General features: G+C 39.9%; 1 protein-coding gene across 2 annotated transcripts; it reads left to right on the forward strand.

Annotated features, from left to right (window-relative positions):
* Nucleotides 1–760: 760 nt before the first annotated feature.
* Nucleotides 761–59,542, forward strand: LOC126278118 (vacuolar protein sorting-associated protein 28 homolog). 2 transcript variants are annotated; one of them, XM_049978002.1, is made up of 5 exons: nt 761–1,489; nt 30,591–30,654; nt 34,135–34,330; nt 41,652–41,753; nt 59,097–59,542. In XM_049978002.1, the coding sequence occupies exons 1-5, from the start codon at nt 1,456–1,458 to the stop codon at nt 59,361–59,363; spliced, it is 663 nt and encodes a 220-aa protein (XP_049833959.1). In that variant the 5' UTR covers nt 761–1,455; the 3' UTR covers nt 59,364–59,542. The 2 variants fall into 2 exon arrangements, with proteins under 2 accessions (XP_049833959.1, XP_049833960.1); XM_049978003.1 differs by lacking the exon at nt 761–1,489 and adding an exon at nt 1,748–1,790.
* Nucleotides 59,543–72,089: the final 12,547 nt, after the last annotated feature.

Here is a 72,089-nt window from a genome sequence, read left to right on the forward strand (position 1 = left end):
CTTATATCATTTGAATCCATCTTGAAGGCTGTGCCAGTGGTAATTCGTTCTGTGGGTATTGGAAAATTTTTTGGTCTTGAAGGCGTTGTTAGGGGGATGCAAATGTAAGTTTTCATTGCTGTAGGACACTCAGTTTAGTGCTGACATTGTATTCTTTATAATTTCATTTCCACTGATCACTACTGGACTGATATTCCTTACTTTATGTTGAAGTCTAAAAACTATTCCCTTGTTGGTGTGACTGGTATTGGAGGTGTTGATCTGGCAACTCTTCCATCTTATCCTGAAAACAGTAGGCATGTAGTATCAGTCCATGGAGCAATCTCTTAAGAACAAAAATTGGAGCACAGTGTATCCTGGGGTTCATCACAGGACCTCTCTTGGTTTTTATTTGTTTCAACAATAGACTTATTAACCACATGTTACATTTTTCTGACAACACTATCCTTTTTACCAAGGGAAAAACTGCCCCATTGGCTCTACAAGCAATGGATATGCTCTTAGAAAACATCAAATAGTAGTTCATCAAAAATAAAATAAAAATGATCGAAGAAAAAAACACATCATCTGAAATGGATCCTGAGCAATGATGGACGCCACGAATATATGGAGGCACTCAAACTGCTAAGCTTCATGACTGGCAGCAAACTACCAACGAATGAGCACTAAATGTATGTGTGCTCCAAGCTGTCCCGAGTAATATATCTTCTGAGGAGACTAAAGGGTATATAACTGGTCAGTACCTTACAACAGGGTATTATACTCTATTTGAGAGCCACATTAATTGTGGTTTGCTGTTGTGTGATACTCTCCAGCTAGCAAGGACATGCTAATACAAAAAAAAAAAAAAAGCGTCAGTATCATCACTTCAAGCAAAAGACTGTATCACTACAAGCCTGTATTCAGACGTTAGGAATGATGAACATTTTCAACGAGTATCTTCCAGATGAGGCAAGAAACAAATAATTATGACACCTGAAACAAGAGGAACACTGAAGTCAATCAATCAAGCGGTGGACTGTCCTAAACACGAGATAGTTTTTCAATGGTGCCTCTAAAATGTTCAGCACCCATTGAACTCCAATCAAGAATTTATCAACAGTGAGCAAAGTGATTGGACTTAATAAAATTATATTCGTCTGTTACATAGGTGAACAATTTCCTTGGTATTTTTTATGAAAAACTGTAAAAAAATCGTAGGTCTGCATATATGTCTGTAATTTTGACGCAGTCCGACCCCGATGAACAGTATCTCCCGCTACGCAGCCACTCTATCCAGATCTATACACCTAACATTGCTGGCAATAACATTCCATGTGTATGAAGTTTAATATCTTCCGGTTGTACTTCGTCTACGGATGTAAACGTCAAGTGTAACTATGACAGTGTTATGATTCGAATCCTTGGAAGTGTGGATAATTATTTGAAATTGTGTAATCTTTTAAATGCGTTAGAATGTCTGTGATGTCGGGAATGCCAGCATCTCCAGGTAAGTTTCCGCAACTTACTTTGTTATTGTTACAATTTCTTTTATGGAAGATAATTCGTGTTTACAGGGAAACTGGACAGCAGACATGAGACATCTTTTGAGTAACGGGAACATAATAATCTTATTCGTGCGTTAAAGAAATTCTTTTACGTTTTTCGGAATACTTCGTTATCTTATTTACGCCTCTGGCCATACGTCCTATACACAAACGTTAAAATTATATTGTTAGATACAAGAACGGGTGACGTCAGATTTTACTTCTAGTCACGTTGGATGGCAGTTTATTCTTGTATGAGGTTTGGTAAGAAAAACAAATTTAGAAGTGTACAAATAAGTTCCCTTTTTATACTAGAATGTTGGTAAACCAGTCTTACCTCATGTAAATTCTACTTGATTGTCTTAGTTTCAGTTGGATTGTGTAAACCATTGTAGAGAGATGGCTGTGCGTATCGAAATATATGTTTATAAACTGTGTTTTTGAGATATTCTCGTGTTTACAGATTTATTTATTAATCCAGAGTCATATCACTGTCATATTGTATTTATCACAATACAATTAAAGGTAAAGCTTTTATATGTCTGTACACAAGACACGCCCTTTTTTTTTCCTCGGTTTGATGTGCTACAGTACCACTGATACTGTGCCATGAACTGTGATACATAAAAACTGTATCAATCGAAAATAAATAGTTCAGAATATATGTACACACAGAATATACAAGTATGCTTTCATACGCATATGACAAGTGATCTACCAATGCCTTAATGAAGGAACATCCCAGTATTTATTAGAAAATATTTAGCAAAATCTAAACCAGGATGTCAGGTCAGAGCAAACTCTAGAGTCCCGAATATCAGGTCAGTGTCTTAATAGCTGCTCTGCCCCATTCGGTTGTCTGTATTGTACAGTATTCTTTGGTTTCCCACAATTTGTTCCAGGTACTTAATAACACTGCATATACTCATTATACTGATGCCCACCAGTCACACCTGGACGAGAAACATGCTGTTAAGTATTATGACACTTGACTAAGTGTGTATTTGACATTAGAGAGAGTCTTTGAGGATATCAGATTTTAAGTTCATGGCATATTGACATGTTTTTATCAATTCGCAAGAACATCACTCTGCAGCATGGTAAAGTAGTTGGGTAAAAATACATCCTGACAATATATTCTATTTTGTATCAACATTGCTATCCTGAATTTAGTATTTTGAGGAGCTGATTACAGTTCTCATGCTGTAGTTATAATGAAATGGCTAAGAAAATTATGTATGACTATTTAATACCGAACAAGGTGGCAGGTTAGTTAAAACACTGTAGTCCCTGTTGAGATCTCCAGGTTTGAATAACATATCTCTCCATTCAGTTTAGATTTTCTTTGTTTTTCTAAAAGTTATAGAAGGAAAACACTGGGCTGGTTCCTTTGAAAATGACCCATCTGATTCCCCCCACCCCAAAATTAAAAAAAAAAAAAAAAATGGGTACTTTGCCTCTGATGATCTTGTTGTCAATAATATTCTAAACCATAAGTTCATTGTAGTGTTTAATTTTTTCCCAGCCAGTTCCAGTTCTGTTACCTGTGGAGTGTAAAAATAATGTCTAGAATTGCGCAGTGTCAGTTTTTTTTTTAGGGTTTTGATTATTTAATCAGATGTGGAACTAATGAGTCTGATTTAAAGTTTAATTGTATGTGTAAGTTTGTGCAGGTAGACCTTTGCTCGAGGCCCTTGAATGACTATCAACCATTAACATATGTGTCTAATTACGTAAATCATTGTGAGGTAAACAATCAGATTTGGTACTTAACCAGAATTTCAGGCTATGAGTATTGAAAGAGGAAAATATAAGTGAAAATTTTGATCCTATGGTATGTGAAGATTAAAAGGTTATAATAAGCTTACTACATCAAAATATTAATCATTAAAAATAAACTTAGTGAACTTCTGATTTCTTTAAACAAACTGCAGCCAACAAACAGCACAGATATGTTTCTGAACATCATTTGACCACATATCTTAGGAGTGCTGGTTATAGAGTTGCAGATATAACTTAACTTTCAGTTACTGCAAGACAAGTTTTGAGAAAAGAGGCATTACTACATATGTTACAAAGAAACATAGATATAAAAACACTGATGCACATAGATTTTGCTGTGATCAGCAGACCAGCATTTTGAAGCTTGTGCTGCTGAAGTAAATTTTCAGGGAAATTAATGCTAATAGTCACATTATGAAGGTATCCATGTAGTAATTTTGATGTGGTAATATTAAGTGAGGATTTTAAATTAAATTTTCTGGAATTGTGCTAGAGTCCCTTGCCATTTCATATAATCTAGTTTCCCTCCTAGAATCTCGAACAAGAGTTATGGGGACCAGCAACATTGCTGTTGACAACATTTTTATAGGTACATTGAGACTGCAAAGTCATACCTTAGTTCCCGTAATTAAGAAACTAACTAGCAGAAGCAGATTGAATACACCTAAGCTCTGGATTACAGGTGAGATCAGTATATGATGCAAAACTAAGAGAAATCTGGGCTTGATATCAAGGGACTTTTGATAACAACAGGTTAAATCACGATACAGAGCGTACTGCAAAATTTTAAGAAAAATTATCAGAGTGTCAAAATGTATGTACTTTCAAGGGAAAATAATCTCTTCAACAACAAGATAAAATATTGCTTGGGACATAGTAAAATGAGACAAGAAAATACTCACTTCCTTCAAGAATTTAGCAGTAATGGAGACCACTCACCGAATAGCAGAAATGTTGAGTCATTGAGGGGCATAAACGACAAGAGAATGCAAACTTTTCTTGTCCTCTCTCTCTCTCTCTCTCTCTCTCTCTCTCTCTCTCTCTCTCTCTCTCTCTCTCTCTCTCACACACACACACACACACACACACACACACACACACACACACACACAGAGAGAGAGAGAGAGAGAGAGAGAGAGAGAGAGAGAGAGAGAGAGAGAGAGAGAGAGAGAGAGAGTGTGTTCCTAAGACAGGCCTTCCAAAACAGGTTTGATGAAACTCATCTTCTTCCCACATATGCAGGAGAAGGGGCTCATGGATGCTCTTAAAATTAAATGTTAAAGTTATTACTTGTGATGAAATCAGTAGTAAAATAATGACATTTTATCAGCAGAACTTAAGTCTTGGGGACCCATTTAAAATACTTTAGTTAATTTTCTTCGAGAGCTTCAGTGACGATTCTGTCTTCATAGACTGTATTTCATCAAGGAGTTTGATATGTATTTACCAAAAAAAAAGGCAGTTTGGCTAATAAAGTGGACTTTCGTTCCTGGGGAGTTTAGTTCAAATCCCAATCAGACTGTCTAGGTTAAAATTTCCTGCTCAGGTTTAGTGTTAGGGTGGCTGATTTCCTCCATGTGTGGTGTGTATGTGTATGTGTGTGTGTGTGGGGGGGGGGGGGGGGGGTTATGATGACTTAGCTTATTGAGAATGGTTTCAGCAGAATAGTGTATGCTTTACTGCACAAGAGTCAAGAAGGTGCAATTCAAATGTAGATTGAAATTCTTCCTAGTATTGTTGTTTTTTTTTCCAGTCTGAGGACTTGTTTGCTGCAGCTCTTCACACTGCTCTGTCCTGTACAATTCTCTTATCTCCAAGTAACTACACGAACAACCCACATCCATTTGAACCTGCTTTCTGTATTCGTAAATTACTGTATAGTCACAGTCCAGTTATGCCACAAATTTATTGTCTCCTCAGTTCTGTTCAGTACCTCCTCATTAGTTATTCAATCTACCCGTGTAATCTTCAGCATCCTTCAGTAACACCACATTTCAAAAGCATATATTCTTTCTGTTGGAACTGCTTGTCATCCACATTTCATTTCTTTACAAGGCTATGCCCCAGACAAATGCCTTTGGAGAAGACTTCATGACATTAAATACAGTGTTAAAAATTTGGCTTCTTTAGAAAGATTTTTATGTCACTGGCATTATACATTTCATATCCTCTCTACTTCAACCATAATAGGTGATTTTACTGCCTAAACAGCAAAACTCGTATGCTACACTGTGTCTCATTTCCTAATCTGATTCCCTCAGAATCACTTCACTAAATGTGACTACATTCCATTGTACTTGTTTTTGTTTTGTTAATGTTCGTCTTGTATTGCCTTTCCAAGATACTGTCCATTCTGTTCAACCACACTTCCAAGTGTTTTACTGTCTCTCGGAATTATAAGAAGGATCAAAAGATTTCCATTTGAAGGTGTTGCTGCAGCGTGTATGCAACATAGCATGACTCCAAGGTGGTTATATAAGCACTGACGTGTAGGCAAGGGATTAGTGTGACATTTATGTCTTTCTGGTGTGCATTCGGTAAACGCATAAATGTGAACTATGATGATGTTATTCCAAAATCTGTCCAAACAGGACCAATGTGCTTTTATTCTTTTCATAGCTGTCAAAGAACAAAGATGAGCATACATCCAATGAGAATGAAGAATGCATATTGGGCAGGATGTGCGGTGAAAACCACCATTGTGAGCTGTTGCACCAAGTTCTGTGGTGGTCGTGATTCAACACAACGCACATTCCTGTATCGCAAATGTTGTAATCCGGAGTTTACTCAAAGTCAGGTGGGAGACATTCCAGCACACATCCTATAGTCCTGATCTCTCCTTGTGCATTTATCATGCCTCTGGTCCCTTCAAAAAGACCTTGAAACCTCGATGATTCACATCAGACAAGGATGTGCAGCAGGCAGTTACAGATGTCTTTGCACAGTAGGACATTGTGCTTCATCACGTGGGTAACTTCAACCTGTTGAGTTAGTTGGATGCTGCCTAAATGCTCAAGGCAATTTTGCCTGATTGGCATGCCAATTCTAGACTGTACAGCTTATGAATGGAAACTTTTTGATTGCCACCTATGCAATGTCATTGCCAGAAACTCAAATTTTTTATTTCTTTTCCCTGAGCTTCAAACCCATCTCCATATTTCTCTTTACTTTCCTTCACAGCCTGCTAATTGTACAGATCGAATGACACGAATGACATTGGGAATAGGCTACAACCCTGTCTCACTCCCTTATCAACAACTGCTTCCCTTTCATGCCCCTTGACACTCGTAACTGCCGTCTGGTTTTTATACAGATTGTAAATAACCTTTGCTCCCAGTATTTTACCCCTTTACCCGTGCTACCTCCAGAAATTTAGAGAGTGGATTCCAGTCAACATTGTCGAAAGCGTTCTCCAAATCAACAAATGCTGTTAATGTAGTTTTTCCTTGTTTCCTGAGATAAGTCATAGGGTCCGTATTACCTCGTGTTTTCAAACATTTCTCCAGAAACCAAACTGATTTTCCTTGAGGTTGGCCTCTAGCAGTTTCTCCATCCTTCTGCAAATAATTTGTCAGTATTTGGCAACCATGACTTTTTAAAATGATAATTTGGTAATATTCACATGTTCAGCACCTGCTTTCTTTGGAATTGGAAGTCTTGCATCCTTATTTAAGTCTGAGGGTATTCCCCTGTCTCATATCTTCGACATATGGTATAATAGTTTAGTCATGGCTGGCTCTTCAAAGAATATCAGCGGTTCTTAGGGAATGTCATCGTCTACTCTAGGGGCCTTGTTTTCACTTAGGTGTTTCAGAGCTCTGTCAAATTCATCTTCCATTATCATATCTCGCTTCTCATCTTCGTATACCTCCTCTTCCCTTTCTGTAATATTGCCTTCAGATTCATTTCCCTTGTATAGCCCTCTGTATATTCCTTCCATCTTTCAGCTGTCTTTTTGTTTAGTACTGATTTTCCACTGAGCTCTTGATAATCATATAACTGCATCTTTCTTCTCCAAAGACCTCTTTAATTTTCCTGTAAACAGTACCTATCATTCTCTTAGTTATTCATGCTTCTATAACTAAAATTTGCCCTTTAGCCACTTGTGATCAGTTGTTTTGCACTTCCTTTCACTCATTTTTTTAGACATTTGTATTCACTTTCACCTGCTTCATTTGCTGGATTTTTAATTTTTCTCTTTCATCAATTAAATCCAATAACTCCCCTGGTGTCCTAGGATTCCTGATAGACTCTGTCTTCTTACCTATTAGATCCTTTGTTACCTTCACTGTTTAATCTCTCGAAGCTACACATTTGCCTTCTACTGTACATCCTTCCCTTGTTTCATTCAAATTTTGCAAATGCTTTTGTTTTAATCTGCACCTCATAACCAGCCACTTATGGTCAAAGTCCACATCTATCCCTGGAAATGTTTGTCTGTTTAAAATCTAGTTGAAAATCTCTGTCGTACCATTAGATAATCAGGATAAAATATTCTCAGTTTAAAATCTGGTTCAAAATGTCTCTTACCATTAGATAACCAGGATAAAATCTTCTCGGTTTTCAAATCGCATCAATTCCAATAAAATTCTTGAGCTTTCAGTGGCTAGCTCAGCCATTGTTGTCAGGAGTAAAACTACTGACTGCCAGGGCTGTCACTATTTCCTGCTTATACACCTACAATTATGGCCGCTGGCACCATTCAGAGAGGATCAAAACGATGTGTACACAGAAGGTGGGTTGGGCATCTCACAGCAGATCCGGCCCACTGCAGGACCGAGTGATGTCAGCAGGTGGCGTGAGGGGCTGGCACCACATTTGAAACTGCTGCTCCTGTCTCCCTACAAGCATTAAGCATCCACTGTTGCTACCTTTTGGTGTCCAAATACACAGAGATAAAATTATTTCTGATGATAACCACCACCTACAGTTTGAATTGCAGCACTTGAGGCACATGTTCAGGGAGAATGGCTACAACAAAAGAGAAGTTGCAAATGCTTTCAGGTGTCACTGAAGAAGGATGCCTTGTGAATCAGCAGAAGCAGTCAAGCCAGCAGCTTCCCTACCATACTGTGGGGCAACGAGCAGCAGCTTAGGATGTGTACTGCAGAGACATGGATTGACACACGTGTTCTGACCCACCCCCAAGATAAGAGATAAGCTGCTCCCTGTTAAAGACTACATAGCTCTTCATGTGCCCTGTGTGTATGGTATCCCTTGCGAGTGTGGCAGCATCTATGTAGGCAAGACAGCTTGCACAGTTGTGATAACAAGAGACATATTAGCAATGGGTGTGTGACAAGTCACAGATAGCTGAGCATTACCTCAAAAACGGACACAAAATACAGCTTGAGAACACAAGAGTCTTTGGTTCATGTATCAACATACTGGGTCTCTGTTATAAAAGAGGTGGCTGAGATTAGAATGAACAGCAACTGATTAGGATGTGGGATTGGGCTTTGGATGTCGAAAGGAAGCAATGGCGGATGTGTAACGCTTGTAGAGAAGTGGGAGTGGCAGTTTCACATGTGACGTTGGTCCCTCACGCCACCTGGTATCACTCGGTCCCACTGCGGGCCAGAGCTGCCATGAGCTGCCCAACTCGCCTTCCGTGTGCATGTAGTTTTGGCCCTCTGTGATTGGTACCAGCAACCATTATCGTAGGTATATAAGTGGAAAATAGTCCCAGTCCCAGCAGTCAGTAATTTTACTCCTGATGACGATGGCGGAGATATCCATTGAAAGCGTGAGAATTTTATTGGAATTGATGTGGCGCTTCAGGTATCTTCCACACATACAACCTTCTTTTATTATTTCTAAACCAAGTATTAGCAAATGATTAATGAATAGCCTGTGCAAAATTCTAACAGGCAGCTTCCTCTTTCATTCCTTTCCCCCAGCCCATATTCTCCTACTATTTTCCTTCTCTTCCTCTTCCTACTGTTGAATTCCAGTCACCCGTCACAATTATATGTTCCTCTCTCTTAATTACCTGAATAATTTCCTTTGTCTCATCATGCATTCTTCCAATCTCTTCACCTTCGGAGCTAGTTGGTATGTAGACTTGTATTACTGTGCTGAATGTTGGTTTTGTCTCTGTTGGCTGTGATAATGCATCCGCTTTGGGCACAAAGTAATACAAATTTATATACCAACTAGCTTCGCAGATGAAAAGATTAGAAGGGTGTATGATGAGATATCCTAATAACTTGCCGACATTCCCATTTTTTATTCCTTATTAGACTTAGCCCTTAGTTAGCTCTTTAGCTCTGTTTGATTTTGCACTCACATGACCAGAAGCCACTGAACTTCACTTACCCACACTATGTTTAACTTCAACCTATCCGTTAATCTTTTCAGATTTTATGACCTTATGTATCCATTTAAGGGATCTAACATTCCGTGCTCTGATCCGTAGAATGCCAGATTTATTTTTCATCATAACGACATCCTCCTGAGTAGCTCCTGCCCAGAGATTCAAAGTGGGGACTATTTTACCTCTGGAATATTTATCCAAGTGGATACCATCATCATTTAATCATACAGTAAAGCTACCTGTCCTTGGGAAAAGTAATGGTTGTTGTTTACCATAGCGTTCAGCTGTTCGCAGTACTAGCAAAGCGAGGCCAGGTTGGCTGGTGTTAAAAGGCCACATCAGTCAATCATCCAGATTGTTGCCCCTGCAACTACTGAAAAGACTGCTGCCCCTCGTCAAGAACCACATGTTTGTCTGGCGTCTCCACAGATAATCTCTTGTTGTGGTTGCACCTACAGTACAGCTAGCTGTCTATATAGGTGAGGCACACATGCCACCCCATCTCTGTAATGTATCTGGTTCATGAGGCAGCTTGGTATTAACTGAGTGAAAGCTGGTAATTCTTGCAAATAAGCTCATATTGATATCAACAAATAACATTAAAGAAAGTCAATCTGGACTTTCCATTGTTTAACATTAAAGAAAATATATTTGGAGAGGCTAATGTCAGAACAGGGGTTGACAAGAGATTCCTAAGCTTAACACCACGTATTGCTTGAACTGCACGTTTGAGTCAAAAATACCTTTCGTGAATGGGAAGGGTTACCCCAGACTATAATGCTGTATGTTGTAAGAGAATGAAAATAAGCAAATTAGGCTAATTTTCATGTTAGACTGTCACTTATTGCAGATACTGTTCTAATGGTAAATATTTAGCAGTATTCAGTTTTTTTTAATAAGATTCTGAATGTAGGCTTTCCATGACACCTTGCCAGAACCTAAGAGTTTGGATTGTTGAGGCTCACAAACTAAATGCCCATTCTGTGTAATCAAAATGTTAGGTATATGCTGCTGCGTATTTAATAAACTTGTCATTGATTTGATTCACCAGTGTCATATCTTACTTCATTATGCCAACAGTTTATAGTTTTATGTTTGTTTTAGGACATGTTCTTGGAAATTAAGAAAGATTCTGACATTGTCGGGGTGGAGTGATGTGTTTAGGTCTACATGTATCTGCACAAACATTTTGTTTACACACACACACACACACACACACACACACACACACACACACACACACTTTAGTTCTTCTGTTTTGTTTTATTCTGTTTTATTTCCATTCTTCAGCATCCATTTTATTGAAGTATTTCAATTCTTCTACTTGTTTAATAAATGTATTGCCAATGTTGTGTATTTTGAACCAAGTGTCACAGGTCACTACTAGATTGTTTTTTTCTTAAACTGATTTGCAGTTCCCTTTCCTGTTTTCTGGATATAAGTGCCCAGTCAAACACTCAAGGTCATATACATACTGTGCTACTATAACATGATCATCTGCAAAAATTCATGAGATTAATGAAAACAGCTGTTGATCAGTAACAGATTTAATTTTCATCATAGTGATCTTCAAAGAGCCACTTCCACATACCATACAAATTAAACAACCTGACAGATGGACATTCGTACCTAGATAACGTGTAGCCTCCCACAGTTTTCTTGTGGACACCTAACCATACACTTCTGTCAGATCTACAAACGCAGTGTGTATTTCCTTCCATCCTGCTCAATAAAAGATATATTGCTTCTGATATTCCTCACTGTGATCCTCATCTGAAAAATGAGACATTTTCTGCTCTGTTGCTGTCTTTGTATGTGGTCTACAGTTATTCGTAATAATATATGCATTTTTATGGGGCCCTCTGATTTTGAATGATCCCATCAGTATTTCCACAACCAAGTGATTAGTCATTCTTTAAATAAACTATTAAGTTCCTTTGATGTAAGCATCGTGTTTCAGTCAGCTTCTTCAAATCTTGCCTTCTTACTTGTTTATGTACTGTAGCCTATTTTCATTTAAAATAATTGTGCAATGTTTTCTTCGTTCAATTAGATGAATTCAGTTATCAGCTACTTTGTGTATCATTTTTTCTTTTATACATATAATTGTCCTCCAAGCATTTTGCAGCTAATGCTCCCCCCATTGTTCTCTTAATTTGAATGCATTTTTGGTGCCACATTATGTTCTTTTTAGATGTGTTTCTTGTCCTTAATCCTCGAATGGGCTCGCCTGTGTATAAAGTGCACCAACCACAAATAAAATGATTTTGTGCAGTTCTGTTGTTGTTTTACAATTGTGAACCCATATGTAGTCCTTCTTTATTGCTTCAGCTAACACAGTGATAAATTGTGTTGCCATATGCCCAAGTGAGCAGCAGTAATATAAAATACAACATGAGCTAGGCAAGAAAAACCTTATGATCCATCCAAGAAAATGACGCAGATTATATGCTAACTGTACAATCACACAATGAGGCTGTTGTCTTCAAGATAATTAGTAATTGAATAAGCGATTGGCTGGGATCTGATGCAGCTGTGTGTTTAGTGCTTAAAGTGGGTCATTACTGTCTCAGTAACATCTATCTGTGGCAACAAACTGATATAATGAAAGTTTATTTCATTATTGTTTAATAAAACAGTGCTTTAGCTTATGTTTATTTTATTGTTGTTTAATTAAACTATCTGTGATTTTGCTTCTACATATTTACCTTGGTATCATAAAGGCAGCTATTCTTCACACGTGTACAAAGTGTGCCGCTCGTGTTACGGAAAATAGCGCACCTACTCGAGGTTTAACTGTTAATTTCTTGTCTATTTTGAGGAGATTTTGATGATAACCACTTACATATCTCTCTCTTTCCCAAGATATCTACCCAGTAGAACAGTCATGATATGCAGTCACTGTAAAGAAATTTCTAAAGAAACAGAGATTGCTGCATAATAGGTGCAATTCAAAGCATAAGGCTAGAGATAGAGATGCTGAATGCAATGCTTTTCGCTGTCAAGAGAGCAATGTGTGATGCCTTCAGTAACTACTATAGCAGAATGTGAAGTGACCTTTCACAGAACCCAAAGAAATTTAGGTCATATGTAAGTGCTGCTGGTGGCATCAAAGTTATTGTCCAGTCCATAGTGAAGGAGACAGGAACTGACATTGAGGGAAGCAAAGCAAAAGCTGAGATGCTTTACTCACTTTTCAAGTGTTCCTTTACAAAGGAAAACCAGGAGAATTGCCGCAGTTTAATTCTCGTACGACTAAAAAGATGAACGAAATAAGTATTAGTGTCAGCGGTGTTGAGAAACAGCCGAAATCCGTAAAAATTGAACAATGCTGCAGGGCCCAATGGAATCCCTGTTGGATTCTATACTGAATTTGTGACAGAGTTAGGCCCTCTTGTATCTATAATCTATTGACCGAACAAAAACCCATGCCCAGTTCTTGGAAAAAGATGCAGGCACACCCATCTAAAAGCCGTGTAGTAGAAGTGATCCACAAAACTACCATCCAATAACCTTGACATCAATTTTTTGTAGAATCTTAGAACATATTCTGAGCTGAAACAAATGAGGTATCTTGAACAGAATGGCCTCCTCAATGCCAACCAGCATGGATTGTGAAAACATCGATCATGTGAAACCCAACTTGCACTTTTCTCACAACATACTGAAAGCTTTGGCTGATGACAGTTTGGTAGATGCTGTATGTCTTGATTTCCAAAAAAATATTTGACCCAGTACCACAGCTACACTTATTGCCAAAATTTCGATCATGTGGCGTGTCAGATGAAATTTGTGACTGGGTTGAGGACATTTTGGTATGGAGGATACAGCACGTTATCTTGGATGCAGAGTCATCATCAGATGTAGAAGTAACTTTGGGTGTTCCCCAGGAAAGTGTGTTGGACCCTAGCTGTTCATGTTGTGCATTAATGATCTTGCAGACAATATTGATAGTAAAATTGGGCTTCTTGCAGATGATTAAGTTATCTGTAATCAAGTGCTATTTGAAAGCAGCTGCATAAATATTCAATCAGATCTTGATAAGGTTTCAAAGTGGTGCAGAGATTGCCAACTTGCTCTAAATGTTCAAAAATGTAAAATTTTGCACTTCACGGAACACACACACACACAGAAAAAAAAGAAATAAACGTTGTATCCTATGACTGTAATATCAGTGGAGTTGGCCAACTCATATAAATAGCAGGGTGTAAGACTTTGTAGGGATATGAAATGGAATGATCACATATGTTCAGTCATGGGAAAAGCAGGTGCTGGACTTTGGTTTATTAGTAGAATATTGGGGAAGTGCAGTCAATCTACAAAAGAGATATCTTGCATATCACTTGTGCAACTGGTTCTAGAATATTGCTCAAGTGTGTGGGACCCGTACCAGTTGGGCTAACAGGCCAACAGGGGATATTGAACGTATATGGAGGAGGACAGTACGAATGATCAGATTTCTTCAATTCATGGGAGTGTCACACAGATACTGTAGGAACTGAATGTGAAGACTCTTGAGGATAGGTATAAACTATCCCAAGAAAGTCTATTAATATCACTCACAGAAGGATCGGGAAGGTAATATTAGAATAATTAAAACCTGCACAGACACATTTGGTTTGCAGAGTATAGATGTAGGTGTAGTAATCTGCTTCTTAAAGGGGTGTGGGGCGGGGGGGGGGGGGGGGGGGGGGGAGCATGGCACATCTGTCACATTTGACAAGCCACACATGCTCAGTCCTCAGAGAGGAAAGTCTTTGTTGGCAGCATATGGGTTTGGTGAATGCGTCGCCCCTGGGTGCGTACTGGTGATGGGCTTCAGCCCTCTCTAGCTGTAATCTCTAGGCACGCTTCCGCATTCAATGTGCATTGTTGTGGTAGAATGTTGTGTGGCACAGACAGTGAGGATCTTGGCGTAACCTCCCGGTCGTACAATGAAGCTCTGGACTAAATGCTAGAAATGGAATAATCACTAATAATAGTAACAGAGAATCGCAGCAAGCCACCAATCTCCTAAAATCAAAACAGTTGGGCGAGCGCCCCAGTGTAGTTGAACTGCATCAAACTGTCAAGGAGTTGTGACATCTACGTCTGCATCTGTACTGTGAAAGCCACTATACAAAGTCTGGTAGTACTGCTGTTAGTCATTCCTTTTCCTGTTCCACTCACAAATTGAGTGACAGAAAAATTAACGTCTTTGTGCTGCCATATGAACCTTGAGTTGTCTTTTCCTGGCATACAGTCTTTACCTAAGATGTATGTTGTTAGCGGTAGGATTGTTGTGCAGTCTGTCTCCTCCCCTCCAGACTGCAGCCAAAGTTTACTTCATTTCACGATTCTTTTTTGAAACCCTCCCTTCATGTGCCCTCCTTTCCCGTCCTGACCCGGCAACTACTTTTTGTGCCTGTGCTGATTTTTGTTTTAAAATTCTATTTAGTGTGTGGCCTTCTACATAGGTCATTAGGTAAAAGATTTTAATGTTTCTTTTTCTCCAGGTTGGCTAGTTCATACTATTTTTATCCCAGTGATCAGCCAGTGACAATTCCATATTACATTGACCTTAGACCACATCTTATGTCTTTCTTTTGAACACGTGAGTGAGAGAGATTGTAAAAGAGTATATCAGAATTAAATATCGTATTTTACCTTTTTAAACAAAATTTTAAACATTTTAGCAACATTCGTCTCAATTTGGTAAGGGTGCTTATGACTTCGTTGTTGAGCACTCTATACATACAACCTCTCAACAGCATCATGAAGGTCCAGTATAATGGAGAATAGGACCAGCAGGTTGGGTGCGAAATAGTTTTATTTTTTTCCAATGCCTTTCACAGTCATGATGATAATCATCCCTTTCTGGCGACTTGTTTCATACCATCAAATGTTCATATTCGTTGTTAGAAATCATTACATGAGTACAAAATGTTAGACTTCATATGAGTAAACAATGCGCTTTTCTTTCAGTCAAATGCAGTTAACTGACATTCTGCTATGCCCTAGTCACATTGTAACTTCCCAGAGAATGTGACAACCTCATACATAATTGAAATGTTACTTGCATTATTAGTCAGTGGTATCAAACCACTATTAATAGCACAAACATTCATTACAATTGTTACAATTAATTCAATCATTTATATATTTTTATACAAATAATAGTACATTACACATTATAATAAAACCAAAGCAACCCACAGTATTGCATGCCAAAAGCCAACATCCTCATCTGACAGACTGATGGACTTATTGATGCTGCGTTATTTTAGCAGAGTAGGTTTCATCTTATGCTCATTTTATGTTTGTAACTGTAGTCCAGTTATTGTCGTCTTCCTTGTAAATGGAACTGGAGCTAGCTGTGTCTTTCTTGGAAGGGTAGCAACAAGGAAGTAATGAAGGATCACTGTTTGTGAGGGGAGGATGCTGTGTGAATGAAGGGGCCATGTGAACAACAGTGGGAACAAAGTGATATGCCGTTAATAATGTATTGTTATCAGTTCATCCTGAAAGTGGTAATAGCATTGGGAGAAATTTCGCATCTTCTGCCCATGTCTGATGAACTTCTTTCCACTAAAATAGTTTGCCATGTAAGTAGACTGAGAAGACTGCACAGTCCTGACCGCCCTATGCTTCAGTCTCTGACTCAGGAATGTTATAGCAGTGTTGATGGAGAATAGCGTCAGCACACCACCCTCGTTACTATTCATATCAACGTTTATTAAAACAAGATGCTGCCTCTCCTTCAAAAGGCATCTTAATTGTTTTCATGAGACTTAATGGGTGCTGTTGCAGTTTTCTCATTAGAAAAGAGACCACCTGGTGGTACTGAGTATAGCAACCTCACCGACTTCTTAGTTACAGAATTGGCCACAGCTGCCTCCCACTGCTCCTAGGCATATTTTGATAGTGTGTAATTTGTAGGTCATTTTTAATGCTTATTTATTTGTGTTGATCACACAGCTTTTTGAAAAGCTGAATTCTGAATAGAATTATCAGTTTTAGCTATGCAATAGCCATTTTCAGATTCTCTTATTCTGCTGTACTGCAACAAGTAAAAACACGTAAAAATAACACAAGTTTTGGAGAGGAGTTACTACTCATATCCCCCCCCAGGGGGCCCGCAGTCCCTTTTGTGGGTACATGTGTGGTGCGCACGGACCCCCAAGCTATTGAAGTCTCCTTCCTTTTTCCAAACTGCATTACCATCCCTGTTCCTCTCCTTCCCTGACCTTGCTCCTTGCTCCTTTCTCCCTGCCCCCTGCCCCCTCCTTTCGCTCTTGGTGGACTTTTTTAATCAACTTGACTATCCTCCCGGCTTTGTTTTGGTATTTGCTATTGTTTAGTTTGCTGTTTCCCCTCTCCTTTTCGGCGTTTTTGGTCTCCTTGGAATTTGACTTCTATTTCCAAAGTTTTCCATTCAGTGTGAGCCATTTGGGGATAAACTCACAACCTAGTTATCATTGTGCAGGCTCCTCTCCCCCTCCCCTCCCTTTTCCCCTTGCACCCTGCCCCCCCCCCTTCCTGCTAGGTCAGCAGCACAGTAGCCAGTCCATGTGGTGGGGCAGTTAAGTACCCACTTGTCTGAGCCCCCTGACAACACAGGGATCACACTGCTAGTACCTGAGTTGTTGATGCCTCGTGTATGCCAAGGAGTCAATGCTCATCGCTTTGGAGCATCAGAACTCCCGGCAATGGCTGTCGTGCCAGACGGCCCTTACTGTGGCTGGGTGGCGACCATGGGGTGAGCCCCTGGTCGGAGTGGATGGTACTAGGGCGGACGCCTTGCACATGAAGCGACAAAACTTTCAACACCCTGGCCATTCTGTAACCGTCTCTAAGAGTGATAGAAGACACGACACTCCTTCTTCCGATCCTTCGGCCTTCCCCTCCCTAGCCACCCCCTAGGAAGAGGGTCAAGCTCACTGGCTTGGGTTGAAACCTATCCCTCGGTATCTGGCTTGTACCAGGACAGATGGCGAAAGTTTTGTCACGTCCAAGCCTTTGTTTTTCATGGAAACGAGTGAAGATAAGTATGGTGAAGTGGAATCCATGAGTAAAATGCAGTCTGGTTCTTTGCTCATAAAGACATCTTCTGCTGCCCAATCTGAAGCCCAGCATGCTCATGACCATCTGGGTGACATCCCAGTCTCCGTCGCACCCCACCAATCTTTGAACTCGGTACAGGGCATCATTTTCCACCAGGATCTTCTTCTCTAAACGGACAAGGAGCTCCGTGCAAACCTCAAGCGGCGAGGAGTCAGATTTATCTGCTGTGTACAGCGAGGCCCTAAAAACAATCGCACCGATACAGGTGCAGTTATCCTGGCCTTTGAGGGGGATACCCTCCCAGAGAAGGTAAAGGTGATGGTGTATCGGTGTGATGTAAAACCTTACATTTCACCACCAATGAGATGCTTTAAATGCTTACAGTTTGGACACCTCTTCCTGCAGCACCAATGATTGCCTCTGCAGTGACCGGTCACCCCCTCCATGAGGCGAGTGCAAGTGCTCCCCCACCAGTGTGCGTAAATTGTAACGTGCAGCATCCTCCACGCTCGCCAGCATGCCCGGTGTATGTGAAAGAATGATGGATTCAAGAGTACAAGACCTTAGATCGACTTAACTACACCGAGGTTTTTCGAAAGTATGACCGGCTCCATCCTGTGCCAATAACTTCAACTTTCATTTCAGTTACATCAATTCCCCCTCCTTCCCCCTCCTCTTCCCAGTCCTACCCCATTCGCCCCACACCTTCTGCCTCACTCTCCCACTCCCCCTCCCCCTCCCCCTCCCCAACAGTACCCATACCCATCCCTTCGTGTGCTGCTCCCCCTCCTCTGCCAGAGAAGCACTCCCCTTCTTCGGCAGCCGCTGGTACTGGAGCTCCCTCCTGGGACTCCTCTTCCTGGCACCCCCCCTGAAAGGCTATATCCAGCTCCACATCGGCTGCGCGATCCGCGGACACTAGGTGCCAAGATTGCCAGGTGTAATTCTGTGCCCGACCTCAATGCAGTCTGCCCTTCTCTTCCTTCACAAAAGAAGCAGAAACACAAGAACAAGGGCAAAGCACCTCCGGTATCCCCTGAGGTGCTGCCTACCCCTCCTCCAGCCAATGAACCAACAGTCTGACCCCACCTATATGGACATTACCCCATCCTTATCGATGACGGATGGCGACTCAGCAGCGTGACTGGCTCCAGTCCGTTCACTTCCCCTTTGGACTCCAGCTTGAGAATCCTCCAGTGGAATTGTAATTGCTATTTGAGTCACCTCCCAGAGTTGCAGCCCCTTTTTTCCTCCTACTCTGCTGCTTGCATTGCTCTCCAGGAGACCCATTGTGTCAATTCTTAGTCACCCACCCTTCATGGGTTCCACGCTTTCTGTCATAACTGAATTGGCCCCTTGCGGTCTCCTTGTGGTGTTTGCACCTTGGTCCGCAAGGACATTGTTAGTAAACGGGTTCCCCGCGATCTGGCCACTCCAGTCACAATCTGTTCTCTCTCCCTACCGCCTGACAGACAGCCCACATCCCTTGCCCTAACCCCCCTCCTTCAACAACTCCCTTCTCCGTTCCTGCTTCTAGGGGACTTTAATGCCCACAACCCTCGTTGGGGTTGTCACACGACTACTGCCCTGGGCAAGACTGTTGAAGCTGTTCTGGCAGGGCTTGACCACTGTCTCCTAAACACTGACACTCCCACACACTTTAGTATGGCACATGGCAATTTCTCTGCCATTGACCTCTCCATCTATAGTCCCAGCCTTCTTTCCTCCATTCGTGGGGTGTCCACAGTGACTTATGTGACAGCGATTATTACCCAATTGTTTTGACCTTCCTTCAGTATATATCTCTCCGTCACCCTCCCAGGTTGGCCTTCTCTAAAGCTGATTGGGGTGCCTTCTCCTCTGCTCCCCCCCCCCCCCCCCCCCCCCCCCTGTACTACCACATAGTAGTATTGATGAGTCTACACAGACTTTGACTACCGCCATTCTCTCCACAACTGTTTCAGTCATCCCTTCTTCCTCAGGTTCCCCCTGTCGGATGATGGTCCCTTGGTGGACTCGGGAAATTGCTGAGGCCACAAAAGACCGCTGCCGTGCTCTTCAACACTTCGAGCAGCACCCTTCTACTGCTCTCCTTCTGGTCTTTAAACAATTCCGCACCTGGGCCCAGTACCTAAACAAATTTCAGAAACAGATTTACCGGGAAAGATTTGTGGCTGCCACAGGACTTCACACCCACTCTTCATAAGTCTGGGCGAAACTCAGATGAATTTTTGGCCATCGTCCTCCCACCAGCGTTGCAGGAATTTCTGTGCATGGTGTTGTCCTTACCCATCCGCACTTTGTCGCAGAGCATTTTGCTCAACACTTTGCCGAAGCTTATGCATCGACTGAGTATCCGCCCATGTTCTTTCTCCTGTAAGAGCGCTCGGAATGTCTGCCTTTGTCTTTCGTTTCTCTCTCCTTGGAGCCTTATAATATCACATTTAGTGAGTGGTAATTTGCCAGCGCCCTCACTCTTTGTCCCGACTCGGTGCCTGGACCAGATTGGATACATAACCAAATGCTCCAACACTTATTGGTGGCTGGCCACTGTTGTATATTGACCCTTTTCAACCGTCTGTGGAGTGAGGGAGGGTATTTCCTACCCAGTGGCAGGAAAGCATTGTTATTCCGGTGTTGAAGCCTGGGAAGTCACCTCTTCAGTTGGATAGCTACCATCCAACTAGCCTTACCAACACCATCTGCAAGCTCGTTGAATGCCTGGTGAGTCGGCGGCTGTTTTGATCCTTGAATCACGTGACCTTTTGTCATCGACTCAAGGTGGTTTTTGCTGTGGCCGCCCTACGGTGGATAACTTGGTCCACCTGGAGTCTGCTATCTAGTTGGCTTTTGCCCATCAGCAACACCTCATTGTAGTCTTCTTTGACCTGCATAAAACCTAAGACACCACCTGGCGCCACCACATCTTCGCCATCCTTCATGAATGGGGCCTTCGTCCCGCTCTGCCTGTTTTTATCCGTAAATTTTTTCTTGTCACTCTTTCCGGGTCCAAGTTGGTCCCGTAGCATTTCCCATGGGCAAGAAAATGGGGTTCCACAGGGTTCCGTGATGAGTGTCCTTCTCTTTCTCATCGCCATTAATGGACTGGTGGCAGCTGCTGGGCCGACAGCATCCCCTTCTTGGTATGCTGACAATTTTTGTATCTATGTCATTTCCTCCATCATGGGCACTGCAGAATGCCATCTACAGGGGGCAATCTACCCAACGCAATCTTGTGCTGTCTCCCATGGCTTTAGTTTTCGGTGGCCAAGTCGTGTGTCATGCATTTCTGCTGTCGCTGTACAGTCGATCCCCATCCAGACCTTCTTGGGTCTGGTCTTCGATGCCCAATTGACATGGCTCCCTCATCTTCGGCAGCTGAAGAGGACGTGCTGGTTACATCTGAATGTTCTTAGATGTCTGTGCAATATCACAGGGATTCCACTGCTGACAGTTCTGCACCAACAACAGCTGATATCTTATGCACTCTGCATTCGTTGCACCCCAAATCACCCGATTTATGGTCTCCTTTATCCAGACATGGAGATCAACCTCCCGTGGCGGCGGCCACGATGTGGGCTTACCATGGTTACCCTCATTCAGTCGCTCTTTTCTGAGTTCCAGCACTTCCCTTCACCGCCTCTTTTTTTTTTCCGCTCACGCACGTACCCCTCTGTGGTGCATCTCTCAGCCACAGCTCTGTCTTGATCTCTCCCTCAATTCAAAGGGTTCTGTCCCTCCGGAGGCCCTTCACCACCAATTCTACTGTCTCCTCAGTTCATTCCAGGGTTCAGAAGTGATTTATACTGATGGCTCAATGGTTGTTAGTCGCACTGGTTGTGCTTACATCTACATGAGACACATGGAACTTTTTTCCTTGCCACTATAGTGTTTTTAGTGCAAAATTGGCAGTCGTTTTGCTCACACTGGAGCATGTCTGTTTCTGCTCAGGACTGTCCTTGACTATCTGTAGTGACTCCTTGAGCAGTTTGAAAGCTATCGGCCAGTGCTTCCCTTGCCACCCATTGGTCATAGCTATCCAGTACTCCTTTTCTCTCCTTGATCAATGTGGATGCTCAGTGGTTTTCATTTGGACCTCAGGCCATGTTGGGATCCCTGGCAGTGAACTTGCCAATCGACTGGCTAAATTGGCTACTAACGGGCCATCTCTTGCTGTTGGCATTCCGGAAATAGACCTTCGCTTGGCATTACCTCATCAGGTTTTGGGACTTTGGAATGCAGAATGGCCACTCTTTCTTCACCAAACAAACTCGAGGGCAATGAAGGATTCTACAATTTTGTGGCGGTCTTCCTTACGGGCCTCTCGTAAAGCCTCTGTCATTGTTTGCCAGCTTAGCATCGGCCATACTTGCCTGAATCACGGTTATCTCGTCTGTTGTGAGGACCTCCCCCCCTCCCTGTCGTTGTGGATCAATGTTGACTGTGGTGCACCTCTTACTGACTTAGCCGCCCTGCGACGGACTAATAGCTCTCCTGACTCGCTACACCTGGCGTTAGCTGACAATGCATCAGCGGCTGATCTAGTTTTACGATTTCTTAGTGATGGAGGTTTTTATCACTTTATTTAAGTGTGGGACCTTCAGTCTTATTGATGGGTGGAGGGGATGGCAGGCCGTCTTGCCGCCCCTCGCCCTGATTGGACTGGCTTCAACTGGGCTTGGTGGTTCACCCCTGTCCTCTGCCTTCCCACTCCTTTCTTTATGGGGTCTGTTTTATCTTGAGTGTCTCTTATCTTGTCTTCCTGTGCTTCTTCCTTCATGCCCCTGTCATTAGTCACTTCCTTTCCCTCCTCTCTTCTTCCACCACCTTCTTCCTTCCTTCTCTGTCAATAATTTGTAATTTTATGGCCATTGTAGTTCCCTCTTATAGTGTGAGGTTTTATCTGTTTTAGTTATTCCAAGGTCGGAGGGACTGATGTTCAAATGGTTTGGTCCCTCCTCCAATCCAACCAACCAACTATTCATATCAGCTTTTATTAAAAGAAGATGCTGATCATAAAAAACCTTGTTACTTTTACATGTTATGAGTTGTCACAGTGTAGCAGGATGAGAGAATCTGAAGACTGTTATTGCATAGCCGAAACTGGTAACTCTATTCAGAAAGCTGTGTTATCAAGATGATTAAATAAAAATTATGTACATAATGACCGCTCTCCATATGCTCATTTTGTGCCAAATTTTGTTATATTTAATCTGTTGCCGATTTCATGGTGAGAATTATGCTGCACAGATATATGCCACTGTAACCTCTCACTATAAGGAGAGGTTATGCCAGACGCTGGTAACTGCTAAACTGTCCCTTTATATACATATTTTCGTAAATGTTTTAGATGATGATGTGGTGGTGGTGGTGGTGGTGGTGGTGGTGGTGGTGGTGATGTAATTAATATTCTTACAATAGTAATAATTTCCTGTGTCTCATTGTCGTGATACACGTCTTTCAGTTTGATGCCACTTAAATGACTTTCATGTCCTTAAACCTACCCCAGTTATCCAACTGAGGAAAGGGGACCTATGGCTTAATGTGGAATCTCCAGTAACTCCTGACCTCATAGGGAGGTGACGACAATGTTAAAATGCAGACTGAAAAATCCATGATCTGATTGGGATTCAGTCGGATGGCCTCGCAGTCTCCAAGCAAGCACTTTACTGCTAGACCACCAGGCCCAATAATAAGATGCTTTACAATTCACTGCATGAATTGTGGATGGGCCTATTTCATTTAGATGTATATTTAGCCCCTCAGCAGCGATGTCTAGGAAAATTCAGAATAAAAGTCTCCAGTTATCAGAGATTTTTGTTATCCAAGCACTTTGTGACGTTCGTCTGCTTTATTTCTTTGTTGATAGGCCTCTGTGTTGACGTACTGCATTGTTATACTGGCTGAAAAAGGGGGGGGGGGGGGGTGAAAGTTCAACACTGACCACTGTAAATTATGTAGCCGACAGTTGCACATTTGTATTTCACAGTTCTTTACTTTCATGATTCACAACCCCCCAATATTACAGAATTATATTGCCAGTTCACTATTGGTAAATGTTGATAAGCCTCATTAATAGGTTTGCAGGCAAACATCAGCACACTGCTAAAATAGTTTGCTGTTCAACACCTATGAGTAGTAAAAATCTAACCACACAGTTCACAGTTCTTGCAGAATAATACAGTACGCGTGACACTATTTTTCAAATAAATTAAACAGACATTGTCATTAATTGTTCTAAAACATGGCCCATTTGTGTTACAGTTATTCCACTGTTAAGTTGATGCATTGTTGTTGATCTAATTAAAATGTGTTTCACGTCTGACAATGAGCCGTGGACTGACTATCTCGGGACCAAAAATCGGTCCTTTACATATCCTCACAATAATAGGCACAGAAACTATGCGTTGTTTGATGTTCAAGCTACAGAAATTACAATTAAAACATAACTTATTCAATTAACTGAATATATCGAAAAATTCCTTCTTTTTAACAGTTCCTTCTATCACAAAGGTTAGGCCGAATTATTTGTTTAAATAATGAAATTTACAGATATAGTTATACTTTTGAGAAAACCTGGTAATTATTTTGGAATTAACGGCTGGCTTTGCTAATATATTTTCAAATAGACCCAAATAAATAATTCAAGAATCCTATTAGTTCTTCTTCCAAATTTTTATAATTAGCAAAGAATTTATATTTGTTTATAAGTCAACAATAGAATCTAAGTTATGAAACAATTACTGATTTCACTCAATAACAAAAGTATTAACTAGGAATGGTCAAAATAAATTAGGAAATTAATTATATTAAAAACAAAGATTCCAAGACTTACCAAGTGGGAAAGTGCCGACAGACAGGCACATGAACAAAACACACAAACACACACACAGAATTACTAGCTTTCGCAACCGATGGTTGCTTCTTCAGGAAGGAGAGGGAAAGACGAAAGGATGTGGGTTTTAAGGGAGAGGGTAAGGAGTCATTCCAATCCCGGGAGTGGAAAGACTTCCCTTAGGGGAAAAAAAGGACAGGTGTACACTCGCGCACACACACACACACACATATCCATCTGCACATACACAGACACAAGCAGACATATTTGCCTTTAAATATGTCTGCTTGTGTCTGTGTATGTGCGGATGGATGTGTGTGTGTGTGTGTGTGTGTGTGTGTGTGTGTGTGTGTGTGTGTGAGTGTACACCGGTCCCTTTTTTCCCCCTAAGGGAAGTCTTTCCGCTCCCGGGATTGGAATGACTCCTTACCCTCTCCCTTAAAACCCACATCCTTTCATCTTTCCCTCTCCTTCCTGAAGAAGCAACCATCGGTTGCGAAAGCTAGTAATTCTGTGTGTGTGTTTGTGTGTTTTGTTCATGTGCCTGTCTGCCGGCGCTTTCCCGCTTGGTAAGTCTTGGAATCTTTGTTTTTAATATATTTTTCCCATGTGGAAGTTTCTTTCTATTTTATTTATATAGGAAATTAATTACATACACAAAACTAAGCCAAAATTAGATCTGGTGCTATATTCCTTAACACTGAAGGCCAGCCTATCTCTTTTATGGAAATGCAGATTATACTCTTACCTGTTAATGGTAATTAGGCAAAAATGAAAATAAAATGAATTTGAGGAGGCAGATGGAAAACAAGAGGAAGTAAAGAGATGCCAGCTTGCTTCGTCACAACTTGCTAGAGCCAATGCGTTTTGATGAATAATTTTGACTGCTTGCAGCTGGTTTAAACTTTTATTCAAGAAATTAAAGTAAATAGTGCACCACCCAATACTACTTCATCATACCAAAGGCATTCCCGTAAGAGGCAAAACCAGATAAGATACTGATGTTGCGCACTGGGATATGGGACGAAGTTGACATAATTCATCCCACAGGTGTTCCATTGGTTTCAGTTTGGAAGTCTGGGCAGACCAGTCCATTTCAGTTATATTATTGTCCACAAACCATTTCCTCACATATGCAGGGGGTAGGCAAAATAATGTGTACACCTGTACTTACTTAGGAATGGTTTACTAATAAGGGGTTGGATCCCCATTTGCTTGTAATACAGCTGCGATTTGTCTTCAGATGTTGGGATGTAGTGATTGTATAGTCTCCATTGGAACATTACGCCATTCCTCGATCAGACCCTCTTCTAATACCTGTAGTGACGAGGGAGGCAGAAATCGCTCCGGAGACTGTGCTCCAATACCACCCACAAGGGTTCGATAATGTTAAAGTCCAGGGACTGTGCTGGCAGGAAAGACACTGCAGTTCAGTTGCATACTCCTCATACCATGATAGTACTGTCCTGGCTGTGTTTATGGGTGTGTTATCATCCTGAAATATAGCGTCATTGTTGGGAACAACATTTCAATCATGAGGTGCACCTGATCACCTAAAATGTTAACATAATCATTGGCTGTAACACGGCCTTTGAGGGTAATGAAGGGACAAGCAGAATACCATGATATGGCTGCCCACAGCATCACACTTCCACCTCCATTTTTAACAGTTGGAATCAAGCAGTCAGGATTGTTGACTTCTTTTGGCATTCTCCGGACGTAAACCTGGCCCAGTGTTGGAAATAATGAAAACATTGACTTGTTGGACTGTATGACGTGTTTCCACTGACCAGCCTCCAGGATTTATGCTCCTGACACCATATTTTACGCTTTTTTGCGTTGGTTGTCGTCACTAATGGTGTCGGTATAGCAGCTCGTCCGTGAATATTTGCTTTATGGAGTTCTCGGCGGATGGTGTCGATAGATACAGGGTCTCGATGATGACTGTTGAGCTCTGCAGTCACTTTAGCTGGCTTAGTTTTGTGTTGTTTTGACACAGTTTGTGCTAGCGTACGACCATCTGTCATTTAGTTTCAATTTGTGCCCACTATTACGTTTACACGATGATGTCTTTTCCATGTTTTGTGTAGGCTATCATGACTGTTAAAACGGTTGCTCTTGAGACATCCAGTAAGTTGGCGTCTTGGTTACTGATGCTCCAGCTAATTGGCCCCCCACAATCTGTCCCCTTTGGAACTCTGTTACGTCTTTCATTGCACGTCAACCTTGGCCTCTGAATGCAAATACAAAGTGTGCACTACTCGTAAAAAACCTGCACTGATGCCCAGTCTGTACTCAACATGGGCAGTCCACCGCGACACATGCCTTACCTGTGTTGTTGACCGTCAAACACAATCATCCCATTACTACCACTGTTCACATTATTTTGCCTATCCCCTGTACTGCTTTATGACTGAAAGGATTGCCATGCTGGTACAATCATTCATTGTCTCTTTTTCCCTACTGCGTGCAATACACAATGCTGTAAAATGTGTTCATATCCTACTGCATTTAGCATTTTATCAAGCACAGACCTGAGATCATACCCTAATCATTAAAAAAAAAAACCATATTCTAACATGACAACCTTTATATTCACTGTTGCCACTACACTTGATGATAGGGAACGTTCTCCAGGTATTCGCCAAACCCAAACCCTTCCATCAGATTACTGCAGAGTACAGTGTGACCTGACACTCCAGATCACTTGTTTCCAGTCGTTCACTGCCCAGTGGTGTTGCTGTTGACACCACTTAGTGTCTCTTAACACTGACAACAGAAATATGTGGCTTACTAGAAGTTGCTCATCATTGTACCACATTCTTTGAAACACCCTGTGCACAGTCATTGTGCTAGCTGTGCTTCTAGTAGCATTTTGGAAATCACGAATGATTCCTTCTGTTGATGCCATGTGATTGTTAGAACCACATGCTGCAGTGCTAAACGATACCAATCCATCATCACCTGAAGTCTTTCTGGTTTTGGTTTAGCTGTGGTTGTTTCTTTGCATTTTCGCTTCACCATCAGTTAAGCTAGACAGCTTTCGAAGGGTTGAAATGTAACTGATTAATTTGTTACTCAGGTAAAACCCAATGACTACTCCACGTTTGAAGTCAGTGTTGCTATTGCTTCTTTAACGATAACATATCACGCCCTCCCTACTTTTATACTGGCAGTTCCACCCCCTTGTGACATCTGGTCATCACTTTTGCATTCCGTGGATGTGTCCAGATACTTCTGATCATGTAGTGTATACTCAGCAAACCTCTCTACGGTTTATAGCAGTGCGTGCTTCTGATTTCATTATGACTTATCCTCCTCGCTGTTCCATTTGTGAATGATATGTGAGAAGAACGAGCATCAGTTAGCTTTTTTATGAGTTCTAATTTTTGAGATTTTCCCCACTGTGGTAATTTGACAAGATGTGTGTAGGAGAAAGTAATATGTTGCCAAACTCTTCTTGGAACATAGTCTCTTGGAATTTTAACAGTAAGTTCCACTTTTCACATCTCTCTTGTAGTGACTGCCAATGGCAGCATCTCCATAATTCTCTTGTATTTACTCAACTAACCCATTAACAAAAACAGTCAGTCATCTTTATTTTTTTCTGATAATGGTGGTAATGGTGCCAGACTGGCATGCGACACTGAAAAATACAAATTAAAAGTCAATTATGTAAGGTGCAGCTTCATGAGTGAATGAAATTTCCTTAGGATTCTTCCAATGAATTTTAGCCTGCCACCTGCTTTACCTATGAATATCTTTCTTGGTTATTCCACCTTGTCACTGTGTTCTGTTACTCTGGTTTTTTAGGGATGTTATTGTTTCCTGTGATTTATCACCAGTAGTTTAACTGAACAGTAATGGATCTCTTAGCTTATGTATGCCCAGCACATTTATTGAGATTTAGGATCAACTACCTATTCGGATCATCGATCCTCTGCAGTCTTGCTGTAATTCAGTACAACCTCTCGACTGTGGATCCTTCCTAGAGACATAAGTATCATCTGCACACAGCCTCACTGAGCATCCAACTTTACCCACTTGCTCATTTATATACTAAGGGTAGCAAAAATATGCCACTAAACATTGAGGGGTATTACATGATATTTTGACAAAAAAATTGAGGGTAGGAATCAATCTCTGGAAGTGTTGCCAGACAATGCTACCGTGTGTTGAAGTTACAAGGGGGAAAAAGTGTTGTCACTAGATCACACCTTTCGTTGGAAGTGTTAGTTGAAACATTCATGATCCTGCCATCACTTAGTGGTCTCTGCAGTATTTTCATGCACAGATGTGTTAGAAACCATCTGACATGCTGAATGCTGTCGGGTCCATCGCAAGGAGTTTTGACCATAGCCCATAGGCATTACGCCTAAAGTTTGCTGCTGAAGGGTTGACCTAGGAACTCAAATATGCTATTAACTCTAGGCAGCATCTCATTCCTATAGCAAAAGTGTAAGGGAACATCTTTGTGGTCAGTATCTACATTCCGTTTTATCCCAGAGATATACATTTCCACCATTGTTTGCTCACCTCCATTTGAGAACAAACAGGTCAGATCATTCACATGAGAATGCGCTGCGACATTTGATTTTCCAGGAGATTTCAACTGCACTAGTGTCATGGTTTACACCATGGGTCCCAACCTTATTGCAGCCTAGGGCTGTGGCCATTGCATCTTGTAGCTGTTTTCAGACGATGGTCAATTCTCCTTTTCCAAGAAATGAATGGTCCAAGGCGCAGCAGGCATGTCATTGAATACAATTTTATATTATTTTCCCAAAATGTGTTCTGTCATCGCTGATATCTCCGAGTGGTTTGTAGCACAGCTACTTGCGAGGTCTGGAAGAGGGACTTTGGAACCAGAATATCCTATGTGCATAAGATGTCTTGATGAGGTTATTCCAAAATGAAGCAGCGGCGTACTCAGCAAAATAATACCTGATTGAATGTCCCAGGTCTGTGCCTAAGCTATCAGGTGCAACAGGATATTTTTAAGGAAATGAGGGGAAAATTGTAATCAGTGACACCTTTATCATCACATTCACAGCATAATAAAAAATCAGAGAGATTATAATTTAAAGACATTCTCTCAGAAGAGAGCAGCTTAGATGTCAATGTGGCTTCTGATGGTGCCATTGTGAGAGGAAGTGAATGAGAGATGAAAATGTTGCATTGTTGATGATTGAATGAGCACTACTTATATCAGTTGGTAGAACTGTTGTAGGGATGAGGCAGTTGTCAGAAGTCAGTTACCATTCAGCAGTGCCCAAGGAATTCTCCCTTAACAGTTTATGGAAAATAAATATTTTTTGGGACTTGTACAAGGTAAAAACCTGTCCTCACAGAGAGGGAAACAATATCTGAATGAATCATTTTTTTTAATGAAAAACTTTCTGATTACACCAGAAACAATTTCTATGATGCTTCTGTTGAAGAGCATCATATTTGCTTTTGTGGGACAGAAACTAAGCTAATGTGCAGCATTTTGTAATATTGGTGATAATGAGCCACATGCCAAGCTAATTAGTTCAGCAATTATTTTGTTTTTATATATATATATATATTTAAAGGCAAATATGTCTGCTTGTGTCTGTGTATGTGCGGGTGGATGTGTGTGTGTGTGTGTGTGTGTGTGTGTGTGTGTGTGTGTGTGTGTGTGTGTGTGTGCGTGTGCGTGCGAGTGTACACCTGTCCTTTTTTTCCCCTAAGGGAAGTCTTTCCGCTCCCGGGATTGGAATGACTCCTTACCCTCTCCCATAAAACCCACATCCTTTCGTCTTTCCCTCTCCTTCCTGAAGAAGCAACCATCGGTTGCGAAAGCTAGTAATTCTGTGTGTGTGTGTTTGTGTGTTTTGTTCATGTGCCTGTCTGCCGGCGCTTTCCCGCTTGGTAAGTCTTGGAATCTTTGTTTTTAATATATATATATATATATATAGCTTGTATGGTAGTACAAATAGTCTGTGTGAATATTATAATCCTGTGCATCCAGATGATATTTAACCAGCTGTTTGTACAGTTGTGGTGAAGATTGCAATCATTATGAGAGTTATTTGAAAGTTATTCTTCTTGTACATCATTTCAGATTCTGGAAGACCAGAGCTGTATGAAGAAGTTAAGCTGTTCCGAAATGCAAGAGAGAGAGAGAAGTAAGTTCTTTGTACTTTCTTCAAACCAATTTATTTACTAAAAGCTACCATGAGGTAGCTCCTGTTCTTTTCCTCCTCCTCAGCCTCAGAGGTAGGTCTTTTACACTTCTGTTATAAGATTGTTTTAAAGTTTTGCTGTTACTTGGGCATCTTTGTCCTGTTTCAATATGGTTGGTAACATTTTATGGCTTCTCTGGTGAATATCTTTCAGGTATTTCCTGGAAGCAGACTAATACTCTAGAAATTCATATCTGTTCAGCTTTTAACTAAGAATTAATTTGAAAATTAGAGGAGCTGACTGTACTCTCACAGCAAGAATTAGATGATTGTTGTTTAAAATCCAGATGTTGAGTTTGAAATGCATTGAAGTTGTTCTTGGGCATTGATGGCATATTTTTAAGTTATTCCTCAAGTACAAGCAACAGGTAAACTAGTTTCCTCCTCCTCCCTCCTCCTCCTCCTCCTCCTCCTCCTCCTCCTACTACTACTACTACTCCTCTAAGTGCCAGGATCCTATGACAAGCAATCTTTTATAGATTGGAATGTACCCAACTTCTATACCTTTCACCAATAACGCAAATGCCACAATTTAGTAGCCATAATGGGTCTTTAAAGGATCGTGGAATATGATTTATTTTCCAAATTGGGTGGAATAGTCTTGTTACAGTTGTGTAGAGTCATGGCAATTTTGGTGGTGGATGACTGTGTATATTCCTTCTTCTTGTTTTTCTTTATGATTGAAGAGCACATATTAATTGAATCTCCAAGTAATCATTCTTTAAGAAAGTTTTATGATAGTGTTTTATCTTGGCAGGTAAACTCTTTAGTTGTAGGTGCCATGGCTTATACTCCAGGATGGTGTGCACAATAGTGGTTCATAGCAACTCCTGACATTAGATGGAGGTCTGTGTGCATTTTTTCTTCTTGTCGACAGATTGCCTCTAAATTATCTAGTCTTCATTAGAATTCCCAGAAGTGATACCAGTTTTCTTCCAATCCATGAAAAAATTGTTTCTGTGAAAGCAGTTGAGCTGTTGCAGAAATTTGAGCAAGTTTTCCCCAAATGCTCTACCTTGCAGTAACATCTCAATTTCCCAAATCATCTTCATTTGGCAGTTCTGTTGCATAATCTCTATCTGTGGATAGGACAACTAGGCTTATATATTTATAATCACAGTGGACATATGTTATCATGCATTCTGCCACAGAGGTATTTGTCTGAGGCACTAGTTGACGAATCATGGACATTTTTCTATGGTTACATGTGGAACAGGTGAAAGAGTTATAAACAATGTTTGTTACTACATGTATCAGAAGCATGCATAACAAAGAGATTAACATAGCAACTTCCACTGCCATAACTTAGTTTAAATTAAGTACTTTACCAAATCTGTTACTGTATATCAAATGGAGCAATATATACGCTTAAGACACATCAGTTAGTTGCAGGATTGTTATACAATGCTTAAAAAGATACTTTGCTTATTATTGCCACAATTCTTTAGTGGCACATACCAGAATTAACTTAAAATAGATACTGACTCATTATGAATCATTATTTGTTTCATTATTATGTATCTCCAGTACTCAGCAGTGCACTTAAATACTTAACACTTGTATTTCAACTATATAGCTAAATTTTTGTGGCTGTGATTAGTGATATTTAAAGTTTATAATTGAAACACCAACCAGGCACAAGTATGGTTTAACAGGGTTTATTTGGATCAAACCATGGTTCTTACGAATCTTATCTTCAGGTGCATGTGACACACGTCATTGATTTCCTGCTGAGGCCATGTTGTATATCATTTTTAGTTTGCTACGCTGTGATGGGCAGAAAGTTTTTTGTTCACTATTTGGTAAAGTTTACCAGGGATTTAATTCTTATGGCCTCTGTCAGAGCATTCATAAGGTTTAAAGTTATTACATGTGAAATGTGTTGAAAAATTACGTGCTGTACGATTCTGTGTGATGAAGTTGCCCTGTGTTTCTGTTGTGAATTTTTAAAATCAACACATTTGCGGACGTAAACTATGCAAGTGCTGTCATAAGAACTAAGTCTCTGATGAACTTTACCAAATAGTAAATAAAAAACTTTGAAGCCCCAGCAAGAAAACAACAAAACATGTAACAACCATCTGAAGGTGGATTTGTAAGAAATCCAATACTGGTCATGGTTTGATCCAAATAAATATTGCTCAACCATATCTTTGGCTGGTTTCTGTTTCAGTTATAAACTTTGTAGTATTATAACCATGGTTCTCAAAATGTCATTTTTGAAAAAAATAGCATATAATGACATTAGTTTCACCTATGTTGTTCATGAAACTCACCTAAATACAGTTATTTTAAACTAGTTACCATGAGAGCACAAAGCTGTCATAATACTTGGTTATTTACTTCTGCCACTAAAATGCAATGGGCTTACGTGAGGAGATGCTAAAAAGTAATGCCTCCAATTTTTTATGTGAAAACTCTCAAAGATTATTAAATAAAACAAACGTTATTAACATTCTACATCTTTATTCTTCACGTCTACGTATTTATTTCTCTACATGGCCACCCTGGCAAATAACACATTTCTCCCAACGAGAGACAAGTTTGTTGATATTGTCACTGTAGAATGTTTAAGTGTGTTGATGGAGCTACAATCTCATATATGCTTGCACTGCTTCATCACTATCAAAGTGACATTCTTGACTGTGTTCTTTAAGGTTTGGAAAGAGATGAAAATCAGAAGGGGCTAAGTCAGGACTGTATGGAGAATGAATAACAGTGAACCAAAATCATTGGATTGTTGCAGACATCACAGTGCTTGTGTATGATCTGTCCTTTTCTTGCTGAAGAAGAGGGTGCTCAGTGTGTGGATGATCTCCAAATTTGTAACTCTATTACAGCATGTTGTTTCTTGCACATGGAAATAACTACCTTACACACTGTTATTTTACATGCAAGAATTCAAAATCTTGTAGCGGCAGAGGGCTGCAAATATGTAGGCAAGAAGGATAAAAGTGTAGAATGTTAACAACATGTGTGTCATTTAAAAAGCTGTTAGAATTTTCACATAAAAGATTTGGAGACAGTACATTCATCGCACCCTCCTAAAGAAGGCACAAAGTTAGGATGAAATAAAAAATCACATTTCTGAGCCATTAAAATTTTAAAATGTGTGTTATTTCACCTGGATCTACTGATTTTTCTCATCAAGCACATACAAAACTTAGTTGTTTTCAGTGGATCACTGTGAGAGATTCTTGTTGCTTAAACCAGCAATGCATTTTATATGGAGCTTGTTCCTCTCATGTTGTATACATTTTTCATGATACAGGGAAAACTTTTTTAGCTAATCAAAATACAGATTATAAATGAGTAGCTCTATACATCTGTTGATGAAATATGAGGTTATATGATTCAACAATATAACATTATTATCTTCTTTCCCATATTAGTTTTATATTGTTGTAATAAATATTTTTGCAGGTATGATAATATGGCTGACTTGTATGCCGTGGTAAATACTTTGCAACATCTGGAAAAAGCCTATATACGTGACTGTGTAACGCCAAAAGAATACACAGCAGCTTGTTCAAAGTTGCTTGTTCAGTATAAAGCAGCTTTTAAGCAAGTGCAAGGGGATGAGTTTCCTACTATTGAATCATTTGTACGGAAATATCGTGTGAGTGCTTATTTCAGTTTATCAGCTTTTTTCTGTTGCTAAGGATATTCTAGTTATTGATTGACTGTAGAAATCTAGTTTGTGTTATGGGCTTGCTAATACACCTTGCATAGGCCAACACAAGTCTCTAACATTGCAACTTAGCCAATTAAAGCAATAAAATAACTTAAGGTTATGTGTGGTATACTGATCAATATCAATAGACATTTTAAAAGAAATGAAAGATAATATTTGTAAGTAAGTTCTGGAAATATTGTGTGAATCAGAAACAGTCATTTATGGAAAATAAGATTTTATTTATTTGTTTATTTTCTGTCTGTAAACAAATACAAGGATTTGTGTACATATTTTACACTTCCTGTCATAATGTTCTGCAAACAATTACAAATGATAAAGATAAAAAATTATATAGCTTGATAACTGGTACATATAAATACTATCTGTACAAATGAAAATAATCTAATTTTTCAAGGCCATTTCAAAGCAGCTTTCACTTGAGTCTTTTAAATTTTTTGGAAGTTTATTTATAAAATTTGATCCCCTTGTAATAGGCGTTGTTGCCTGCACTTTTTGCATTATGTCTTTCCATTCCAGTATTGTAAATGTATACATCTTTATTTAGACTAGTACACTGCTTGTATTTTAAAATTGGTTGAACACTTTTACAAACATATATTGATGTAAATGTTAGTAGATTCTTACTTTTGAAAATCCCTAAGTGAAATGTAATACCTTTGTCCAGTTCCTTTTATTTGTTGAAATTGTGGTTAAAGATTGTACTTTGTTGAAATCATTCTTATGCATTCAGTTATTTGCTGGCTAAAGTATTTTAGCAGTTGTCCAAACTTTTGACTGTTTGCTTTATTACAATGCTTTCCTGTAGTTGGTAAATGATACATAGTTCTTCTGTTACACTGTTCTTTGATTATTTTTTTATAACAACAGCAACCAAGGTTGATCTTTCATTTCTGAATCTCATTTCATGCTATGATATCTCAGCTTGCCTAATATTAAAGTTACTAACATAGTCTCTGTATACTTCACCCAGCAGGAGAATATTGAGTTCCTATTGTTGTTCAACTAGTTCCCTATTAGTAACAAATGTATTATGTTCTTGTTTTGTTTTTCCTAACACGTCTGTTTATACAATATCTGTCTTCTTCTTCTTTTTATATATTTTGACCAGTGCTCCTCATATGATACCTTTCTTGCTCATATTACGGCATTCCTCTTCTGTAACTTAAAATTTCAATTTATTTTTCGTTTTTCCTGTTACTATAGTTCTGGAGTACTCTTCTTGCTTTTGTTTGTTAACTTCTTCCTGTCCCAAAGACCAAATGTGTAGTCCTTTTCTGCTTCTTATAGTCTTATTGTAGGATCTTTATGAAGGGAGTAAAAGCATGAATTGTATACAATCTGTGATCCACTTTCCTTCCACACGTTTCCTTATTATGTTCAGAGTTCCAGGAAGCTGAATATCTTTATGTTCCATGCATACTAGTTACTGAGTGAAACTTGTAATTGCCAGCATTGGATTTGTGGTCCTCCTGTTATGTGTGTAATTACTTTTTAGGAATAAATTTATGGTGCCCATTGAATTAGTGAGTAACAGCGAAGTTGTCCCTATTCTGTAACAGAAGCTGTCAGATCAATAGTTCCGTATACATTGTACACCAAAGTCTGACAACCATTTGTAAGTCCTTCTGTCTCCAAAATTCAAATGTTTTGAGAAAGAAAGTTGCTAATCCCCATATGGCGGAGATGCTGAGGCGCAGATAGGCACAACAAAAAGATTCTCACAATTATAGCTTACAGCCGTTAAGGACTTTGTCAACAATAGACAAAGTGTTGTTGACGAAGGCCCTAACAGCTGAAAGCTATAATTGTGAGAATCTTTTTCTAGTGCCTATCTGCGACTCAGGATCTCTGCTATATGGGGAGTAGCAACTTTCCTTCTCATAATATTATTACATTCCATTCTGGATTTTCCACTGTTTGAAATTCAAATGTTTGGTATTAAATTGTTCAAATTATGTTATAGTTTAGACACTGTTAAAATAAATGTGTAAAGCAACTTGCGTCATATTTGTGGATAAATAGTACATATCTTGCAGAGCTGGTCTGTGTCAGTGCTGCTTTATAAACTATTGAAAAGAATTGTCCTGGGTTTATTTAAATGACGAGTTGCTGGAACATTATGTAGCTTTTAACTATTTTCTACCTTTGTTTGAGTGTCCTTGAAAAATCTACCATCACATATTTGACACTTTTCAAAAATACATCGTGCAAGTTTCTTGAGCCATACAAAGGACATATTTGATCAGACTGCAACATACACAAAGCTCAACAGATATTAAACCCACTATACTGTATCGTTTCCAACTCTGATGCTGTCCGAAGCAACTCTGGCACACTTGGCACCAAAAATACATTATGTATTACAAATCCAACTTCTAGTACTTTCTAGAACTGCAAATAGTTCTAATTAATATGACTTTTGTAATTGGAACTTTTTATCAGTTTCAGTTGATACATAGTTTTTCGAAAATAATAAGTGAAAATTTATAAGCTTAATAACAAAGGTTGCAATTTCCAACAGTGTGAAAATAGAAGCTTCTGGTCACTTTATAAAACCAATTTCATTATAAATAGTAAAATGATAAAAGTTATAAATTAAGAAAAATTTTGCTTTCATAAAAATTGAAGACTAAAAATATTGTCTCTAATGTAAACGTGTTTTCAGATCTTTTAAGTTAATTATTGTGACTACTGATTTTCATGGTACAAGTTCAATATACAAAATAGATCAGTATAAATAATAAAAATATATTAACAGAAAAATAGTTTCTCAGCAATCAGATATGTTCAGAAATATCTTCAGATGAGAATGTTGCGGGGCTAGTTGTGTTTACTTAATTGCAACATAAACACACAATGTAACATATACGATTCCTTTACTACAAAATTAAACTACAGAATAGCATAAAAACAAATGAGGACACATAAGTCAGAGACTGCACCAGAGGTAATAATTACAATGGCAATCATTCGCACAGCATTACACTGCACTTCACCACTCCCCCCTTAGTATCAACGGTAATGTCTGTTGAAATGGCCATGTCGTCCGGACCGGGTTACAAAGGGTCGTGCACAGGTTGCCGATCGTGCATTAGACGTCCGTTGAGGCTGACCTGTGACGTGCATTGGAGTGGCTGTTGCTTCGGTCATATCATTAGTGCGTGTAGATTCATCCGTATCAGTGTAGGAAGTGCGGAAAGTTGGTTTGAGCTTGTTGATAGAGATGGTGGTTGGTGTACCCATCACATCGACATTGACTGTCTTGTCCTCCCTCTGACGACACGACAAAGTCTGTCGTAGGGTGGCTGGTGCGGCTTGCGTACTGTGTCATGCCTTAAGAAGACATATTGGCATTCACACAAATGGGTGATGGGTCTGCTGATCCCTTGGAGCAATGGGGCATAGTTGCCAGATTTGTGTGCGCACATTTTGTACAAAATCTGAAGTGTCAATGCCGTTGTCTGGCACTTTAGCAGAGAACTTGCCGGGAAGTCGTGTCGGCTGGCCCTAAACAAGGCTGGCCATAAAAAAGTTCTGCAGTTGTGGCATTCAGGTCTTCTTTCAGCCATGGACGGAGACCCAGGAGGACAATGGGTAACGTCTCTGTCCACTGCTGTGAGTCATGACAACAAAGCAACACTTTCAATTGGCGGTGCATGCGTTCAGTTAAACCATTTGCTAATGGGTGGTAAGCTGTAGTTCTAATGCACCTTGTACCCAGTAGGATAGAGAGTGCTTTGAATAAATTAGACTCAGACTGTCTTCCTTGGTCTGTTGTGATTCGTAACGGCACTCTAAAATGGGCGATCCATCCTCTGAAGAATGCAGTTGCGACAGTTTCGGCGGTGATGTCGGCGATCGGGAACACCTCGGCCCAGCGTGTAAAATGATGGATGGCTGTAAGGCAATGGGTGTATCCTTCCGATGGTGGGAGAGGTCCTACTAGGTCTAGGTGAACATGATCAAATCTGTGATTTGGAGGAAGAAATGTGCCAAGAAGTGATGTAACATGCTGGCTAACTTTATTCCGTTGACAGGCCACACATTGTCACACGTATTGCTTGCAATCTTTCTCCATGTGAGGCAAGACAAAAGCTTGCTTCTCCATGTTGGTAGTGGCTCGTATTCCAGGGTGCGATAAGTTATGTAAAGAGGTGATTGCCTGTTCGCAAAAGTCAGTAGTCACAAAAATTCTTGGTGGCGACATCACAATACTGCGCCAACAAATCTCGGAGCTCACTATCAGATTGTTGCACTACAGCGAGACCTTAAAAATCAACTGCTTCAGTGATTGCTTCAATCCTGAAGAGTGGATCAGCTGGCACATTTAGTTCTCCTTCAATGTGAAAAATATTGGTGCTGTATCATCAGATATAGTCAAGGTGTCACAGCTGACATGGTGATGCCTTCTCAGGATGCTGGCGGAAAGCAAGTGTTAGTGGCTTATGGTTTGTGATGAGAGTGAACTGCTGTCTATCCAACATGTGACGAAATTTCGTAATAGCAGCATATGCAGCATACAGTTCGTGATCATGTGTGGACCAATTCTGTTGAGAAAGTGATAGCTTTTTACTGAAAAAGGCTAAGGACTGCCAGTGCCCGTATATTTGCTGTTGCAGTGCAGCGCCGCTTGCAGTTGCAGATTCGTCGACCATCAGGGTGAGAGGCACCTGCGGAACTGGATGTGCTAACAATGTAGCTTCTGCGATGGCAGTCTTCGGCTTGTTAAATGTCAACTCAGCCTCACTGTCCCACTGGAGTTTGCCTTGCGGCTTTGGTGAACCTTGCAAGAACTTATTCAGTGGTGCAGCTAGGAAGGCATGATTGCAAACAAATTGCCGGCAAAAATTGGTTATGCCAAGAAATCTTCATAATTCTTTAACTGTCACAGGCTGGGGAAAATTCAGTATAGCATCTACTTTTCTCCTGTGGTGGCTGTATGCCTTGTGCGTTGATAGTGTAGCCTAGGAACTGTACTTCAGCTGCTCCAAAAATGCACTTCGATGGGTTGACGAGCAGGCCATGTGCATGTAAACAAGTGGACATCTGTCGTAAGTGCGTTAGGTGTTCTGCCTCTGAATTTGACATGACCAAAATGTTTTCATTATACACATAACAGAAGTCTTAAGTCATGTCACTTCATCCATGAACCTTGAAATGTTTGGGCAGCATTACAAAGTCCAAAAGACATTTGGGTAAATTCAAAGAGTTTGAACAGTGTGCAGACAGCAGTCTTAGCAACGTCGTCAGGAGCCACAGGTGTCTGATGAAATGCGTGAATTAAGTCCAACATAGAAAAGATTCACTCACCGTTGACATTGAAAGTAAAATCTTTGATATGCGGGACTGGATAATGATCTGGAATGGTTCTGGCATTGAGCTGTCTGTAGTCGCCACATGGATGCCATCTGTTATTCTTCTTTGGTACCACGTGTAGAGGAGATGATCAACTACTGCTCGATGGGCGGCAGATTCCTCGTGCTAGCATGTACGAGAATTCATGCTAAACTATCTTCAGTTTCTGGGGTGTCAAGCGGCGTGATCGAGCATGTAGTGGTAGCCCAGGTGTAGTCAAAATATTGTGCACTGTCAAGTGCTGCACAGATGCTAGTGTGGGAGTCTGGCCTGTGATCTCTGGGAACTGTTGGAGGAGCTCTATAAATGGAGAATCACCAGTAACCACTTGTACTGCTGTCTCTCCCACACAACGCTTGCTAGTTTGGTAGTAGTGTCAAGAAGGTGTCGGTGACAAAGGTCAAGCCAGAGTCCATAAAACGATAAAAAGTCTGCTCCAAGTATGGGGTACGTCACATCTGCTATGACAAATTGCCATTTAAATTTGCACCGCAGGCCCAAGTTCAAAACTAATGTGACACGACCATACGTTGTTGTGGAACCATTGGCCGCGAAAAGTAGGTAGTCGTCACATTTGTGACTTGGCAGACAGGCAGATGGATAGACTGACGCGCCAGCACCCTTGTCTACTAAATACTGTAACTTTATGCTATGTTAAGTTACAAACAGTTAATGGCTGCCTTCTGGAGAGCCAATGGCTGTCATCACTGACTTCCTGCTGAGTTTCCCTGTTCACACGGCATTTTAAACTTGGGCGCCTCAGAACCATACTGTCAGTGATACCAACAGATTCTTGTTGACGAAGGTGAGTGAGCAGCTGCGCTTATCTGGTGAATGGTGACGATGAGATCGACGGTTGGTATTCTGGGTCCATAATGCAGATACTTGTGCAGTGAGCTCGGCAACCTGTGCTTGTAGCGCAGCGAAAGTGTTATCTGCCCGAGGTTGTGAGCAAACTGTTGCGATGCGTGCAGATGGATACATCTCCGCTATGCGATCCGTGGTTTGCACGAGTGCATCCAGATCTCCAGCACACACTGTCAATATTTTCTGAGAGTTGGGTGGCAGGCGCGATAGCCTAATATTCCGCAAAATGTCGTCACTGACCGCGTTACTCGCTAATGTACGCAGTTGGCGTAGTAATTGCAGTGGCGTGCAATAACCCAGCTCCTCTGTGCGGAGTAGCTTCTCCAATCTCTTTGCCTCAGACTGCAAGAGCCAGGTAATCAGAGCATTCTTGATGGTTGTGTAACAATCAGTAGTCGGTGGTACACCAGAATATCTTGAACTTATGCGGCCATATCTTCTGTTATGTTGGCAGAAGAGCCAACACCGTGTTAAGATTGGAGGCCGAAATGCACGCGTTTTAGCTCACGCAGGCTGACGTGAGGAGGGAAGAACTATACTGACGTGAGGTTTGGAACATGACAATGAATTATAATTCATAAAGTGGATGGAATTAGTTTGATACTTAACTTTAATCCATAAATGATGAATGTCGCTCTTGACGGTACGTGATTCACAGTATTCTTTGTTCAGAATTCATTCTAATTACTGAATATGGCACATGTTTTGTGCTTGCAAATGACAATTTATACAGAATCAAACATTTCCGTTAACATGCGAAAGTTATGAGGAGGCGAGGCTCACTACCCTCACACACACACACACACACACACACACACACACACACACACACACTCTTCTCTCTCTCCTATCCCTCCCTCCCTCCCTCCCTCCCTCCCCTCCCTCCCTCCCTCCCTCCCCCTCTCCCTCCCCTCTCCCTCTGCATCTGCCTCTCCATCCCTCTCCATTAAATTCTGTCTACAGCCAAACTTCTGTAATTGTGTGTTATTTTTAACTTTATTAATAACCATTACATTTTCAGCTTGATTGTCCTGCTGCTTTGGAAAGGATTAAGGAAGATCGGCCAATCACAATCAAGGATGACAAGGGCAACACAAGCAAGTGCATAGCTGATATTGTTTCGGTAAGATTGTGTACTACTGTTTTAATACACCATAAGGAGAAAGTGAAACAAGAACAGAATTTTGTCAAGCATATTTATTTGTGCATTCATACTTTGCTAGCATGTACTGCTGATAAGTTTTCATGTTTGGTGGACGTCTGCACTACATTGACACAGCTGATGGAATGTTCCTTACCGAAACACTGTGTAACTTCAACGTTACTACTTGAATGGAAAACAAAACTTTTCATAGATCTATTGAGTGATAGGTTCTAGGTGTTTGGACTGTGACTTATGTTTTGCTTCTCCCTTAATGAAATATATGTACTACCACCACATAAACTCACTCTTCAGTGTATCGGATTGTTCCCAGATGATGGGTTCACACCAGGCTGTGCTTAGAATTTATTCAGTTAACTTTTTTTATTTCACTTATATTAGTATCTTTTTAGCTTTAGCTGCAAAAAAATCATTCACACTATTGTTAAATGGTGACACTTAGTTTGAAACTCCTAAAATTATCACAGAAGAAAGACTTAATGAGCCTTTCACCTTTTTTGTGTGTATGTTAATATGGATATATTTCAGCAAGCATTTTGTTGTTGATCAGCATTGAATATTCATATGTTGGAGTTAGATGTATCTCTACATCATCTAGTATTTTGCAGGCATACCTAAAATTAACTGTGCCCAAAGCTCAGTGCCAATTTTGAAACTTGGTCTACCACCATCATAAAAGTCTTGAAATATTCCAGTACAATCGTGACAGTTTTAAATATTTTGCTATAAGAATTTGTTGTGCCTTTTTGGGTTTTGCGCACAGACAGGGCATGGCATTGAATGATAACAAATAGCAATAGGGGTCTTTTCAAGGAGGGGACAGGAGCTTAGAACTTACAGAATCGTTGAGCAATCTGTAAATAAACCAGTTTGATTTTCATTATCTTTGTGTGTAGTCAGTCACAAAATTCTCCATGAGTAATCTCAGGAAATCTGACTCCTGTATAATTTCTTGCTTTGTTTCCATAATACCAAGAACTAAATCAATCAGCATCAAAATATTGCAAAACAGCTCAGAAACTGAGGATGGTTGGAGAGTTCAGATATTGTTTAAAGAGCAGTGGCAATCACTGAGGTAGGTGGTACTGTATTTCCTCATTTACATCATCACATGAATGTTAAAGTGACAGATATCGAAATAAATGACCACGAGATAGAAAAGCAAGTGAAATCACCCAGCAGAGGGGAGGCCACTACACCTGATAAAATACTAATACAATTTTATGTAGAGTACACTAAAGATTTTGCTCCTCTTCAAGCAGCTGTGTACCGCAGATCACTGGAGAGGCGAATAATTCTCAGTGATTGAAAAAAAAAAAAAAAAAAAAAAAAAAAAAAGTCCCAAGTCATTCCCATTTTCAAGATGAGTCATTGAACAGCCGCACGAAAGTGCAAACCGGTGTCTTTGAAATCGGATTATTGTAGAATATTGGAACATGTTTTGTGCTTGCATATTATAACATTTCTGTAGATCAAAACTCTCCTGTTTAGGAATCAACATGGGTTCCAAAAACAATCGTGTGTAACCCAGCCTGCTTTGTTCATCCACGAGACTCCAAAGACAGTAGATGCCAGCGTACAAGTTGATTGTGTGTCCCTTGGCTTCCGGAAGGCATTTGATATAGTTCCACACTGCCACCTAATGAACAGAATATGAGCATACAAAATATCAGATCATCTGCATGATGGGATTGAAGAGTTTCTAGTAAACAGAACACAGCATGTCATTCTCAATAGAGAGAAATGTTAAGACATGAAAGCAACCTTGGGCAGATCCCAAGGGAGTATTATTAGGACCATTACTTTTCACATTCTATGAGCCAGCGGATAATGTCAGAAGTTCCATGAGACGTTTCGTAGATGATGCTGTATAAAGAGAAGTTGCAATGCTTGAAAATTGCAGTGAAATGCAGAGGATCGACACTTGGTGTAGTGGTTAGCAATTGACCCTCAATGTAAACAAATGTGACCTATTCCACATAAATAGGCAGGCAGTCATTATTGTACGGTCACATGGTTGCAGAAAAATCACTAGAAGCAGTTGCATACATAAAATATCTTGAAATATTTATATGGCACAGTTTAAAGTGGAACAACTACATAAAATGAATTGCAGATGAAGCACAAGCCAGACAAATTCATTGGAAAAATCCTCAGCGGGAGTAGTCCACCCACAAAGGAGGTGACTTACAAAACCTTCCTTCAAGGAGTACTTGAATATTGCTCATCAGTCTTTGATCCACACCAGGTAGTTTTGGTATCTGAATTACAGAAGATCGAAAGAAGAACAGTGAATTTTGTTACAGGTTCATTTATAAAACATGATAATGTCAGAGAGGTAATTGCTCACCTCCAGTGACAGACACTGCAAGAGAGGTTCTCTGCATCACACTAGTTTACTTTTAGTTTGTGCTGCCAACCCTGTTTTATCCTAATGAGGTTAATTGTTTTGCTCCTGTAAATCACTGTGAGTGCACATTGTATTCGTTCATAAATGTGGGCAGACTACCGCGCGTAGTGCAATACCCAGCATACAGCCTACCAAAATCAGAGCAAGTACTTTACCGTAAAAATAATTATTGTGAAAGGAACTGAATAATTACTGCTGTGAAATCAGTACTATAAATAACAATAAAATACATTAATCATGCATATGCACTCTGCAATGTTATGTATTATAAAAACCTGCGAAGCATTGAAAATACAACTGTTGCATTTAAACTTAAACATCTCTTTGACTTAATTTGCTTATAGTAGTTTGAAGGCAATTTACACGAACTACTCAGATGTGATCTTTTATGCAATAGATAACCCTTATTGAAACAATTATACTTTTGAGAAATACAATTGCTTAAGCACTTTGTAGCTTTGAGAGAAAAGACCATCACATGCAAAAACTTCTCGTAAATTTTATTTATTTATTAAATCATGAGTCTTCTGACTGGTTTGACCCAGCCTGCTGCAAATTTCTCTCGCATGCCAACCTCTTCATCTCAGAGTAGCACCAACTTATAGTTATATGTGTAGCTTCAATATCCACCACAGTAGTTACTTCCCTCAATGCAAAAAGATTCACAGTCTCTTTTGTTGTCTTCGTCTGCTACACAGCGTCCAATTCATGCAGCATGACTAGTGATTTTAGATGATAAATATCATTCACTTGCCGTACTTTTTTGTTTGTTCAAATATTGACCATAAATAACAAATGCTAAAACTCACATTCAACCAGCTAGTTTATATGGGGAAGTATGCTGCTTTTAATTACACAGTTTAGGAAACAATTATTGGTGCACTCAGAGTTTTTAATGAAATAAGGAAATTGTTAAAGCAATTTGCTTTAAATAAAAACCAGAAAAATATTTTATTAACTTTTAACATTGTATCAGTGATCATGGCTTTTATTAGATGGATTCCTGTCCCACAGTACATGATACCCTAAACTTCACAAATGAAATTATACTTGAGTTTTTTATTTGGTGGTGGGCACAGTTTATCACCCTGAACAAGTAGTGCTACATGAAGAATAATTTGCAGCAAATAATAGTGGCTTCACAGTTGTAGCAGTTATTGTTACTATCCTTGGCCAGCACAATGTTTCTTAGAATTGTGCAGTATGTACAGCAAGCCAGTTCACATTATTTCCAAATTGGCAAGTAAATGTAGCCACTTCTTCTTAATTGGAATTCTGCTGCTAACAATGCACTGAAGTTGTGTCACTAGCTACTTTTAACTCGTTCATTTGAGGAGTACTTCATAAAAGCTTTAGCACCAAACACAGTTATATGTACTCAATCTTATGAAGCCATACTTGAACTATCCAAAAACTGTTCTCTTTCACAGAAGCAGCAGTAACAGTCCTAGCCGAGTATTCACATGCGATAGGTACTCTCATCTTCATAACTGAATATTAAAGCCATGAACACTTACACAATTGTTTATAGTTACAATACATTTAAAATTTGAAAAAAACTATTTTACAAAACATATTACATATTAGACAACTGATAGTTTAAACAATATTGTTTCTGCATAGTCATCAGCATTTAGATCACACTTTTTTCTGTAGATGGTAGCACCCTTCACCCACTTCCATTCATTGTTCAGTTATACTTCATCTGCTATGTGTCAGATGACTAAACTAGGCGCACACTTTTGCCTCGCTGCCTGCTGTATTTGAGCATCCTCTGATGCTTGGCGAACACTAGTTATAAACAGTTGTGTCGAAGATTTATTTGTATGGCTATTATGTTGTAATGGTTTCTTGTATCGTTAAAAGTTCCAAGAGCATATGTACCTAGAAGAATTAACTATTTTATTGCTTCATGCTGTGTAAGATAAGGTTACTGTCATTAAGTCATAACAGCACTAGACAATTTTTTTTATACATCTTAAACATTAAATTAATAAACAGAACAGTACAGCTTGTCAGTTGTTAGCTTGCAATTCTATGCCACAGTCAAAAACCTCTTTTAATTCATAAAGAAGTTGGCAGCAGGACATTTATTTAATGTTTTCCTAAATGCACACCATGGAAAGTCTTGTACCATCTGCGGAAGGTTATTAAATAGTTTATGGCCTACTAGCTCATAGCTATTGATTGTCCTTGATAGTTTTGGGTATGACATATGTACGGAATTATTTGTTCTTGTGTTGTGACCACGAATATTGTTTCTACATTGTACTTAATGCAGATTCTTTTTTTTACAGATTAACGTGTGGTATATATACAGATTTATAACACTTACTATTTTACATGCAGATAACAAGGTATATATGAAGGTAGTATCTGTTCCCGAAAGAGCAGATACCATTGATGACCGTGCAGCTTCTCTAGAATGAAATGGCAATCAAATCGACACCCTAGCTGCAAACAGGGATTGATATACAACATTGGGGATATGTAGAAAATGCATGCCCCTACCGGAACTCGTACGGGACTTGGTAGATTAATCTGCCACGAGTAATGAGTGTGATGGGCAAACATCTATTAGGCGTACTATGAATGTAGTGCTGTGGACATGTTGGGAATGTGGGTCTCACAGGGACTGTGCAAGGGATAAGTCCCTGCAGGTGCACTACCATCTATGCCCTCGATGACTCAGATGGATAGTGTGTCTGCCATGTAAGCAGGAGAACTCGGGTTCGAGTCCCGGTTGGGGCACACATTTTCTACATGTCCCTAATGATGTATATCAGCGCCTGTTTGCGGCTAGGGTGTCGATTTAATGATCATTTCCGATAACAGGGGCTTACAATGTGCTTTATGTTGATAACATGTAATAACCCTGATTGCTTTCTTCTGCAAAAGTAATATGTTTTGAACATGCCTCAAGTTCCCCAGAGGATAATTCCATATTGCATAATACTTTGAAAAATGCAAAATAAAATGTTTTAATGTAGGCTGCTGGTACACACATCATAAGACAGCTTAATAAGTAAATTGCTCTAGGCAATTTAACACTAATATATTTTCTTTGTTGCTCTGAGGACAATTTGTCATCTAAGTATACCCCCAAGAACTTGATATGACTGGGATCATTAAAAGGGCTTTTGTCCTTTAGACCAAATACCATATTTTTTGTGTTTTGTTCTCATTCAGGAGAAACCCATTTGACCAAACCAATATGATTCTTAGGCAAGTATATTGTCAACAGAATTGTTTAGCTTATTCGAATCATTGTTATAATTTAGGAAGGTAGTGTCATCTGCAAATAGCACCTTATTGGAGCTTTGGACAGGCCATTGATTGTGACCAAAAAAGAATTGATCCAGTACAGATCCCTTTGGAATTCCCACCTTAGTTTGTTTCTCGGTAGACTTTTCTGTCCCATTACACACAACTTGCCTACAGTTTTGGAAGCAAAACGTTAAGTTTTAGGCCGTTATCCCTGACGGCATAGAAATGGAGATTCTGTAGAAACCTATCGTGTCCTGCACTGTTGAATGCTTTACTCAGGTCATAGAAAGTGAACTGAGCAGAGACTTTCTCCTCAGACACTTTAAGAACATATTTCATTACAGAATCTAGTGCCTCAGTTGTTGATATTTTTTTTTCTAAATCCGTATTGTGCTGCATTGAATATTTAAAGTTTTTCAAAATGGGTGGACAGTTGAAGGTGAATGAAGTATTCTATTATTTTGACCAGTACTGGAACTAATGATACTGGTCTGAAACTAGCCGGGTTATCTTTGCCACCCTTTTTATACACAGGAACCACCCTAGATAATTTAAGCTCCTCTCGAAAGCATTTCTCTGACATACATTTATTTTATGCTTTTAGTCAATGGATGAACAATAAAATCAATTACTTTCTTCAGCTATTTGCAAGAATGTCATAAATAACAATGCTATCTGATGACTTGAAGTTCCTTACTATTTTTAATTCAATAGTAGGTGTAACCTCAAAGAAAGTGAGACTATTATTGTAGGGTTGTCTATAATAATTTTTTTCTGGGAGTTCTAATGAACTTGTATCAAATTTACTGGTGCTATTGCTTCCTTCCTCCACAGATAAAACAATCATTAAACTCTTTTTATGAGATACTGATTTTGACCTTATGTGATTCTTTGGCAACTCTGTTTAGGAGATTCCAAGCAGTTCTGCATTTATTGTTAGAACTCTCAATGCATTGTGTGACCTTTTTGATTCAGTGACTGCTTTTTTGTAATCACTTCTCCCACTTACATACAAGGATTTTGCATTTTTAGACTTAGTATTCTATATGTCTAACAGCATCAATACGTGATATTTCATATTAGACAGGGTTTTAGTGAACCAAGAATTTTTCTTTTTCAATGTATGCTTTTTACAACCTCTTGTCAGTTACTTACATCTTCTAATGGGAACACTATAATGAAATATTTGCAGAAGTGAGTTTAAAAAATTCAAATATTATCTTACCTGTCTCTTTATTTGATAGACAATGATTACCAATATTTCTCTGGCAATCTCTATCTTAAAGGATTTCCTGAAATTATTGATTTTTTTTCCTTCTTCTCATTGCTTATTAGCCTAGTGATCACTGTTTTTGAGTTATCCAAGGCACCACTAAGGTTGACTAAGTTCATACCATTAGCATATATTGAGGACACATTTGTGTTCAGTAAAGGAAAACATTGTTACATCGCATTGATCTTGGGCACATTTAAAATAACAATGCATTTTTTTAAGCATGCTAGCTCCGAAGCAGGTTTATAATTAACATACTGTAGGTTGAACTGTCACTAACACTATGCTTAACAGTTAACATGTCAAAATCAAAGTTAAGATCCCCATGTATTATAATGATGTCATAGTTTGTGAATCTGTTGTCAGTGAGTCCACCAAGAAGGACTTCCAGTTTCTCTAAGAAAACGCTAATAATACCATTGGGAGACCTGTACAGTGACAACTGCTATTACTTTCATACTGCTAATTAGCTTCATACCTCTAATAACTATACCAGTAGCTTCAAAATTCAATTCTTCACACATATCATCTAGATCTATGTTTACCAATTGAGCAATTGATTGATTTGCCAGCATAAATTGCACGCCACCTCTCTTGTGAACTCTTCTGCAATAAACTATAATTTTCTAACTTAAAAAGTTCATCTTTAGTGGTCTAGTGTTCACATAAACACAAGAAGTCAACTTTTTCTCTAATGAACAGTCATTCAATACTAATTCCTTGTGCTTCACTCCATGGATGTCAATAAAATTTATGTCTGTATTATGGTCTTCCATGCTTTTTGGATGATATTTGTTCTTGGATTTCTTAGCTAGTTTATCCAGTTTTTCACTCCCATCAAGACATTTTAGTTTCCCTTGTTTTTTTTTAATTGTTTACCAAACAAGTGTAAACATCCTACTTAATGTTAGTGACCCCAGTCTATTTAGATGCAGACCACCCTTTCCAAGGCAGTTTCCATCTGGGAATTTATTTGGATCTATGAATATTGCTCCAAGACTATCACATCGTTCTTTTATGACACAGTTTATTTTGCAAAATGTATTTATCACTTACAGATCATCTTTTTATTGTTCAACGGATTATGAGCAGGGAACCCGCATAGACACTTCTAACTGAGCGAGTTAAGTTTCTTGTCTCATTGGTGATTTCTTCTTCACTGCCAATTTTATCAAATGTGTCCCATCATGTATTAGCACACCATATAGTTGTGCTTAAGTTAATTTTCTGCAGTATTTTGTTTTGAATTTTCAATATTTTTAAAAATGCTTGTGTAGTGGTTGCATTTTAATTCCAGGTCACAAATCAATTTTGCGTCTCAGAACAGCAACTTTTTTCAGTAATGAATCGCCTATCAATAGAAATTCATTTTTGTTTCTTTGCACACTTCAGCCACAATCTTTCCTTCTAGCATATGTTATCGACTTCCACTAATGTTTATGTACTGGATTATTGGCTTACTGAGGTTATCAGTAACTCATTGGGCACATCTGATATATTAGACCTAAGGTTTTGATCATTAGTACTGCTAATACATGCACACGAGTTTTCATGGTATTGTTCTGTTTCCGTTTTCATGCTTTCAAACACACACTGATCTGTTTTTCTCATACTAATCTATTATTTTCTCTACCTGGAGTGACCATTTTGTTGATCACCGTCCTGCTCCTGATGTATGCACACAAATTAATGCGATGTTTTGTTTTTGTCTCGCTGCTTTCAGATGCAAGGACCTCTTTTTCTCATAATAATTTATCTTATTCTTGCCTTAAAATAGAGATTTCTCTTTTCAGCACCTCAGTATCATTTTGTAGTATCTTGATAATTTCACTTTTTGTTTTTACTGCATTTTCTGGTTCGGACATTTCAAAACGTGAGCATGCGTATTTTAAGTTTATTTTGGCGGACTTTTCGTGTAACCAGTAGTTGCACTTAAACATATAGGATTCTTTTTATCGCTTTCGTTTCACATTCTTTAAACAGTGAAATGTTCAGTTTTCAGTTTTTGACGAGAGCGAAACACTATCCTTTTCTGTGGTTGCCATCTTTTCAGAAAATGCATACCTCATGTAAACATCATTAAGGTAAAATTAGAGAGATTAGAGCTCAAACAGAGGCTTTGCCAACAGTCATTCTTTCTGCAAACCATTTGCAACTGGAAATAAGTTATCATGAGTGGAGGGCAAACTTGAAAGAACAACAAAGCTGTCATAAAATTATTCAGTGATCTGTTGCATACTAAACTTGTACCTTCCATTTCATTTACATCTGATATGGATCCATTCCGTTTCTTTCAGATGATCTGCTAATTCTATTTCTATACTCTGCGCCAATTTGGATTTTGGAAAAAAAAACTGAAATGAAATCATTTATGAAGCCGAAAATGTTGATTGTTGAGTCAGTAATTCTAAAAGGTCTATGAATTAATCATGATTTACTCTCTGGGAAGCTTATTTATTTGGTATTTAATAATCTTAAGGATCTGAAGATGGTTAAAAACATTGACTGAAGAACTGCTTGAAGTTCAAGAAGAGAGTTGTCTTACCCATTGACAAGTTCAAGAAGAGAGTTGTCTTACCCATTGACAATGTCATATATTAGTCGTGGTACCAGACTGATCAGAAGTGATCCTGTTTGTGGCCCAAATGACTAGATAAACTTTCCTCCATGCACATAGAAAAGAATATAGTTTGGAGTTTCACAGTTCACCTAATGACTGAATTCCAAGAATGTATATCGTGTATGGTTGATGAATTCATTTGGATGCCACAGTCCTGCAGAAAAAGGCTTAATCTTCCACTATCATGGGAAAAACAGGGAGGTATTCAAACTACAGAGATATTTACATTTTTTTGGAAATAAGAAAGAGAGGAAACAAGACTGCCTGCTGGTTGTGTAAATGGTGTATCAAACGATGGAAACTCCAGGTGGGAGTATCAACAATATAGAAAAAGACGCAGTGCTGCTTACCATAAAGGAGACACATTAATTTTCAAACAGGCAGAATCAGGACACTTGCTCAAAGCTTTTAGCCACAGTCTCCATCAGCAGAAGAGAAAAAACACACCGTTCATACACACTAGCAAGCACACCTCATGCACATGACTGCCAACTCCAGCAAGTTGAGCCAGAATGTAACTATCACATGGGATGGAAGCAGAAATCTGGAGGGGACAAGGAAGGTGAAGGGATAGTAGTGTACCGACAAGGGCAGAGAGGAACACTGTCTGGCAGGGACTAGAATGCCAACAGGTGCAGTGTCAGGAGGATGTGGGTCAGGGATTTTGGGGGGGAGTGATAAAGGAGAGGAGTGGGAAAAGATGGGCAGGTGCATTGGCAGAGGGTGGAAACTGTTGGCTGGAAGGTGTGGGGACAGTATGTTACTGTAAGTTGAGGCTGGGATAATTATGGGAGCACTGAATCTATTGTAAGGATAACTCCCATCTGCACAATTCAGAAAAGCTTGTGGTGGAAGGGGTGGATCCAGTTAGCTTGGGTAATGAGGTAGCCTTTGAAATAAAGCATGTTATGTTCAGCTGCATGTTGTGCCACAGGATAGTCTTACTTTGCATTTGGTCACGGTTTGGCAGTAGACATTCATCCTGGTGAACAGCTGGTTGGTAGTCACACAAATATAAAAACCTGTGCAATGATAGTAGCAGAGCCGGTAAATGACATGGCTGCTTTCATAGGTGGTCCAGCTCCTGATAGGGTAGCATAAACCTGTGACAGGGCTGGAATAGGAAATTCTGGGTTGGTGGATTGGGCAGGTCGTGCCCCTGGGTCTTGCACAGATATATGATCCTTGTGGCAAATGCCTGGGGTTGGGAGTGACATAGGGATGGACTAGGATGATGCAGAGGTTTGGTGGGCATTGGAACACTACTTTAAGAGGGATGGGAAGGATCGTGGGTATTATGTCCCTCATATCAAGGCATGGTGATTGACAATCAAAGACCTGATGAAGGATGTGGTTATAGTGCTCCAGTGTGTAGTATTGGGTGATGAAAGGGGCACTCCTTTGTTGCTGATTCTTGGGTATGGTGAGAGGATTGGGGGTGTGAGGGGGAAATGGCATGGGAGATCTGTTTGCAGACTAGGTCTGGGGGATAGTGCCTGTCCGTGAATGCCTTGGTGAGACTCTCAGCATGCTGAGGCAGATATGCCATCCCTGGGTGGCCATGCTGTAAGAGAGGGATTTTGTGGCATAGAAGGGATGATGGCAGTCAAAATACAGGTACTGTTGGTGGGTTTAATGTGGACAGAGGTGTGGATGGAACTATCAGAGAAGTGGAGGCCAACATCTAGGAAGGTGACACGCCAGTTTGCAGAGGACTGGGTGAAGTGGATGGGAGAGAAGTTGCTGAGGTTGTGAATGAATGAAGATACGGTGTCTTGGCAATGAGTCCAGATTGTGAAGATGTCATCAGTGAACCTGAACCAGACTAGGGGTTTGGTGTTTTGGGAGGCTAGGAAGGTCTCCTCTGGATGGCCCATAGACAGGTTGGCATAAGAGGGTGCCCTTGGAAGTGCTGCAGATTTGTTTGTATGCCTTTCCTGGAAAAAAGTAATTGTTGGTCATGATAAAGTTAGTAATATGTATGAGGAATGACGGAGTTGGTCTGGAGTGTGAAGAACGTTGGGACAGGTAGTGTTCAATAGCAGTAGGACTGTGGGCATGAGGGATGTTGGTGTATAGGTAGGTAGCGTCAACAGTGATGAGTAGCGATCCAGGAGGTTAAAGGGATGGGGATGATGGAGAATCAGTGAAGGAATTTGTTGGTATCTTTGACGTGAGAGTCTAGATTATGGACAATTAGTTGGAGGGGTTGGTCAGTGAGGGCCAAAATTCTTTCATTGGGGGGCACAATAACCAGCCACAGTGGAGCGTCCATTATTGTCGGGTTTGTGGAGTTTGGGAAGCAGGTAGAAGGTGTGTCTGCGGGGTGTCATGGGGGTGAGGAGACAAAATGGATTCAGGGGAGAGGTTCTGGAAGGGTCTAAGGCTTTAAGCAGGTATTTGAGCTTGTGATGGACTTGTGGTATGGGATTACTCTGGTGGAGTTTGTAGCTGGAGGTATCAGATAGTTGACGGAGACTTTCTGCCAGGTACTCACTGCAATTCATAACAACAATGATGGAACCTTTGTCTGCAGGGAGGATGATTAGGTCATGATTCATTTTAATGTTGTGTATGGCTATTTGTTCTTCCGCTGAAAGGTTGGTGTTTTGAGGAAGGACCTGGGGAAGGATGGTGAGGCTAAGTTGGGGGTAAGGAATACCTGGAAGGTGATTAGCGGGTGGCTAAGTGGCAGTGAGGGATCACAGTTGGATGGTGGTATGAACAGGGAGAGGCAGGTTGCATTGTTGGAATTTGATTGGTTTTGGTTGGAGGGATTGGCGGCAAAGAAGTGCTTCCTTTGCAGGGAGCGGGAGAAGGAGAGTGGGTCTTTGACAAGTCCAGGATGGTTAAAGTTGGGAATAGGGCTAAAGGTAAGGCCTTTGTATATGACTGAAACTTCTGTGGAGGTCAGAGTTTTGGTGAAAATTTTAACAGTGTTATGGTAATATTTCGGCTCTGGATTTGGTGGATTGTCGGTAGGGAGTTTTGGGGATGCGGCAAGTTGAAAAGGTTGGCTAGACAGGGTTTAGGTGCTTTGAGCGGTTGTCAAGGAGGAACACTGTGGGTAGGGTACGGGTTGGCTAGTGGTGCCCCAAGACGGCAATAGGATGTCAGCATGTTGGATAACTGATGAAGGTGGTGTCTGGAATGCTCCTCCAGGTGCTTGAAAGTAAGGGATTCAATATCAGAGATAGCAGGGATTGCACAGTAATAGTATCTTGCAGAAGGAGCAGAGGTGGTTCTGATATGGCTGTGGAATGGAAATGCATTTTTGTTGCACCATGTTCACAAGGGCCGTGGACTGGCGGAATCTGAAATGGTGAAGGCCATTGTGAAATGAGGGTTGGGTCAGTTGGGGGATTCCATGGTTTAGGCAGCATTTGATAAGTAGGATATTGGTCTGAGTTTTAGCTAGGGAAAGGGATAATTTCTGAGATGATACAGAAAGATGTAATTGGAGACCATTGTGGCAGCAGTGGTGCAAAGGTAACGGGAATGAATTGAAAATGGCCAAAATAGGTGTTGACAGTTGTGAGAAAACATGGATAAGAGAAAATATGTGTAAAAAACACATGAATACACATATCCAAAAATATGCACAGATACCTAAAAATATCTACAAATGCATGAAACTGGTTGAAATCGTGTAAACATACTCAAATATACACTAAGAATGTACAGCAATGTGGGAGAAAAGGAACAAATAAGGTATGGAGTGTGTGTGTGTGTGTGTGTGTGTGTGTGTGTGTGTGTGTGTGTGTTTTGTGATAGGGAATGAAGGGGGGAGGTAGACAGTGGGTCACAAGTTCATGTGGCATGGACAGGAAAGGAAAGTAAATGCTAATGTACCTCAGGATGACGAATGAAATGTGATAAATAGGGATAAATATAACTATTGGAGGAAAGAATCTGGGACATCAGATGTTGCATTAACAAACTGCACAGACCAGAAACCTGTATTATGTGGGGATGATTTCTGATACAGTGTGGCTCAGAAGTAGATGCAATTTGGAAGGTGTTGAATAAACACAGGAAAGTAGAGAAAACATCTCAGGGTTGTAAGATGGAAGAAAAGAAGTTTTACAAAATCAAAAACAGGAAACCTTAGGTAGGAAGTTCAACTATGTAGGAAAATATAGAGTGCTACTTATCATAAAGAAGACACATTAAGTTGCAGACAGGCTCAAGTAAAAGACACTTACATAAAGCTTTCGGCCACAGCCATCATCAGCAAGAGAGAAACATGAACCATTCATACACACAAAGCAGCACACCTCATGCACTCATGACTGCCAACTGCAGCATCTCTGGCCGGAATGCAAGTATCACATGAGATGCAAGCACCAATCTGGAGGAGACACACTAAGGGAAAAGGGATATTAGTGTATGGGTGGGTAGGGGAGGGGGGTGTGGGGGAGAGGAACACTGTCTGGTAGTGTGTCTAGGGACTAGAATGCCAACGGGCACAGCGTAAGAGATTGTGAGGCTTGGAGATGGGGAAAAAAGGAGCAAAAAAGGAGAAGAGCAGGAAAAGATGGGCAGGTGCACTGGCAGAGGGTGGTAAACAAAGAAGGTGGGAGACCAGAATGAGAAGATGATAGTACAGTGGAGGTGGAAACTGTTGGTGGAGGGTGTAGGGACAATATGTTATCGTAGATTGAGGCTGAGATAATTACGGGAGCAGAGAATATGTTGTAAGGATAACTCCCATCTGTGCAGTTGAGAAAATCTAGTAGTGGAAGGGGAGATCCAAACAGCTTGAATAGTAAGGCAGCCATTGAAATCAAGCATGTTATGTTCAGCTGCATGTTGTGCCACAGGGTGGTCTACTTTGCTCATGGTCACAGTCTGACAGTGGCCATTCATACTGGTGGACAGCTGGGTGGTAGTCATACAAATATAAAAGCTGTGCAATGATTGCAGCAGACTACTAAATGACATGGCTGCTTTCACAGGTGACCCTGCTCCTGATGGGGTAGGATAAGCCTTTGACAGGACTGGAAATAGGAAGTGCTGGCTGGGTGGACTGGGGAGATCGTGCACGTGGGTCTTTCACAGAGATATGAACCTTGTTGCAAGATGTTGGGATTGGGAGTGGCGTGTTGGGATTGGGAGTGGTGTAGCGATGGACTATGGTGTTGTGGAGGTTGGGTGGACAGTGGAACATCAGTTTAGGAGAAGTGAGAAAGATCTCATGTAGGGTGTCCCTCATGTTAGGTCATAATGATAGGTAATCAAAGCCCTGCAAAGGATGTGGTTCAGTTGTTCCAGCACAGGGTGGTTCTTGGTGAGGAAAGAGCTTTGCAGACTAGGTCTGGAGGGTAATTCCTGTCTGTGAAGGCTTTGGTGAGACCATCAGCATACTGGACAAGGAATAATGTCATTGTAGATACGCCACCCATCAGGTCCGGGCCACCTGTGAAAGTAGCCATGTCATTTACCAGCTCTGCCGCAATCATTGCACAGCCTTTTGTATTTGTATGACTACCAACCAGTTGTCCACCAGGGTGAACGGCAATCGCCAAACTATCCAAGAGCAAAATAGACCACCCTGTGGCACAGCATGCACTTAACGTGACATACTTGGTTTCAATATCTGCTCCCCTACCTGAGCTACCTGGATCCTCCCTTCCACCACCAGCTTTTCTGAGCTTAACAGACGGTTGTTATACTTACAATATTGCTGCGTTGGGTAAACAAATGTAATACAATTTTATTTATAGTCTAAAGGCTGAAGCCTTTTGATGTGGCCTTTTATCTCCTATAATTGCCTGTTTATTTTGGGTCCATTTCACTGTCACCATCCTATCATTTTCTCAATGCATCTAAAGTGGAGTGAGCACATCAAACAACCAAAATGGTAAAGAGCAGCAATTATTAATTGCTTCCGTTCTAGCTTTATTAGAGCAGATCCAGAATTCAGCTAGTAACCAGCCATTATCACAGTCATGGAGTGCATTCTACTTACCTAATGGAAGGTAATGTGATGAAGTTTTCACATAAAACTAACCAGAGGAAAGGCAGATGCCAGACAGATTTACTGGAAGAAATTTTTGGAAGTGTAGTCCACCTATAAAGGGGGTAGCTTACAAAACCTTCATTCAACCATTACTTGATTATTGCTCTTCACATGTAGGTCCTTAGCAGATAGGATTGGTAGAGTGCATTTAGTAATCATAAAAGCATCACAAAGGTGCTCATCTAGTTCCAGTAGCAGATGCTACAAGAAAGGCAATGTGCATCACAGTGTGGTTTACTGTTAATATTCAGAAAGTGATGTTTGTTGACGAGTCAACGAACATTTTGCAACATCTCAAAAATATCTCTCAAACATAACAAAGGTAAAAATTTAGAGGTTCAAATGGACATGAAATATCGCCTCATCAACAGTTGTTCTCTCCAACATTATTCATGATCAGTAGAGGGAAGGATGGGAGTGACAGTGATATATTAAGTACTCTTCGCCAGATGGAATAATGCAGCTTCTGGAGGACAGATGAAGTAGTAGACTGAGAATATCCTTGTCAATATGTTGGCATGTCCTTCAGTGTAAGATTATGTCTGTTGAGATGGACAGGTGAAAGATTCTGCTCTCTTGCCTTGCTGCCAAGGGCGGACAGTAAGCTGTAACTATTTGTTTCTGTTAGGGTTTAATGTATCAAAAAATTTCCTAGCTCTGTAATGTTTACTCATTGATAAATTATCCAGTCTTTGTGAATAGAATGATGCACTCACTGACTTGCCTCTTTTTTTTAATTGTTCTTATATACTGAACGAAGAATGAATTATTTGTTTATTGCAGTGATGATTACATCAATAGATCATATCTTCTGTCCCTATCAAACATTACATTAGTAGCTGAATACTTGGACTGGCAATTTCAAAGAAACTGGATAGAATATTTGATTGTTACGTGAGATAAACTGCAGTGCTCATTTCTGTTAAATAATTTTTATAATTTATTTCGTTACATTGGGATGAGTTAAGGCTAATTACTCACTCAGATATAAATAGGCAGATAAGGATTTGGAACATGGCAGTGGACTTTCATCACTGTGCTTGTCACAGGCCACTGCACCAGAACAAAGAAGTTCTGTTATCTTCTTTTTCTTCCTCCTCCTCCTCCTCCTCCTCCTCCTCCTCCTCCTGTTTTTTGGAGAGAGGTGTGCACATGTGCATTTTAACGCCTACTTTCCACTGAGTATTTCACTGTATATTAAGTGGTTCTTGACTCATCTAATTGTTCGTATTACTCCCAAGATTCTAGTACCATATTATTTTAATTAATCTTTAGTTCATCAGAGCACCTCGTCCTTTAGATGCACAACAGCCAGCAGTGGCCATATTATTTCATTTTGTTCTTGCACCTTATGATAAATTATCTACGACTTGTTGCTTGCTATCACATCCACCCCTCGGTAGAACAATTGCCCTAGGAATTCGTAACACAATAAACAACTTTAAGTTTAGCATAATTTTATCAGTTACACACAAGTAATGCTGTGTGGCTACTCTCTGCAAAAATACTTAATATAGACTGTTTTAGTGATCTGAGACACTTTACAGCAGCACACTTGTATTAATTTACTAATGTTGCAGTTCTCATTTGACAAATGTTCTGTTAATATTAGTGGATTTTCTTGTTGATTGTTGAGTAAATTCTATTATAATTCTTCAGAAATATTAAGTAAACCAACCATCATACAAATTTATTTATTTATTTATTTACAGCTCTTTATCACGATCATGGACAAACTAAGATTAGAAATAAAGGCCATGGATGAGCTTCATCCAGACCTCCGTGATCTGATGGATACAATGAATCGCTTAAGTCTATTGGGATCAGATTTTGAGGGCAAACAAAAAGTGGCAAGTTGGCTTACAACTTTGTCGAGTATGCAAGCATCGGATGAACTGACAGATACTCAGGTGCGGCAACTTTTGTTTGACTTGGAATCCTCTTACACAGCCTTTAACAGAATTCTACATCAGTCTTAGTGGACTGTAATTCACTTGTACATAGAGTGCAGAATTTCATTGGTATGAAGACAATAAAAGTGGTGTGGATATATTTCACTGCCTCCTGTGAGAAATATGTCACTATATAATGTGTGTGCTTGTAAGGAGTGTAAAATGTATAAGAAAATAAGTTTAAATAAAATGATGTAAGATTGATATTTCATTGGTTCATGCTACTAACTCTGAGTTGTCATAGATAGTAGCCGTGTGTGTGTGTGTGTGTGTGTGTGTGTGTGTGTGTGTGTGTGTGTGTGTGTGTTAGCTGTTTCTGACAGACTTTTTGTCCGAAAACTAAAAGTTAAGCAGTTTTTGTCATTGGGTCTGCCTATGACTCAACACCACCTCTATGTGGTGAGTAGCAATCTATTCCTTCCGTATTGTTGTTATTCCATCGTAGACTTCCTGTTGTATGATCCTTCAAAATTTTATTTTATTGTGTGTTTTATCATTTTGGGAGGAAAGGGAACCGCATTTTTTGGACATTCAGCAGACTAGTAGCTGATAACAATAAGAATGTAGACTAAAGTGTGTATCAGTAACTTGAAAGCAGAATAATAACCAGAAAGAAGCTATAAAGAGAACTGAGGTAATAAAAAGTAAGTGTAATAATTATTATGTTGAATGTTCCTGACAGCTGTTCACCATACTGAGAACTGCGCAGACATCTTTACATTTCCTGGACCACTTTCTACTTACTGTTTATGCTGTGTAGAAGTGACTGCAAAAGACAAAGATCTGGACAAGAGGCCCAGTGAAGCACACTTTTTAATTTATTGGTGAGGTTCATTACTGCACTCATACCACCAAGAGTTAAATTGTGCATAATTATATTAATTGCAAATGAAAGTAAAAAAAAAGTGCTAAGAACATTTGTGATAAACATAGTGTTGACTTACCAGCTGACAAATTAGGAGCAACAGTGGAACTGAAGGACCCAAAATTTTAAAGACTGCTTTCAGATCTGTAGCTTTGGAATTACTTAAAAGTCTGTCATCAGTAAAAGGTTGAGAATAGGAAAAATGAAAGGTGTATACGTATGCATTACAGCTCCCTTAAAAAATATATCAGGTCTCCTTTCATAACTGTGTAGCCTTGGCTTACATGGGTCAGTGGGCCCTGTCAAAAGATTACAGTATTTTTCTTAAAATTTGACCGTGCTCGTCATATGAGGAGTGATTTAAATAATGTAAAATGTGTTAAACCTGGACATTCCATTGTTAGACTGAATAATTACTTACAAAACCAGCATTATCACCGAGTGTCAGAGTGACAAAGGAAAGATGAGAATTATAATTGATGACAATACACACTCCAGAAGGAAGGAGATACGATGTCTGCAGTAAATAGCTAATGTTGATTGAATTCTCAGTTGGTACTGGATTGAACATTGCAGTCACATTAAAAAGGAAACATTTTGCTGATGTTCTGAATATATATTTGCAGCATCTCGGGAAGGAGTTTCAATTTTAATATTCATAAATAGCTAATTTTCTTTGATCACCACCAAGGTGCCAATTGATATTACATAAGATACCGTTACTGTATGATTAAATATTCCGGAGGTAAAATAGTCCCCCATTCGGATCTCCGGGCAGGAACTACTCAGGACGACGTTGTTATCAGGAGAAAGAAAACTGACATTCTACGAATCTGAGCGTGGAATGTCAGATCCCTTAATCGAGCAGGTAGGTTAGAAAATTTAAAAACGGAAATGGATAGGTTAAAGTTAGATATAGTGGGAATTAGTGAAGTTCGGTGGCAGGAGGAACAAGACTTTTGGTCAGGTGAATACAGGGTCATAAATACAAAATCAAATAGGGGTAATGCAGGAGTGGGTTTAATAATGAATAAGAAAATACACTCCTGGAAATGGAAAAAAGGACACATTGACACCGGTGTGTCAGACCCACCATACTTGCTCCGGACACTGCGAGATGGCTGTACAAGCAATGATCACACGCACGGCACAGCGGACACACCAGGAATCGCGGTGTTGGCCGTCGAATGGCGCTAGCTGCGCAGCATTTGTGCACCGCCGCCGTCAGTGTCAGCCAGTTTGCCGTGGCATACGGAGCTCCATCGCAGTCTTTAACACTGGTAGCATGCCGCGACAACGTGGACGTGAACCGTATGTGCAGTTGACGGACTTTGAGCGAGGGCGTATAGTGGGCATGCGGGAGGCCGGGTGGACGTACCGCCGAATTGCTCAACACGTGGGGCGTGAGGTCTCCACAGTACATCGATGTTGTCACTAGTGGTCGGCGGAAGGTGCACGTGCCTGTCGACCTGGGACCGGACCGCAGCGACGCACGGATGCACGCCAAGACCGTAGGATCCTACGCAGTGCCGTAGGGGACCACACCGCCACTTCCCAGCAAATTAGGGACACTGTTGCTCCTGGGGTATCGGCGAGGACCATTCGCAACCGTCTCCATGAAGCTGGGCTACGGTCCCGCACACCGTTAGGCCGTCTTCCGCTCACGCCCCAACATCGTGCAGCCCGCCTCCAGTGGTGTCGCGACAGGCGTGAATGGAGGGACAAATGAAGACGTGTCGTCTTCAGCGATGAGAGTCGCTTCTGCCTTGGTGCCAATGATGGTCGTATGCGAGTTTGGCGCCGTGAGGGTGAGCGCCACAATCAGGACTGCATACGACTGAGGCACACAGGGCCAACACCCGGCATCATGGTGTGGGGAGCGATCTCCTACACTGGCCGTACACCTCTGGTGATCGTCGAGGGGACACTGAATAGTGCACGGTACATCCAAACCGTCATCGAACCCATTGTTCTACCATTCCTAGACCGGCAAGGGGACTTGCTGTTCCAACAGGACAATGCACGTCCGCATGTATCCTGTGCCGCCCAACGTGCTCTAGAAGGTGTAAGTCAACTACCCTGGCCAGCAAGATCTCCGGGTCTGTCCCCCATTGAGCATGTTTGGGACTGGATGAAGCGTCGTCTCACGTGGTCTGCACGTCCAGCACGAACGCTGGTCCAACTGGTCAGTGTGATCATGTGATGTATCTGACTCCACGAATGTGTCAATAAAGTTTACCCTTCCTGGGACAATGAATTCACGGTGTTCTTATTTCAATTTCCAGGAGTGTAGTTATATGTTTAAAGCCCCGTGCTGTCAGAAGATACATACCTCTTCAATTCATATATAACACACTTTTCCAAAATTAAGCTTTTCTCTACCATTCATCTCGGTATGCTTGTGTCTCCCTCCACCCTCACCCCCTCCCTCCCCCTCCCTCCCTCTCACCTCCCTCCCCCCTCCATACATTCCCTCTCCCTCCCTCTCTCCCTCATACATTTACATACAATACATATATAAAACTGAGTAAGCAAATGTATACATACAGATTAATGTCTTCATGCTCTTCTCAAGAACTTATTCAGTTTTCTAGTGAAAAAGCATTGTGTTGATCACAGCTTACAATTTTTTAAGGAAACAAATTTACATTAAATAATAACACTCTTTTATGAATTAACAATTAACCTAAATAATTATAAAAGCAGAGTGATATTTCCAGTTTTTGTGACATCTCCAAGACTATAGTTTACAGCTTTTGTATTTGTACAAATGCCACAAATTTAAAGAGTAGAAAATATTTAAAGTTTATGTGACATTCACTGAGTATGTTACTGAACTATTCTATAGGAACTCATCCACATTTTAGAAAGCAGCCAGCTTCACCAGCTTCTACATAGTTTAAGATTTTATATATATTCATCAACACTATAACACAGTGTATTTAAAAGATACATTTTTAGAGCTGTTTTAAAATTCCCTTAATTTTTTTTGTCTTAATGTGGTATGGTAGCATGTTATGAAGTTTTTTCCCTGCTAGAAGGGACCCATCTTGTCTAAGTTTTGTTTTTGCATATTCACTATGCAGTTCCTTTTTCTACCATGTTTTTCACTTATGAGTTGTTTCATTTTTTGTACTAACTGATTGCCAGTGTTCATTATTTTCTTAGTGGAAGTATTTGTAGGTTCTTAAACAGTGGCCTGCATGAGCTTCTAGTTGCCATTGGCCTTGCTGCAGTGGTAATACCGGTTCCCGTCAGATTACCAAAGCTAAATGCTGTCAGGCTGGGCTTGCACTTGGGTGGGTGGCCATCCGGCCTGCTGAGCACTGTTTGCAAGCGGGGTGCACTCAGTGCTTGTGAGGCAAACTGAAGAACTACTTGATTGAGAAGTAGTGGCTTTAGTCTCGTAAACTGACATACAGCCAGGAGAGTAGTGTGCTGACAAACATGCCCCTCCATATTCGCATCCAGTGACACCTGTGCACTGAGAATGACATGGTGGCAAGTCAGTACTGTTGGGCCTTCCAACGCCTGTTCAGATACAGTTTACTTTAGTTTATGAGCTTCTAGTAGTTTCATTTCCTATGGTCCTTATGATTATTTTTTGCTAATAAAGCAACTTCTGCTGACATGTGAGTTGTCCCAAAAAATTGTCATGTCTCAGCAGTGATTCCATATTTTTTATCATTTGTTGTGTCATGCAGCCAGTAAGAATTTTCGTGCAGTAGCAGGTGGTACTTAATTTCTTATGGATGAAACTTACATGTTTGTCCCACTTTAGGTTGTCTTGGATCCATATTCCAAGAAATTTTGTGCTGTTCATAGTTTCTGATTGTTTGCCAGATAACATTATGACAGGGCTTGAGAGGTGTAGCCTTTGTGCTATACGTAAATGTATAGTTGCTGTCCTTTCTGAATTTATGTTAAGACTGTTTCTGGAGAACCAGTCCGTTATGTGCAACTTACATCCTTTGATTTCGTTCTTCAGTTCGTCTACAGTCTCCCCTTTTATCAGAATGTTGATGTTGTCTGCAAATTTTATACATGTTTGGGAAGGGGTTGCAGACTCTATAAAGTCATTTATAAACAGCAGGAACAAGTTTGGACATAGAGTGGAACTTCGGGGCACACCATATTTAACATTTTGTTTCCCTGACTTGTATGTATTTTGTTTCCTTCTTGATATTTAAGTTCTGCTATTTGTTGTCTGTTGTCCTGGTATGATTGCGTACTACTTGTTCCAATTTTGAGAGTAGCAGCTTATGGTTAATGACATCAAAAGTGTTAGTGAGGTCCAAACATCTAGCAGACAAGTGGTGTTATGGTCTACTGAGGTCAGGGCTTCGTTTCTGAAATCAAAGAGGGCAGTTTCTGTGAACCTATATTTATGGAAACTGTGCTGTGATTTTGAGAAAGGTTCTTTCTTCTATAAAATGAATCAGCCTCTTATGAAATATTTTTCTAATGTTTTAGAAAAGCTAGACAGTAGAGAGAGTGGTCTGTAATTATTTTTACCTTTTCTTTAGCCCTTTTTAAACAGAGGCCTCACTTTTGCTATTTTTAACTTTTCAGAAAAAAATGTCAGTCAGTGAGGAATTACAAACATCTGCAAAGGGTTTTGCTGTTAATGCTGAGTATTCCTTTAAAATACCATCAGGGATGTTGTCAGTGTCAGATGAGAGTTTTGATTTTAGTCCTCTTAATGACATATGCTACTTCTTTCTCACCTGCTGGATATAAAACAAGACACTTATTTAAATTGTTTGGAACATGTTGTATCCTAGCATTTGGTGGATGCATTTTGATAGGATTTTTTGCTACATATGTAAAATAAGAGTTAAATTTAGTTGCAACTTTTTTGGGTCTGATATTTTGCTTTATTTTTCCAGTAAATCAATATTGAGTTGTTGTTGACATTGTTTTCCTGTTTCTTTTCTTACTATGTCCCATATAGCCTTTGTGTTGTTTGGGGCACATTTTACAGAATTCTCATTTGTCAGTTTCTTAGACATTTTAATGACTGTTTAGGATTCACTTATCTCCTAAAATAAGCATCAATATTTGGTGATTTTGCTTTTTGTTTTGATACTTCATATAGAAATCTCTTTTTAAATGATATCAGTGTGCCTGGTGTGAGCCAATTAATTTTCTTACTTTTCCGTATTATCTTCTTTCTTTTGGGGGAGACATAGTTCAAAGTAATAGCAGAATATGTTGCTGAAAACCTCAAACTTTTCATTTGTGCCTGCAATGTTGTAAACTTCTTCCCAGTTTTTCCTGGTTAGGAAATACAGAAAGGCATTTATATTTTGTTCACTTTAGCTCCTAACAACAGCTGATACAGACTGTGTCGAACATTGACAATGATTTTTTAGTTCTACAGAAATTATTTGAGCATTGAGAGCCTCAAAGGCTGTATTGAAAGTCTGTCTATTGTAAATACATGGCGTATTTGTAAATATTTGGTCAATGGTTGACACTAATGTTGCTGTTATCAGTGTTGCTGCTTCTGTTTTAGGTTATAGATTAAAAGTTAAAAGGAGGTTTAAAAGATCAGTTTTTGCTTTGATTCTTTGAGAAAGTTAATATTAAAATCTCCACACATAATGAGATTTTTGCACCTTTTTGTTAAGATGTATGATTTCAAGCTTGTTAACAGGGTAGGTATATTGCATGTTGGAGGCCTACACAAGCAAATAATAACTACATTTTCAGCTACTAATTCAACTCCAGATGTGTCTAAAACTCTTTCTTTAGGTATATCCTTTGCAGACTCAACATTTTTAGTTTTTCTCTTTCAAGTCAATGTTGTGTTATACGAAGTACAGTAACAAATTTTTGTTCAGTCTCTAAAACTGAAAGACTCACTTTGTCAATGACTGAACATTTTGATGAAGCATTGAGAAATTTGGAAATAACTTTGGGATTTGAAACTTACTTGTTAAATAATGTGGTAGTTTTGCTTCTGTGTTGTTCCTTTTCAAGTTACAGGAGGTGCCATGACCATTTATCTCATGTGCTTCCCCTTCTGTAAGCCTCTGACTAAAAAATCATCCATATGGGTGGGTAGCACTGTTCTTCTCCTGTGCACAGTATTTGACCCTGTTTCTCCTGTTCTGAAGTGTCTGCTCTGAGGTCTCTGATGTTGGTGGAAGCTTAGTTGTTTCTGTTGAGACTGGGGCAGATGTCTCTCCTGTTATTGCAGGTTTTATAGGCTTCACTGTTTCATTTGGAGCTACTGCTTCTGCTGTTTTTTTTTTTTGTTCCTTTGGTCATTTCGTCTGGGATTGCTTTTTCTGTACCACTGCTTTTTGGTTACCTCACTGGGATGGCAGGTTTGTACAGACTTTTGGTTCTTACTAGCTGTATTTTTCTAACGCATGGGCGTTTTTTTTTGCCGAGTAATTTTTTGCCACTTCTGTTCAGACACATTCGATGTTTTGTATAATTGCACCTTTGCAGAAAGTTCACACTAAGGAAATGAGAATTTGTTTACATTTTACAGATCTTGTGAAACTGCCTGTTAGCCCTTTTAATTTCATAATTTACACAGGAAGTAGGCATGAGATCATGTCTATGTGGTATTCCTACTACAGTAATAATTTCCTTACTTGACAGTGAAGATATTTCCTCAGATTGCAGTTGCCAGTTCATTTCTGTAAATATCATTTGCATCCCTAGTCAACACAATACTTCCATTTTTGCTGCCTGAACTGTCATGCTTGATGTTTTTGCTAAATTCATGCACGGGTGCACCAGGTTTAACATATCTGCATGCTTTTACATTGAAATCATTTAGTAAGATTTCTGCAAGATTGCGTCCACAACTGTCCAAATGAACAGTTATTTCTGTAGGTTTAACACATCTGCATGCTTTCACATTGAAATCATTTAGTAAGATTTCTGCAAGATTGCGTCCACAACTGTCCAAATGAACAGTTTATTTCTGTAGGTTTACCATATCATTATGACTTCTTGCCTGTGTCTACAATTTTTCCTCGAGCTGAATTCTTCACTTCACACTTTTCTATAGTTTTATTGTTTACACCTGGTTCACTTGAATTGGTCGCAACACTATCACACTCCAATTTTGAAGGATCCTTAATGTAATTTTCATCCACCTCACTTATCTTCTTTTCACAGTTTTCTAGATTTTCCATTTTCTGTTTGCATCTTTTTAACTTTGCTTCTCCGACTATAATGGTGTGATTTTGAAGAGCTCAGTTCAGTGTTTTCTTTTTGAAATTTTGTGATATTCATCTTTAGTGTACTGATAATGAACTGTAAACTGGAAATGCGTTCGTTCATCTTTGCTATACAATTAGCACAATGTTTCTTTTTAACACTAAAATTTACATTTCTTTGTGGAGTCACATGCTAAATTTTCACACTGTTCGCCATCATACTCTAGGTGTGTATAGTGTGAATTTGTGTATGATGTACACTCAAGTGAGTAAATACCTGCCCACCTAGCTCTATCTTTTGGAGATAACAGACAGAGGCAGAAGGCCACTTGTATCAAATTGGTGGTAGTTAGGATAAATGGAATGCAGCATTTCTGAATTATTAGTATTTAAAGAAAATATCCAGGGCTGAGTGGACCACTTTGCTTTGCCAATCCACCACATTACTAATACAGTAATTTTAAGAACCACAAGTAATCCTTAAAGGCAGCCTGTGTTTTGGTAGAATGACTAGTGAAGGCATGCAAATAGGAACAAGTGAATGCGCAGCACAGGATTATGTAAATTTCTGTGGGGTATCTCTGCTGTCTGGATTGTGAGACCGAATGTCCACTGCAAAATGAAAGAGTAAGAATAGATTTTGGCTGGAGTACCTGACATGACTAATCTTCTGTGCCACTTATGAGGACGAGGCCACCCATACCCAGGGACAAGGAGGGGGCCGCACCCATCCCACCCCCTAGTTCTCAGGGAAAGGAAAAAATATAGCACAGACAGGTGTTTTTCTTTCAACAAAATGATGTAGAACTCAGTATTATGTAGGTATTTAATAGGGTTGGAACTGAGCATTTTTAATGACTACTTGCAAGTCGCTGTTTATCTACCAGTGCATTAAAAATACCCCATGCCCCCAGGTCTTGCGCCCCCTTCTTACAAACCATCATATGGGTGCTTTTGCATGAGAGTTTAGATTACAATTAAAAGGATACCTGGCAATAACCATTTCATACAGTCAGTACTAAATTGAGAAGTGGTACTTTCAGTACTTTGCACAACAATCTAGCCCAGAGACTAGTGGAACACTTTCCGCAGGTTACATGCACAATGTCAGGATCCTTCACTTATGTTGACAAATAATGCTTAACAGGAACTAGTGCAAGTGTTCTGTTGTGTACAGATGACATTCAGTCTAGCTTAAAGAAATACCTACATCACCTGCCAAAGGAAATCGTCTGGTAATTATTAATAAAATATGGTCTCGTGACACACAGTGAGACATTATTAATAAAAGCAATAAATTCCTTAAATGAATCTGCCATCATTAAGTTTTTTTCCCAAGTAACAGTGTAGATTTTGTAGCATATTTGCATTAGTGCAACATATTTCAATTACAGCCATTATCAGATCCTGTAATAAAGCTCAAAGTAGCGAGTGAGTAAGAAATGTTAAGTAGGTTATACAGGGTGTCTCTCTCCTAAGAATCACCAGGTGCATTGTCTCTGGCGTTTGCAATTTCGTTTTTACAATGTGTGGAATGAGCTGATCCAAACAAATATTGCTGATCACATTTTATGCAATACTTAGGGCCATTGAAAAGTGTTAGTTTGTTTTTAGATAGAACAAAATGATTTTTAAAACAGACTTTTTCTGCTCATTCAATAGAGGTGCCTAAGAGTAGTCTAGTGCAATATTTGTTTTAATGATTTTTATTAACGTGGACAGTAAAACATGAAGAATAACCAGTGATCCAGCAGCCACTGAATAGGGTTCAAATGGCTCCGAGTACTGTGGGACTTAACCTCTGAGGTCATCAGTTCCCTAGAACTCAGAACTACTTAAACCTAACTAACCTAAGGACATCACACACATCCATGCCCAAGGCAGGATTTGAACCTGCGATCGTAGCGGTCGCGCGTTTCCAGACTAGTGCCTAGAACTGCTGGGCCACCCCGGCCTGCACACTGAATAGGGCATGGGGCAGTGCGGCGCACAAGTTGTCATAAGTCAGGTGACGAAGACGTGGTGAATTAAGGTTTTACTGTGTTGTACTGTCGTTGCTAATACATACCTCTGAACTGAATGTTGTACTAGACTAATTTGTGACTACTCTACTAAATGGACATAGAAAATTCCACTTTAGAAGCCATTTTGTCTGACATGGACTTTCAGTTGACGTGGCATTGCATGAAAGACACCATGAGGAGTATATTTTTAAGTTGCCTCCAGCTACTCATTGCAAGAACAAAATTTCAAATATCTGCCAAAGCAACAGGAAAAAAGTGCCTGGTAACTCTTGGGTGTGAGACCCGGTGTAATGGTGCAATGTATCACTCCGGCAAAGTGATGAGGGTTGCCGGAGTGATAAATCACAACCCTCATCACCTACCTAGCTGAGGAATGAGGGTTGCAATGGGTAAACCATATAATAGTTTAATGTTTAGGAATAGGCTTTTGTCTTCTGTTTTTTGCATATAACAAGAATTCAGATAGACGCCGTGAATTGTCAAGGTGAGACAGAGACTGCAGTATTATCGGGAGTTGCGGTATCTGCATGGGGACTTTTGCAACATCTGTGAGTCAGCATACTGGTTTGGTGTAGCAGGATGCTTCACTGAGTAAATGTGTGTGCTGTGACAATGCATAATCAAATCACTGCAGAACAGAAGACATCAATTAACATGATTCAGTACAATGTCAGGTCTCAACATGTCCATACAACCATTGTTTCCTGTTATGTAACAGTGTAACATGAGAAGTTGTACATTGGGATACAATAAGCTGAATTATTAAGTGAAGAGTTACTTCGCAATCATTTGTAGAAAGTCGAAACTTGTTGAAGTTTCTCTCGAGCACAACTGCAATGCTGATGACGTTCATTAACGTGCACTGGCACGGTCCTAAGAAAATTTAATTGCAGATGCAGCAGTTCAGACAGTCAAGAAAACAGAAGTAAATCTAAGAACACACACATTTAAAGAGCAACATTGCATTCTGATACCCTGGCAACAGGACGCGGAATAGTTAGTGCTGTGAAAAATCAATAAAAATTGAGAAAGAAGAGATTATAGTACTTTTACAGGAGATTTATTGGAGATTATCACTGTTGCCATTATCAACCAAGTCAACAGCAGAACATTACAATCAAACAAATAAGTAAACACATGCAAGAGAGATAAAGGGATTTGAGAAGAAATAATTTGTTGATGAATTATAACCACATTAATCAACAAAAATTATGCCTATGAAGAATTTAATTAGTCCATTAGTCGGAAGGTCAATGGCCACGAATACAAAGGGCTTCTACTTATCTCATCCAATCCAGAGCTATGCTGCAGAAATTCGCAATGCCTACGACAATTTCAGACTGAATATTGTTTCGGCTTTATGCCTGTATTGACTAGAAGTACGGAGTGGAATTTAGAGGATATATTCAAAATCTTTACTGCACATCTATGTAAGCCAGATACTAAATTAGATACAAATAAGGCTGAGTTAATAGAACAATTTGGTGCTCAAGGCATTAGATTTGAAAAAGCTCTTGCTGAGAGTAATGCTCAGACAGTTGCTGAATTATAAAAAAAATTATAGATAACTAATTCTGATTTAAGGGTATAAGAACGAATTATTCCACGAGAAAATAAGTTTTTGGGGAAATGTATTTTCAAAATATTTAGATCCTTCTGTTTAAAACTGTGTATAAAATATTGAGATAATGTGCATAGAAGTATTTTAATTTTTTTTATTGCGGCACACAGTGTCCTGCAAAAGGTTATGAACACAAAACATGTCTGATACAGCCTACCTTGCCAGAGATATAATTGAGCTCAAGGCATTATCTTTTCTGTCGGCAACACTGCAAGACAGTTGACAATCTATTTTCCCCATTTGCTGTGTTTCCTTTGTGAGTAAATCCATGTGATTGTTCTGAAAGTCATATCTGTGGAAGCCAGTGAGTTTTCTTCTCGTCAGCATGCCAACACCAAGTCTGAAGGGATTTAAAAAGCATTTAAAAATTGATGCAAGAAAGTAAAGGGTGCTCATAATTCCTCTGGTTCGTCGTCTACATCAGTATTTGACATCCCAGTAGTGTCTAACTCCTATGCTGGTAGTGATACATGAAGTGATGCTGCTGCCACTACACCTTAAAGTTCTTCAAAAAGAAAAATAGCTGGAATTGTAGTACAAGAACTGGAAGGGTCTTGAAGAAAGATCTAAACTATCCCGCAAAAAGTCTGTTAACAAAGTTCCAAGAACCGCGAGGTGTGAAGAACCTCCCTGTTCCACCCTCAAAATCTGACAAATTCATCACTACAGTGGGCTCTGCTTTTGAATATGTAGCACAGGAAAATATGAAAGATGCTGTTGAGGATGCTGTTGTTGAAAATAACAATAACGATGATGATGATGATGATGATGATGATGATGATGATGATGATGATAGCTGGAAGAAGAGAGGCCGCACATTTATGAACAGTGTAACAGCTGCAAGTGTTGACACTAGCAAGTAGTTGAAGGGGCAATATGTTCCAAGCATTGCAGATGCAAGGGTAAAATTAATGAATATGAAGGAAAGTGCATAGCAAATTATTATAGTTCAATTGGCAGTACGAAAGGTGCTGGAGTAGGAAGTATTTATCAACACTCAGTAAAATGTTATACATAAATTATTATTTTTAATCATGGCTGTAATTTTCAGCAGCTTTA

This window comes from Schistocerca gregaria, chromosome 6, assembly GCF_023897955.1.
Source record: "Schistocerca gregaria isolate iqSchGreg1 chromosome 6, iqSchGreg1.2, whole genome shotgun sequence".
Lineage (NCBI taxonomy): Eukaryota > Metazoa > Arthropoda > Insecta > Orthoptera > Acrididae > Schistocerca > Schistocerca gregaria.

Excerpts from the sequence above, each read along its gene's own strand:
- LOC126278118 (XM_049978002.1), top strand. The coding sequence starts at position 1,456 with ATGTCTGTGATGTCGGGAATGCCAGCATCTCCAG. Across the intron at positions 30,655-34,134 it reads AATGCAAGAGAGAGAGAGAA|GTATGATAATATGGCTGACT; the intron begins GTAAGTTCTTTG and ends ATATTTTTGCAG. Across the intron at positions 41,754-59,096 it reads GCATAGCTGATATTGTTTCG|CTCTTTATCACGATCATGGA; the intron begins GTAAGATTGTGT and ends ATTTATTTACAG.